The following is a 72089-nucleotide window of genomic DNA, read 5'->3' on the forward strand; positions in this document are numbered from 1 at the left end:
GAGTTCAACCAGCATCTCAAGCTTTTGCATTCACCACCACAGAAACAATGTGGCAGGGGATTGCAGCCTCTTTTCCGAGGGAACTAATTGAAGTATGTTCTGTGTTAGGCTTTACGGACCATCTCATTTTAGCATCTGTGTATTTTCTCTCTTTGAAGGGAAGTTTCCTACATGACAATTTGAAAGCAGGGAAGTGTACTCCTAAGTGAATGCCATGTGGTTATTCCAAATGACTAATCTGTGCCACTGCCTCCATGAAAAACCTATGTAGTTTGCTGATGTAGGTATGAGTGAATCACAGCAGCAAGGAACTTACAGCCTCATTCTATGCATGTTTACTCAGTATCACTGGGTTCAATGGGACTTACCTTCAAGTGAGCATGCATCAGATGAAGTCATATTTAGGCCGCTTTTAAGGGTAGGACCCTCCCAAGGCAGTTTACTCACAAGTAAATCCAGTTTGAAAGTCTATGTGGTGTAGTGGTTAGAGTGTTGAGCTGGGACTTGGGAGACCTGGGATCTAGTCCCCGCTCGTCCAGGAAGCTCACTGAGTGACTTTGGGTCAGTCACTGACTCTCAGCCTAACTTACCTCACAGGGTAGTTTCGAGGATAAAATGTATATTAACTGCCTTGGGTTCCTTGCAAGCAGAAAAGGGTGGAATATAAATGTAATAATAAAAAAAATTCCAACTTATTTCTATGACACTTTCTCCCAAGTAAGTGTGCATAGAACTGCAGCCTTAGGTTGGAATCCTGAATACATTTACCTGAGAGTAAGCCCCATTATGCATAGTGGAACTTACTTCCAAGTGAAAACGCATGGCATTGCGCTGCTAGATTTACTTTCAATTGAGGAAGGGCGTATGCAATGCTGGGCTTTGCATCCAAACAGGAAGGTTGTCTAGTCCACAAATAGTGTAGAAAGTCTAACTGAACACTGAAGCAGGTCTGGGTGGAAAGGAAACATGGATCTGTGGCAGATCAGATGCTGAGCTTTGCTGCTCAGTCAATCCACAGAAAAGTACTGCCATGGGAGAGCTGAACAAGCCTTATACGGCAAGCCCTATATGGCTTCGAGCATTGTTTCTTGTTCACTTGAAATGGAATGATGTGTCATGGAGCAGAATGTCCACACAAGCATAAAACATGAGCAACAACTGACGGCTACATATCCGGTATTTTGTAGAGACAGGTCCAAGTCAAGTAATTTAGCAAATGAATTCGACAATAATCTACCCAGAACTAACATAGAAGGAGCACAACACCAAAGATAAAGGAGGACACAACTGATGAAAGTCAAGCATTTGTTCAAATATGTCCCATTGAAATAGATGGGAGATATTTAAGCATGTTAACGGTGCAATAATATACATATCGACTGAGAAGTAAATCCAGTGGCGTTCAGTGGAGTTTACTTCCATGTATGGAATAAGACTGCCATGTATGGCATAGGACTGCAGCCTCAGTGTTTGATGTGGATGATTTCAAAATTCTTTGCTTTCATCAAGAAAGATCAAAATGTATGTGTAAGAGTTTACGCACAGTGATGCCCCATTGACTGAGTGGTGAACAGTGTCCTAAAAACATTACAAAACATGTTTAAATGATTATCTGCTAGTTTAAAAAGTTGAAAGAAATAGCAAATGGAAGCCAATGCAACATCACTGCAGTCCTACACATGTCTACTGAAATGTAAGTGCCACTGAGTTCGGTGGGGCTTAGTGTCGGGTAAATGGGCATTGGGTAGGGGTGCACAAACCCTTAGCCATTCACAGAGTGGCCTATGGAGCTGTGGGGACCCTGCCCACTTCCTCCACAGCCCAGCTGAGCAGGACTTTGCAGGGGGGAGTTGTTCTGGTGCTGCTATTAGCAATGCCAGGGTACTGATTTCTAGCAGCGGAGCAACAGGGTCTTGTTGGTGATCACTAGGGGAGAGAAGAGGCTAACACTTTTGCCTCACCCAATTCCCAGTAATCCAACCTCCAAGATTGCTATTTTTCCTCTGCTGGTAACAGATAGGGATGTATGAAAGTCACTTACCTTTCCGCGGATTATGTTGATGGTGGGGGGGGAGGCGTTCCATCCCTCCCCCTGGAATCCTCGATGGGGGGGGAGGCGATCCGTTCCTCCCCCCCGGAATCCTCCACAGCCGGCTGTGCTCCGCGGCAGCTCTGTGGAGCAGCCGGCCAGGCCCAGCCAGGCCAGAGCCGTCCGCAGCCGGATTTCCGGCCACGGAGGGCTCTGGGAAAAAAAAAACCAAAAAACCGCGTACGCAAATGGTGGCGGCTACGGCCGCCGCCATTTGCGTTCCTTCTTTTTGGCCGTCTTAATCTACGTAAATGTTTACGTAGACTTTGATGGCGAAAAGGGGAACGCAAATAGCATAGCGGGAGCTATTTGCATTCCTTTTTGATCCACTGTTTTAGCCTACATAAATATTTACCTAGGCTAAAATGGCCAAAAATAAGGAATGCAAATGGCGGTGGCCATAGCCGCCACCATTTGCATACGTGGTTGTTGTTGTTTTTAAACCCAGCCGTGATAGGCTGCATAAATCTTTACGTAGCCTACCACGTCGGTTTTTTTTAAAACCCAGCCATGATAGGCTACGTAAATCTTTACATAGCCTATCACGTCGGGTTTTTTTTTTTTTTTTTTACAAGATTGCAAATGGCAGTGGCGGCAGCTGGCCGGCAGACCAGCCGCCGGAGCCGCCGCCACCACCGCCCGGAAGATCCGCCCCAGGTAAGTCTCGTCCCGGGGGGGATCCGTGGGGGGGCGAGGGGGTGGTAGGCCATTCCGCCACGGAGTTCGGGGGGCTGAATGCACTGGCATTCGGTCTCAACGAGATCCGTGGCGGAATTCTCTGACATCCCTAGTAACAGAAAAAGCTATTCCACTGGAGATCATTGGAGGTTGGGAAAGGCGAAAGCCCCTCTCAACCCCCAGCAATCCCTTGATCTCAGCGGACAGAGGGGAGTTTTATGAGCCTTTCTACACAAGGCATTTATTGTGTGCTTGTGATTCCTCACTTACAGTAGTTTGTGGGTCCTTTACATTACATCATCAGCCTCCAGGGCCTCTCCTGTGCTTTGCAACCATTTTTGTGGGTGTTTCTAACAAGGAAAGTCTGGTAATATTTGCGAATGGTGGGATAAAACCTAGTGTAATTGCACAATTCCACTTTACCACAGTGCCACCTAGTGGGTGTCTATTGGAATATAAGGAAAAGAAGAGAAAGAAAAATATCAGGAAAAAACATGTGTAAATGAACCAATCTTAATCCTGTAAAGAATCCAGAAACAGAAGCCTCAGTAAAGTGACGGGTTAAGTCTGTAGTGCAGATATGCTCTATACCTCCCCAGCCCTGCACAATGAGATGGGGGAGAGGGAGAATGTGTACCTGCATGGGGGGAGAGTACTCGTGTGCACTGTTGGTATGTGCACATATGTGGCCCTTGGGAGCAAAAAGGTTGTGCACCCATCTTTAGGGTATTGTTTCTGGGAAAACACATAAGGGGTTGCACTGCAAAGTGCCTAGATTTAGCTGGACTGACCCTTTAGGTTTTTAAATGAGAATACCAATGATGGGGAGTTTCAATACCAGTGCAGAAAATTAGGGCTGTGCACGGACCCCCCACTTTGCTTCGGATGCCTCTTTGGACCCTCCTAAACAGCCCCATTTTGACTCAGACCGATTCGGACACCCTCCGCCTCGACTTGGTTCCAGATTGGAAGTGAGATTCAGATATATCAACCATTCAGTTTGGGCATCTTCCCATTGATTTGCATGGGAAAACACAAATGGCCATATATTTTTTTTCAGTATTCATGATAAATACATGAAACTTAGGGGCCTCTCTGCTGACATGGATGGGCTGCCAAATTTCAGACAGTTTGGCACAGTACTCTTTGTGCTAGGTACAGCTGAACTTTGAGTTTTTCCACAAAAACTCTCAAAGCAAAAAGCTACACCTCTCAGTGCCACCCTGCCACTGCCCCCTGCCTGCTCCACTGTCTATGGCTATGTTTCCATGACAATGGAAGGAGAAGCTAATGGAGGAGTACTCGATTTTATTTAAAAGGAATCAGCTTTGCTGTGCTTTGGTCCATGCAGGGCTCCATGAACAAGTGCTCCACACCAATAAAAATCACTTCACAGAACATACTTCCTGGTGGGGGTGGAGGTTAGGGTGAATGTCATCTGACTGGCAGGGGCTGCTCAATCAATAAGAGAAGCTTCCTCCCCTATCCCCCCTTTTCTCCTTTCCCCTGAAGCTCCAGATGCACCTGCATTTCAGGATCAAGCCTCATTGAGCACAATGGGAGTTACTTCTGAGTAGACAGACATACGCTTGTTCTGGGAAAGAGTGCAGTAAACACAAAGGGGACTGGGGAAAATGAGGATCCAAAAAATAAAAAAGGGCTCCTCCTGATTTCATATGATTTTTGAAGGGGAGACCCACTAAACCTCCATCCAATCAGAAAGCAAATCTGCCTCCACAGACTGAAGCAAAAAAATAATGGGTCCGCCACTCGTGGGTGCAGCCACAGTGGAAAAAATTGGATTCAAGGCAGGGATTCTTAGGGATCTTCATGATGTTTACAAGAAAGATACCCCCAAACACCATCATATCACGGAGCACATATATGCCCATGGATTGAGTGACAAAAAACATAGATTTGGGGGCTTCATAGCACCATCATGTTATAAAGCCATGGATAAGATGCCCAATTCAATATGGCTTCTCTGAATTTTTACATTGGGTCCCCCCTGCCCATCCCCCCCCATCAAAGCACAGAACTCATCTTTGTCCAAGTATGCACACTAAGAATCCCAGATCTGCTGCTTCCCAGTAGATTGCAGAACTTCTGCTTCACCTCAAATGGTGTGAAAAATCATATGAAATCAAGAGGATCCCTGCCTTGGATCCCTGTTTTTGCTCCATGGCTGTGCCCACATGTGGCTGATCCATGATTTTTCTGCTTCAGTCTGTGGAGGCAGATGTGCTCTGTGATTCAATGATGGTTTGGGGAGTCTCTCCTTTAAAAATCATTTGAAATCATGAAGATCCCTTTTTGATTTCATGGATACTTGTTTTACTTTCTTCCAACACAAAGACAGAAACCAGCCCCCATTTTAACCCTCAGAAACTCTATATCAAAGGGGCACTGTGCCTTGTCAATTGAGGGGGTAAATCGCTGGTGGAAACACCCCCAAGGACTGCTAGCTGCCTCCTGCTCATGAGGAGGAGACAGTTAGCAAGCGGCGGGGACATGCGCCTCACCTCCTCCTCCTGCCTGGGCAATTTACAGTGCTTTTTACATATAAGTCCATGTGCACATAGACTTTTTTGAGAACATGGCAATCGTGGTGGAGGAACCAGCAAGCGGAGCAGGGTTGGCAGGGCGGGCCTTTCTCACTTCTCATATCCCTAAGGAATACCACCAGAATGATCTCTGTCTTTGAAATGCAGCTGTTTTTCTCCAGTTATTCAATCTCCCCACCACCACCACCACTGTCTCTGACTAGAGATTGCTTGGGTACTTTCAGTCCTGATTTGGCAACTAGAGTTTCCATTCACCAAAACTCCCTCCCTCCCTCCTCCTCCTCCTCCACCCTTTGCTGAACTTTCTGAAGTTGATATTTCTGGCACCAGGCTGTCTGGGTTGCTCGGAGCGAATCACCGAGTCAGATGAAGGGCTTCGTATATAAGCCGCTTCGCTCCAGGGTGCTTCGTTGCTATTCTGCTCTGCCTCGTACCACATGGAGGCACCTCCGAAACAGCCCACTTTGACTCGTTATTTGGGCTTTGGACCAAAGTGGTGCACAGCCCTACAGAAAATACAACGTATGACTTTGGGTAGGATCCAAACTTAGACATACTTAGAGTAGTCCCACTGAAATCAATGCTACTTAGCCATGATAAGTGTTGTTTCACAATAATCTGTAGCCTATTTTATAGGAAAAGCTAGAAAATATTGCCATAACTGGACGAATGATTTTACCAGGTTTGAAAATGGTTAAAATCATGGCTGTTACCCACCTTCACTGAATAAAATGAGATAAAGAAATGTGCACCTAGTTTTCACTGAAAAGTTAATGCAGTCCTTGGGCTCAATGAGGCTGTCTACATTGCTGTGTCACCTTTCTTACTGGGTTTCTACTTCAAAAGACATCTAGTGGTCCTAATAGCTGAGCCAGATTATGTCAAGGAAGTCAATAGGTTAAGAAGGTAAGAATGAGGGTAGAAAGAACAGTTAACTAAACAGACCTTTTCCCTGTTTCCCTGTTTCCTTGCTGATTTGTTGTTTTCTTTGTTTTCTTTGCAATTACAAGGGCTTTAACTTGAGGTGTCAAGATGGGACAGTTTGGAGATGATCAACAGTGCAAGAGTTCAAGGACCAAAACGCACAGTTGTCTGACATTTATTAAAGGCCTCTGCACTTTCTTTGGCAATCTCTTGTGCAGCCTTCCTTCACTTTGCAATAGAAACCATGGACCTTGGTTGAGTGGGTGAGATGGGGCCAAGAAATGCACTAAGAAAAGGAAACTGATATGCATGAGGAATCTGTATTGAGCCCTTTGACTATTTTTAGCCTGAAGGCTGGTGTCTTACTGTTGAAAGGCTGAAAAAAGTCCTCTTCCTTTCTTCAGTTGATATTCTGTAAAGAGCCCATGGTTTATTTTCAGTATGGTAATAGATAAACAGAGAATGGTGATAGTCAGCATTCCTGTTTTCACAAAAGACATTAAAACATCTGTAGATCAGCATTCAATAATCATGATTCAGCCAAGGTTAAGCAGTCCCCTCCACAGAATCACTGTAGATCACAATACCAGGTCCAAACTGTAATTTAGTGCAGGGACATGCTGTCATACCCCTGAACAAAATGCTCAGATTGATCTTGAGATGGAGAATGAGGGAAGCAGACAAATGAGGAAGTGTTGTAGTAATGGGTGACTTCAATTACCATCATGTAGAGTGGATACATGTGTGTTCTAGTCACAACAAAGAGGTAAAATTTCTAGATACTCTAAATGACTATGCCCTAGAACAGCTGGTCATAGAACTGACAAGAAGATGGGTGATCCAGTTAGGGATGGAGCAGACATCCAGTTGGGGCTCGAAGCTCAGCAATTTCTCACTGGATCGGCCCCCTGGATGCCAGTCTGTGGATCACCTCACTTGCCTAACTTGGTGTGTGCCAAGCTGGGCAAGTGTGTGGCTGCCCGCTCCCTTGCCGAGCTGCTATTTTACATAAAAATGGCAGCTCAACCTTTTTTGTAAATAACCATTTACGAAAATGGCAGCCATAAAGGGGCCATTTATGCAACATTACAGGTGTAAATGGACCATTTACACATGTAATCTTGTGTAAATGGCCCCTTTACAGCCATCATTTGCATAAATGGTTATTTACGAAAATGGCCAAGCCACCATTATTACACAAAATGGCAGCTTGGAGAGGAAGTGGGCAGCTGTGTGCCTGCAGACCACCCAGTTGCTTGCTGCACAACCTGCGGGGGTCCACCAAGCAGCCTGAGGGGCAAGCTTTGGTGGGTTCACCCAACCCTAGATCCAGTCCTAACTGGTGTCCTTGACCTAATGTGAGATATGAGAGTAGTTGAACAGGTTGGAAACAGTAGCCACACTGCTAGTAAATCTAATTTATAGGTAAGTAGAAAATTGCCAAGGAAATCCAACACAGTCATATTTGACTTCAAAAGAGGAAACTTCTCAAAAATGCGGGGAGCAGTAAAAAGGAAGTTGAAATGGAATGTGAAGAGATCAAATCTCTCCAGAATGCTTGGGGGTTACTCAAAACCACAATAACAGAAGCTGAAGTAGAATGTATACCATAGGTCAGGAAAGGTACCAAAAAGTCCAAGAGGTTATTGGCATGGTTAACAAGAAATATTAAGGAAGCTATTAGAGAGCAGAAAGCTTCCTTCAGAAAATGGAAATTTTGCCCAAACAAGGAGAACAAAAAGGAACACAAACATGCACAAAAGAAATGCAAACAGACAATAAAGGATGCAAAAAAGGATTGCTAATAAGATTATAATATTGCTAATCTTATTAGGAGCATATTGCTAATAAGATTAAGATGATCAGAAGGAAGACACCAGTTATGGAGGCACTTGGATGACAAGGGAGTTAAAGGAGTACTGAAGAAAGATAAAGAGATTGTAGAGAAGCTAAATTAATTCTTTGCATCTGTTTTCACTGCAGAAGACATAGGACAGATACCTATAACTGAACTGATATTTTTAGGAAGGGAGTCTGAGGAACTGAGACAAATAATGGTAGAAGGACATGCAATTCTAGACCTTATTGACAAGTCTAAAAAAACAAAAACAACTCACCAGGTCCAGATGGCATCCACCTGAGAGCAGTTAAGGAATTCAAATGTGAACTTGCTAACTTTTTAGCAAAAAAATTGTAACTTGTCCCTAAGAGCTGTCTCTGTACCAGAGGCCTAGAAAAAGGATCAAGGGAGGATCCATGAAATTACAAGCTGGTTAGCTTAATGTCTGTTCCTTGTTAAATTGGTAGACAGCAATAAAATTTTCAAGCATAGAAAAGGACAAGTCTTGATAAAGAACAATTAAGGATGGATGAATCTGTCAGTTTTGCTTTCTCCCACATTCAAATTATTTACATCTTAAGTTCTTTCCATCCCAAATAAAAGAAATTTGAGAATTTAGTAAATTCTTCTTTAAAAAATGAATGAAATCCTCAACCAGTCCCTAGGAAGGAATCAACATGACTTCCACAAAAGTAGGTCCTGTCTCACTAATCATTTAGCATCCTTTGAACGTGTCAATGAGCATGTGGATAAAAGTGATCCGGTAGACATTGTTTACTTGGACTTCCAAAGGGCTATTGACAAAGTCCCTCACCAAAGACTCCTGAGCAAACCTAGCAGTCATGGGACAAGAGTCATGGGACAAGAGCAGTCATGGGTATATATTATCTGTAGTGCCAGAGGCAATATGTCTGCATACCAATTGCTGGGAAACATGAGTGGAAAGGATGCTATTATAATTACACTCATATCCTGCTTATGGGTTTCCCATAGGCATTTGGTTAGCCACTGTAAGAAGACGATGTTGGGCTAGGTAGGCCTTTGGCCTGGTCTAGTACAGCTCTTTTTATGTCAATATACACTATCATCAACAACTGTAGACTGACTGACAGACTGTGAGGAAATTTGAATATGGACTATACTTAAAGATGGTTGTTATGAAGGAAGAAGGAAGAATTAGCTGTCTTGGTGATTGTCAACGCATGGTTGAAGATGTGATATTGTGTTATGAATAATCCCTTTTGGGGAAACTCAACTGAACCAAAAAGGAAACACTATTATTAACCACTGAACTGGCCTTTTCTGGAATCTATGTGAGAACTTTTTTGGATGGGAAAGATGCAGTAGGAACACTAAATAATAGTTTGTAAAAACCTCTTATTCACCAGTGTTTTCATTGTGGAAACAGATTTTTGTTTCTCCTGAGAGGTATGTGTTTGAAGGGGCTGCTAGAAAAAAATGTATCCAGGCTCCTTATGATATTGACATTTAAACTGTCTGATCATCCTGCCTTGAGACCTTTTGCTAAAGACTAAGCCATGTCTAATCTGAAAAAATAGCCTCCTCAATAGAAGATCCAGAAGTATTTGTCATGGCCGGGAGTACAGGCAAGTGGAATTATTCATAGAAGGGACACTTTTTGATCCTGTCCCTTTTATAGAAGTCAACAGAAATCCAAAAGTTGATTTTTTTTTCTATTGCTTCATCCCCATGCCAAGAGAAGTATATTTGTCTGTCATGGAGTTACTAACAGCGCAAACACTAAAAAGAAAAATGTGGTAAATCCATAGGAAATTGGGTTTGTAAATGAAAGGGCTCCTTTTTTAGGAGATTTTGTGAAACAGGTGGAGACATAACCCTGAATGCTTTTGTGAAAGGCCATCTCCTTTATTCTGCAGTTTAATTATAGCTTAGCTCTGTTCCTGTTCATTATTTTATCAAAAAACTGCCCACTATTTTCATTTATTTTCAGTATTTTTTGAAAACACCTCTTTGTGTTTTGATGCTATTCTTCTCAGCACCATTTTCCTTCTTCTTCTCCTTCTCAGAGTTCAGCCTCATTTTGCCCACAACGTGCACAAAACTACATACAGATTTCTCTGTGTGTGTGTGTGGTGGGGGGATGCTTGCAATCTGGGATGGAAACAAGATAGAAAGAGCCTAACACTGGCAAAATGTGAACCTGAATTGGATTGAACTTGACAAATTTGCCCATTCCCACCTTTCCCTGCCTCCCTAAGGATTCATCTAACTGACCCAGGGAGGAGAATGGAGAGGAGGCAGTGAATCATCTTTTTCTACCAAGGAGTCCCAGTGTCTCCAGGAAGAATATGACACTATTTGCTACTCTTTCTTCCAGGGCAGGTATCAAGGGTAGGCATGGCCAGGCAGCTGCTGAGGGCCCACAGTCCAGCATGGGTCCACTGACAAGAGTCCCCTGGATTGCTCCTCTTCTTCACCATAGCAACCTGCTTTTCATCTACCTCTTGCTCTGGTCCAGACCATGGTGGGGGTAGTGGTGAGGATGCGGAGGAGGAGGAGGAGGAGGAGACACCACTGCCTACTTGCTCACTGGCTCTCTGTCTGTCAAGCAAGCAAGTGGTAGCAATGATGAGAGAGAGGATGAGGAGCAATAGCACCGATGGCAGTGAGAAGGCAGGGTCGAGGGGCCCATTGGGGGTGCCTTGCCTAAGGGCCCTCAAAAACCTGGAGCCAGCACTGGTTCCTCCATTCTGCCAAACACATATTCCTCTTCTGATGATAAATCTCAAGCAATATAACAGAGTACATGGCTGGCACATGGCAATTCTCAGGCTTTGCATAACCAGGTTACTGCTCCTGGGTAGCACTACAAAAAGCTGTAATTTCTTCTGTATAGTTTTCTTCCCTAATCCAAGAAGATTCACAATGCTGCTAAATGTAAACACCATCAAGACATAGCACTAGCAAACAAGCCTGTTGCCAGATGGTGTTCTGAGGAGTTTTAAAGTTAACCATTAACCTTTTTAGTATCAGTCTCGCAAAGTAATATCCTGGCTTTACCCTGATTCACTTTTAGGCTTTGGTTCCCCCCACCCCTTGCTGGCAGAGCTCTTTTGTCTTTAAAAACTCCATCACAGATGGCCTATGAACAGGTGGATTTCTGCCCATTACGTAGCTGATAACATAGGAGGAAAACCTGTTTATTTCTTCTGCTTCTAGTTTTATTATAAAAAAACTAAATGGAGAAATCCCCTTCAAAAGCGAGCTTATGACCAATGACCAACATAACTCAAAGATAACTTGTAAAAACAAAATTGAGTGTCACTGTAACATCACAGTTATTACAGAAAGGCATAAGGTATTTGCTGGTAGTCATACAAACAATTCAAACACAGACACAAACACAAAGCTGGGTTTATAACGGAGCCTTTCTATTATGTACACTGTAACAAACACAGTACATACAATTAATAGATGTTTTAGAACAGCAGATTTAGCATAACCAGCTACTTAGGGAAATATAACTGCTCTTTATTTATTTACTTTTATTATTACATTTATATCCTGCCTTTTTTCCTCTTGCAAGGAACCCAAGGAAGCCTAGATGGTCCTCTTCCTCCTCTCCATTTTATCCTCACTACAACCCTGTGAGGTAGGTTAGGCTGAGAGTCAGTGACTGGCCCAAAGTCACCCAGTGAGCTTCATAACTAGGGATGTCTGTTGCTGGGAAATCCAGTTCTTTTTTGGCTCGACCAAGTTCCACAGCATGTATGACTAGCTTTGCATCTGTGAGCCGAGCTGTGGGCTGTTCCCCAAACTCCTGGAAAAACGCTGCACATTTTTGGGGAAGATACTGCAATTTCTGAAAATTTCTGAGCAATTAGCACAAATTATGGTCACGTTTGCACAGATTATGCAAATTACATCTAAATTTGCATAATTTGCACAAATTACAGATGAATTTGCATAATCTGTACAAATTACAGCCAGATTTGCATAATTTGAGCAAATTCAGCCATAATTTGCACAAATTTTGCAATGATTTACGCAAATTTCTCAGAAATTTCTGCAAATTGCAGAACCTTCCAAAAATGCGAAAAAATTCTTGGAAAATCTATGAACCAGCCTGACTCACGGCAGATTAAGTGGGGCACCACAATGGGAACTGAAACACAGTCCAGTGGGCCAAGGCTATGGAAACTAATCAAAGTCAACCCCACAAACAGATTTCTCCAGCATTCCTATTCATAACCAAGTGGGGACTAGAACCCTGGTCTCCCAAGTCTCAGCCCAACACTCTAACCACTACACCACACTGACTCTCACATTCACTGAGACACATTCAAATATATAACAAGCTTTTCTTTCTTTCTTGAAATCACAGGCAGGAGTGTGTCATACCTATTTAGTTTAACAACGTACCGCTTAAGTATGGAGAATACACATGTTGCTGACTCATATTTCTCCCAGTCCCACCTCAGCTATATTTTCCTCTACGAACCTGGTAAAAGAAATATAGAACATGATGTCAGTCATCTTGCCCCACTCCAATTAATTTGCTGCAGGAAGTAGAGAAATACTGAATGTGTTGATGTGTCACATCACATGTTCTTTTTACCAAATGTTACTGGTGGCCACTTATGCATCACAAAAAAGAGAGGAAGTGCATCAACAACAACAAAAAGGACAAAAGAGGAGACAGATTTACATAAAGTTTGCATATGCCAATTTATATAAAAGGATGCAAAGTTAGAAATAGTATAATTTAAATAGAAATATAGTACATCTCACCATAGTGGTAAAGATGTGGCCAGGTGAGCTGTGTGCCTGCTCAGACCTGATTCACACAACATGACAAACCAGAGTATGGGCTGAGTGTGGGTTGAATGTGGGTTGTTGTTGAACTGTGAGTTATTGCTGAATCGTGGGTTCTTGTGTTGTGTGAACCCGGCTGCACTAACATCCCACAACCCAACAACCAACCATGGGTTCTCTACATGTATTGTTTGTGGTTAACAAATCATGGTTTCTTAGTACAGCTGGGTTCACAGAACCCAACAACCCACAATTCAACAGCAACCCATGGTTCTACAACAATCCACACTGAACCCATACGTAACCCGTACTGTGGCTTGTGAACCCAGCCTCAGTCTGCTTTCCAGGTGCTAATTGTTGACGGGCAACTTCAAGGGCCCTGCTCTTGTCAAGGGCTGCTTGGAGGCCTCTCTCAGTCTAATCCAGTAGCCAAGTCCAGACACAGACAAAGGGATTCTTTTCAAAGCTTTATTCCTCTTTTACAACTTAACAACTCTACTGTTAGCAACTAGATATGAGCAGCAGAGTACCTATGCCCTACGTTGGAACAGTTGGTCCCCGTTTGAAAGGGAATTACTGGCAGACCCCTGAACTTAAGGACTAGGGAGAGTCCCTCCCCTTTTCCCTTGGATCCTCTGGGCACAGCTGTTGTTTGCGTGCCAAACGGGCACTACGCCTCCTTTCTGCGCCCTCCATTTGGCGCCGCTCTCTGCGTCGGTGTCACGCGTCCACCAAATCTGCTCTCCATGCTCTGTCACTCCCAGGACTGCTATCTAAGCTAGGAATGCTGGTGGGAGGAATCTCCGTCAGCTGTTGGCCCTGGGAAAGAGGAGCACGCTCCTCTCACAGGAGCGACTGCTCTTCCTCAGAATCAGAACTACTCTGGGATTCTATGGGCTCAGTGTCCACCCTGACATCATCCCCACTCCCATGAGGCCCCCCCTCATGCTCCTCCCCTGGGGCCCCGGGTTTGTGGGGGTACAGCTGGTGGAAGCGCCTCAGCAGCAATGGAGCATGCACATTTTCCGCGGGTTCCTAGGATCGCTCATCAGGCCCGTACCCCTTCCATTCCACCAGATATTGCAAGTGGCCACGAGAAAGGCGGGAGTCCAGAATCTCCATGACCTCAAACTCCTCCTCCCCCTCCACCAGCACTGGCAGCGGGGGGGAGCCGACTGAGCGATGAGGGTCACCAGAAACCAGGGGGGACAGCAAGGACCGATGAAAAACAGGATGGATCTTCATGGAGGGGGGGAGAGCCAGGAGAAAAGCAACAGGGTTAATCTGGGCCATAATCTGGAAAGGCCCCATGTGGCAAGGCGCAAGCTTCCTTGCGGGCGAGTGAGAGGGGAGGTATTGGGTGGACAACCAAACCCAGTCCCCCGGTTGCAGAGACGGAGCCGGCTGGCGCCGCCGGTCTGCAGAGGCCTTGTAGGCTGTCTTGGCTTGCTTGAGGGAGTCCCATAAGAGGTGGTGTACCGCTCGCAACTCCTCTAAAAAGTCCTGGGCCGCTGGCACCGAAGAGGGAGCTAGGGTGGATGGGAAGGCCTTGGGGTGGTAACCAAAATTGGCAAAAAATGGAGTTTGGCGGGTGGAAGGATGGCAGGCATTGTTATAAGCAAATTCTGTGAGAGGCAGCAAGGAAAACCAGTCATCTTGCTGGTAATTGACATAACAGCACAGATATTGCTCCAGAGTCGCATTGGTGCGCTCGGTCTGACCATCTGTCTGTGGATGGTGGGCGGAGGAAAGACGGAGCGTCACATGGAGCAACGCAAGTAGCTCCCTCCATAAATGGGCAGTAAATTGGGCCCCCCTATCCGAAATGAGACCTTCGGGCCATCCGTGGAGGTGGAAAACATGCGCCATGAACAGCTCTGCCATCTCCCTGGCTGTGGGCAACCCAGAGCAGGGGATGAAATGGGCCATCTTAGAAAACAAATCCACCACCACCAGAATAGTGGTCTTACCGTGTGAGCGAGGCAAGTCAGTGATGAAGTCAAGGGAGAGAAGTTTCCAAGGTCCTGAGGGGGTAGGCAGGGGGTGAAGCAAGCCTGTGGGCTTGCCTGAGGGGGCCTTCGCCCGCTGGCAGGTTGGGCAGGAGGCGACATAGGACTTGACATCCTGACACACACGAGGCCACCAAAAATCCCTCGTCACTCCATGCAGGGTCTTGGCGAGGCCAAAATGCCCAGCTGTGGGAGAGTCGTGGCACTGATGGAGGACCTTCTCACGGAGGGGTCTAGAAGGCACATAGACCCGGCCGGAATGGTAAAGCAGGCCACCTCGCAAAGAGAAGGGGGTAGAGTGGGGGGGCAGAGGCTAGCCCCAATTCCTCCACCTTTGTGCGAACAAAAGCATCCTGAGCCTGTGCAGAGAGAAGGAGCTCCTCCCAAGAATGAGGCACCGCAGCTGCCGCCAGGCCTTGTGGGGGGGAAGAATCAGAGAGGGGGGGGATTTTCCTCACTCCCTGACTGGAGGTCAGGCTTACGAGAAAGAGCATCCGCTTGTAGGTTGTCTGAGGCTTTCACATGGCAAATCTTAAGGTGGAACTGAGAAAAAAAAAGCGACCACCTAATCTGCCACTGGTTTAAGGCACGGGCTGTCTGAAGATGTTCGAGGTTGCGATGGTCGGTTCTAACTTCGACTGGGTGCTGCGCCCCCTCCAGGAGATGATGCCAGGTCTCCAAAGCGGACTTGATGGCCAACAGTTCCTTCTCCCAGATGGTATAATTCCTCTCAGACATGGTCAGTTTCCTGGAGTGGTAGGCGCAGGGTTGCAGCCCACTGCCCTCCCAATCTGGCTGAAAGAGCACCGCCCCCACCGCGAAGTCAGAGGCATCGGTCTGCACTACAAAAGGCTTCCTCAGGTCGGGATGTAACAGGATCGGCTCAGAACTGAAAAGCTTCTTAAGTTCCTCAAAAGCCTGTTGGGCAGATGCCGTCCAATGAAAAGATTTCTTGCCCTTAAGGAGGTCCGTGAGAGAAGTCAGCCAAGCAAAACTGGGCAGGAACTTTCTATAAAAATTGGCAAAACCCAGAAAACGTTGCAAGTCCTTCTTGGTGGATGGAGCCTGCCAGGAGAGGACAGCCTGGGCCTTTGCAGGATCCATCCTGATACCGTCAGGTGAAATAATGTAGCCAAGAAAGTCCAAAGAGGTCAGGTCAAACGCACATTTCTCCAGCTTGGCATAAAGATGGTTCTCACGGAGGTGCTGGAGGATGGTGGAGACATGAAGCTGATGGGCGTGGGTGTCCTCAGAAAATATAAGTAAATCATTGAGATAAACAATGAGGAAAGTGTCCAAATAGTCCCGGAAGATGGCATTCATAAAACGTGAAAAAGTGGGGGGGGGGCGCGCAGGCAAGCCCAAAAGGCATTACTAGGTATTCATACGCTCCGTACCTGGTCCCAAAACTGGTCTTCCACTCATCCCCCTCCCGGATGCGAATGAGATTGTATGCGTTACGCAGGTCCAACTTTGTGAAAATCTTGGCTCGCCCCAGGCGCTCCAGCATCTCAGGTATGAGGGGGAGGGGGTACTTGTCAGGAATGGACACCAAATTTAGATTTCTGAAATCGTGCACCGGGCGGAGCTCTCCAGATTGTTTGGCCACAAAGAAACTAGGAGCGCAGGCAGGGGAGGAAGACGGGCGAATGGAACCGCGTTTGAGATTTTTGTCCAAAAACTCCCACAGAACTCGAAGTTCCGGCTCCGACATGGAATACAGCTGGCTAGCGGGGATGGTCGCCCCCGGAATGAGGTTAATGGCACAGTCAAAAGGGCGGTGGGGGGGAAGCCGGTCAGCCTCCTTCTTGTCAAACACATCCCGAAAAGCTGCATACTTCTCTGGGAGGATGACGGTAGCTGAAGGACTGCCAGAAGCAGACAAGGAGGGGGAGGAAAGGGTAAATGCCTGGGCTGGGACTGGCGCCTCCTCTGGGAGGCAATGCTCCCAGCAGTAGGGAGACGCAAACTCCACTTGCTGAAGCCCCCAAGAAATCTGAGGGTTGTGCTTAGAGAGCCAGGAAACACCCAGCACAACTGGGTATAAGGGAACCTTGGCTAAGTGAAACTGAATCTGCTCAACGTGGGACTGGGTGCGCAGAGTGAGCGGAACTGTAATACGGGTCACCGCGCCCAAAGAGAGAGGATGCCCATCAAGGGTCTCCACTGCCAAGTGGGCAGGAAGGGGCAGGGTAGGAATTTTGTGGAAGAGGTAGGGATGGGGGAGAATTTCTCCCCGAAACTTCGGGGAGCCGAGTGCCAACGCATTCGGTCCTCCGAAGGTTCGGGGAGAAATTCTCCCCCCGCCCCCCCCCCCGGGATGGGACTTACCTTTTATGAATGTTGCTCCCAGCGGCGGGTCCCGGTGGCGGTTCGGCAGGTCTTCGTCAGGGGCGGGGACAGCAGCCAGTCTTTTGACTGGCTGCCGCCGCCGCCATTACAAGAAAAGTTAAAAAAAAAAAAAAGCCCCTGTGATAGGCTACGTGACGAATAACATAGCCTATCACAGCTGACTTTGCAGATCTAGCCGTGATCGGCTACGTAAATCGTTACGTAGCCTATCATGGGGCTTTTTTTTTTTTTTTACTTTTCTTTTGAAGTTCGCGGCCGGGGAGACGGGGCGCTTCTCCCCGGTCTGAATTTCGGCCGGGCGAGGTGGGAAGCCTCCCCCCCGGCCTGAATTTCGACTGGGTGAGGCGGGAAGACACCCCCCCTCGCATGAACTTTGGGGGGAGAAGCGAAGCGCCTCCCCCCCACTGCAAAAAAAGCTGCGGGACAAGGTAAGTCCCTTTCGTACATCCCTAGGAAGAGGGCGAAGGTCTCATCCATGAAACTGGTCATAGCCCCCGAGTCCACTAAAGCTAGGGCCTCCACCCCACCCCACTGAGAGGAGCGGAGGTGAACATGCAACAGCAGATGGGAGGGTGGAGGGGTTGGGGAAGGCACCCACCCGGTGGGGAACTGACCCCCACACTGGAGGCCCCCAACAAGCTTGGGGGGCAGTCTAGTCAGGCCTGGGGACGAGGAGGAGGAGGAGGGGAAGGAGAGGAGGAGGAGGCAGCGGAGCTGTGGATTTAACTCGGCAGGTCTTGGCGAAATGCCCCAGCTTTCCACATCGAAAACATCGGCGCTCCTCTGGTGGCAGTGAGGCTTGGATAGCTCCCAGCTGTATCGGGGTCTCCTCCACCCCCACCGCTGGAGCGGGGGATGGGGGAGGAGGCAGGAAACGTGGGGGAATGGGAGGAGGGAAATCCCGGCCCCCGGTGCCCCGCCGGGTCTGCCGGCGCCCCTCCAGCCGAATATCTATCTGAAGGCAGGTCTGGATGAGGTCCTCCAAAGTAGGCGGGCTGGGCGTGCACGCCAACTCATCTAAGATCTCGTCGTTCAAACCATCCAAAAACTGAGCCACTAGTGCGGCATCATTCCACTGTAAATCCCGCATCAGCAAGCAAAAGGTTGTCACGTAGCTGGAAACTGAGTCCTTGCCCTGCTGGAGGCGGAGAATCTCCCGAGAAGCCATCTGTGTGTGCAGGGGGTCACCGAAAAAACGTGCCATGGCTGTCATGAAACCTTGATAGTCCCCGAGCAGGGGGTCATTAGCGAGCAGGAGCCCCGAAGCCCATTTATCTGCCATGCCTGACAGTAGGCTAATGATGAAACCCACACAAACCTGTTCCGTCTGGAAATCCTCAGGCCTAAGATGCATGTACAGCTCTGATTGGGCCCTGAAAATCTGAAAAAGTTCTTTCTCACCAGAAAACCTCTCTGGCAAAGCTACCGGGCACTTGCGGCGGGAGGGAATTGGAGGTGGAGGGGGTTGAAACACAGCCTGTAGATTCTGCATGGCAGCCGTCAGTTGAGCCATCTGATCACGGAGCATCTGGTTCTCTTGCGCTAGAGCTTGCACCGCTGGGTCCCCGGCACCCTTCATAAGGCAATAGGAGAAGAGAGAGGGAGAGAGAGAGGGAAAAAAAAGAGGAATGGGACCAAGCTGTCAAGGGCTCCTTGGAGGCCTCTTTCAGTCTAATCCAGTAGCCAAGTCCAGACACAGACAAAGGGATTATTTTCAAAGCTTTATTCCTCTTTTACAACTTAACAACTCTACTGTTAGCAACTAGATATGAGCAGCAGAGTACCTATGCCCTACGTTGGAAGAGTTGGTCCCTGTTTGAAAAGGAATTACTGGCAGACCCCTGAACTTAAGGACTAGGGAGAGTCCCTCCCCTTTTCCCTTGGATCCTCTGGGCGCAGCCATTGTTTGCGCGCCAACCGGGCACTATGCCTCCTTTCTGCGCCCTTCATTTGGCGCCGCTCTCTGCGTCAGCGTCGCGCATCCATCAAGTCTGCTTCCCGCGCTCTGTCAGTCCCAGGACTGCGATCTAAGCTAGGAATGCTGGTGGGAGGAATCTCTGTCAGCTGTTGGCCCTGGGAAAGAGGAGTGCGCTCCTCTCACAGGAGTGACTGCTCTTCCTCAAAATCAGAACTACTCTGGGATTCTATGGGCTCAGTGTCCACCCTGACATCTCTCCCTTCTTAAAAGTCTTTAAAACAGACATTGACTAGGCTTTCAAACAGAGGACCCTTCTCTGTAAAGTAGACCACTTGGCACCACGCTACAGACAGGGAGGAGGCCGTGGCACCCACACATTCCCTGTACTTTGTACTTAGGCCCCTGTTTTCCAAAATGCTTGCTGTGCTTCAGAGAAAAATGTAAATAATAGAAGGGTTAGGCACATAAAAGACGACGAATAGTACTGGAGCTTTGAGGCCCTAAATTCAATGCAAAACAAACAATAGTTTGTTTGCACATCTAGTTTGTGGTTAGACAAGTGGTTGAGCATTTGTGTGCCCTAAAGAGTAAATTAAGACCAGAATTAGACTGTTCAGAGGAATCTGAGCAAGACAGGCTGAATGCTCCTTCTCAGGGATCAGGAGGGCACAACTTGTGACACACTAAGCCAGGGAGGAGCAACTTGTAGTCCAAAACAACTGGAGGGCCACATCTCCTGGGATCCCTCACCATTGGCTGTGTTGGCTAGGGCTGAGGGAAACTGCAGGCCAAAACAACTTGTTAGCATGTTGTTTGCAGGGATGGACAGACTTAGCTTGCACCCAGCTGGTGCAGGCGCTTGCCGAGGCAGAGGTGCACTGCTGCCCGCCCACACTAGCTGGGCTGCACGAGCCCTGGGGGGCTCAGCAAGCAGTCCAGGAGCACCCTGCAGCTCCTAGCCTCCTACTCCTTGATGCGAGCAGCCATTTTCATGCAGGAGGGCGGCTCGCATCAAGGAGCAGGCAGCTGTGGGGGTGTCCCCACCCCCGCCACTGTAGCGGGGGGGGAGGAGAAGAGAGGAGATCCCTTCTTCTCCTCTCGTCCCTGCTACAGTGGCAGCAGCAGCAGGGGCAGGCTGGTCATTTTATGTAAGTCTCTTACACTTATGTAGAACAACCAGCCTGTCCCCGCTGCCATCGCTGTAGCAGAGGTGGGAGGAGGAGAGGAGCTCCATCCCCCCCCTCACGTCCCCGCTATCCCAGCAGCAGTGGCGACAGGGCGCTCGCTGAGGGAGCAGACGCCCACATGCTTGGACAACTCAGCACGTGCCGAGTCGGGCATGCGCTGAGGTCTGCAGACTAGCATCCAGGGGGCCAGGCCAAGGATTTCTCGCTAAGCTTCAAGCCTCAGCCAGATGCCCACATCATCTCTAGTTGCTTGTGACAGTGATTCTTTTGTTTAAACTGTATGAAAACTGGGGTTTTAAGTAGTCGGTGTGCTTTGCCTCCCGGAGGCCAGGTTCCATGCTGATGCTGAAATCGCTCAAAGCTTAGCCTCCTTAGGCAAGCTTCCTTCCTGCTGAAATCACTGGGCTCCTTGCAGTGGAGACTGGTGGTGGCTCCGATTTTGGTGGGGATGTGCGTCCATTCTGGGTTCCAACAGAACCAGTCAGAACTCTAAAGAAGCTAAGCAAGGTGCTGAACCCTATCCCCAAAATAGGCTCAGCACCTTGAACAGGTCCTTTAGAGTTCTGGCTGGTTCTTCTGACTGAAATACAGAATGAATCCACAGACCCACTGAAATCGGAGCCACCAGCCTCCACTGGCTCCTTGATCCCCAGAGCGAGATGCCATCACTTGGTTCTCTGGCTACAAGAGCATGGTTCCCTGCTGAAATCACTAGCGCTCCACCTCCTAGTGGCAAGTCTCCACACTGACATCAGTGTGCCATTTGCTTTGGGAACTGGTGCCAGGCGCAACTGATGGAATCCCCTTTACCACCTGGGCATTATCTCCACGGCAGTCCCCTGGAATCTTGGCTTTTCCCTGGGCTTCATTCAGGCAAGATTTATCAGGCTGATCTCCTGAGGAGAAAGGCAAACCGAGCATCCATTTACCCACGACAAACACAGACAGAGAGCCCCAGCAAGGGTACTGGATATTCTGGTTCTGCCCATCTCTCCCTCACAGCTTTTATCCACCAGGCAGACAGCAGCTTGGCTGGCTAGGTCTGTGTCTCTCGCAAAAGGACACATGCCCCATTTTTTAAAAGGGACTAGAGATGGCCAAACTCACCCACCGTTGCCCCATGTGCTGCTCACTGGACCCTGCCGGCCACCCAACCCTGGTCGCCGCACAGCGTGAGCCGCCAGATGGTCCACAGGCACCCGGCAAGCAGCGTCACACTTGCCCACAAGCCACCATTTTGTGGAAAACCTCAGGTAAGCTTTTTATGTAAATGGCCATTTTGTGCAAAATGGCGGCCGTAAATAGCACCATTTATACAAAACTGTAGGCGTAAATGGTCGAATTAGCGAACAAGAGTCCACCAGTCATGCATTATGGCCTGGCAATTCCTTGACAATTGCAGTCCCAGGCAGGCAGCAATACCACGTGGATTATCAAGTCCCTGATACATGCCTCGGGGTCTGCTTTCAACTGGCTGGGCCACAAATTAGACAGGCCTATTGTAGTAGACACTTCCCTTACTTAAAAGCAATATATTCATGAAATATTGTATGTGGTGCAGAAAACAGCAGTAATTAAAATTCTATATGAAGTTTTGAATGTATGTCACTGCCTGAGGCTTCTACGCCACTTAAACAAAGATACAGTCTTAATTATTTACTGTGGAGTAGCAATACGCATCCTTCATTTGCATATTATGCATCAGTGGACAACATGACCTGGTTCACATGTAACGACAAGCCTCCATGGGTTAATTCCCCCTCAGAGCTTGTCGTTGCATGCCAGCTGACTTTTTTAAAATGCAAGCTGCTGAGGCTTGTTGTTAAATGCGAACCTAGCCAGGGTGGGTTGTTGGGGCTGTTAACCACCCCAACAACCCACCCTGGCCAGGTTCACACATAATAACAAGCTGCAAGACTCCCCCCACCGTGGCTTGCATTTTCAAAATGTTGGCTGGTGTGCAGCAAAAGCCCTACAGGCAAATTAACTCACGGGGGCTTGTCGTAACTTGCGAACCACACGCCTCATCTTTGATTATAATTTTTTACCTAGTATGTAGGCTGTAGGAGAGTAACAAGAAGACTCCTTTGTCATACCCTTTATCAGAGTTCTGTTTGGATTAATTTTTATTTTATTTACTTGTGATATTTATAGCCCACTTTTTCTTCCAAGGAGCCCAAGACGGTATACGTGATCCTCCTCTTCTCCATTTTATCCTCACAACAACCCTGTGAGGTAGGTTAGGCTGAGAGTCAGTGACTGGCCAAAATTAACTCAGTGAGCTTCACAGCTGAGTGGGGACTAGAACCCGGATCTCCTGAGTCCCAGCCCAAAACTCTAACCACTACACTACACTGCCTTAGTAGTACAAATCAAATTCACTACTACTAGCAACAAATGTAATTGCTGGTTGACTGGAGTGAGGAGGCAACAGTCCAGAACAGCTTTTTAAAATGAAAAGCAATCAGGCTTGAGAACCTGACAGACTGGTAGTTCTTGGTTTCCAAGTATCCTTTTATATCCCAAGACTGGCTCTATCATTATGGGTATAATGCATGTTAAGTACTAAGCACTCCAGCACAGTAAGGTGTTATTTTTTACCTGTAGTGTATTGCCCCCCCTGGATTGCCAAATCACAAAGCGCCAGATTTCAGCTCCTAGGTGCTGGTCTTTCAGTTTCCAGTTATTGAAATGTTACAAGCAGCCAATTAGCTGCAGGGGTTTCTCCATAAGCCTCTTGTTAAATGAAGCTGCCAGTTGGCCTCCTCTTTGTGATATATAATACTACCATTCTATGACCATGCAGAACAATCGTAGAGTCCAATTGGCCCAAAAGGCCATCGAGTCTAACTGCCACAAGCCAGAAACATTTATCTACCAGCCCTATATACCAGCCAGACCACAAAATAGCACTAGAAGAGAGCACAGGTGTGCAGCAGAAGCTGCTTAAGGAATATATATTTCCAGATGGCTCAGGATGTAAGCCAAGTTACATGCTCTGGACAACATCCACCAAATTCCTACCCAATCTGACCAGGCAATGAACCTTTTCCTTGCCTCCAATTTTGGTGATCATTCAGACCATAATTGTGAGCCAAGGTGATCCACTGAGCTATCTCAGATGAACATTTATTGGGTGAAACGCCATGCCACACAGCATCTTGGCTCTTGTTCTGGTCTTCCCTAGGGATGGATGAATCCCTTACCTGACTCCATTCTGGGGCATCTACAGTGGGGGAAGGTGATCTGTCCCTCCCCCCAGAATCCTCCCCAGCTGGCTCCACTCCGCGGCGAGTCCACGGAGCCACCGGCCGGGGCTGCCCGCAGCCAGACCTCCATCTGCTGCCGGGCTGTCGCCGCAAATGGCGGCTGACGTAGCCAGCCGCCATTTGCATCCCTGCATTGCCATGATAGGTTACGTGTATATTTACGTAGCCTATCACGGCAAAGAGCAGAGATGCAAATGGCGGCCGCTATGCCATTTGCGTCCCTGCTCTTTTTGTGACTACGTAAATATTTACATAGCCTTTCACGGCTAAAGTAGCTAGAGAAATGGCAGCCGCAGACCAGGGCAGCCATTCGCAACCACAGACGAGGGCAGCTGATGGCCAACAAAAGGTAGGGTCTGTCCTGGGGTGGTTTCGCAGGGTGGCAGGGGGGGGATTGCTCCGTTCTGCCACGGACTCCAGGGGGCTGGATTCTAAAGAATCCAGCCTCACTGGAGTTCATGGCAGAATTCTCTAACATCCCTAGTCTTCCCTAGTGCTCCAGAGGAAGAGTGCAAGGAGCTCCCAAGGCCAAAGGCAAATGGCACCATGGCACTAGTGCAAGGGTAGACAACCTGGTGCCCTCCATATGTTTTTGACTCCAAGTCCTATTAGCTTTGGCCAGCATGACCAATGGCTGGGGAGTATGGAAATTGTAGTCCAAAACATATGGAGAGCACCAGTTTGCCTACCCCTGCACTGCGAGTCAGAACTGAGGAAGCAGGATAGAAACCACATGATATATTTTATAAATGTATCCGGCATAGTTCTTGAACCTTATGAGTCTTCTGGAACAGACCAGGCTACTCCGGCACTTTTAACAGTTAAAACCTTCTCCTAATTTCCCAATCGAACTTGTTAATCTTCAATTTGAATAGCCAACCATTTGAAGCACATGATTGGTGTAAATATATAATCTCATGTCATGCTTTTTGGATGACTTGGAGAAAAATAATTGTCTCTCTCACTGGATGAAAGATTCTGTTATGCCATTTTTTCTCTTTTGAAATATAAATCTAAAGCAAAAACATTAGGACAGCAGATTCCTCTCAGCAAAGAGATTTATAAGCAAGGAGTGCCTATGGGCACATCACGTCTTGGAAATAAACATTTATTTATTATTACAGAACCTCTTACAATATGAGATCATCTTGTAAGTCTTTGTGGCTGTGTCAGAAGTACTCGGCTTCATCTTGGCTCTGCAGAATTGGCACTACATAAAAGTAGAGATAGATGAATAGCTAGCTTCACTTCAGGCTTTTCTCATCCACTCACAAGAGAGAGAATATATCTTCTTATTAAAAGATAAAGCTGCACTGAAGCCAAGAGGAATTAAAATATTGGGCCACAGATCAGGAAAAACAAATATATATTAGATGGGTGATAAGAGCTGAATTAAGGTATTCTTTGTATAAGGTATTGTGACCGTGTTGGCACAGGTTCAAGTGGATTGTCAGAATTGCTTCGCAGGTTGGAAAGAAAAGGCAAAACAGAAGGTGTGTATTAGTCATGATTCCATTTTTCTTGCTTCTGCTGTAACAAAGTACACAGGATCCACAGGTCTCATCCATGGCAAGATCACTGAAATGAACATGTCACCTGGGTCTTACAGATCTCAGCATTAAGGATACTCCGATCCCATTTTGAAGCAAGAGGGCAAAAAAGCAAATTCATTCATGCCTTTTAGCTCTAGGCTTGTCATTACTACTCTTCCAGGATCTTCCTGTCCATCTTCTGGCTCTGGCTTTCAAATGTGAACCAGCTGTTCTTCTTTGACACTTATATTTTGTAAAAACAACAAAGAGTCCTGTGACCCCTTAAAGACTAACAGATTTATTCTGACATAAACTTTGACGGATTATAGTTCACTTCATCAGCTGCATGTAGTCTTAAGGAGAGTTTCAGGTTTTTTATACAGTATATATGGTGCAGGGGTGGAAGAACTGTAGGGGTTTTATACAGTACATATGGTGGTACATATGTATATATACATACATAGATTCTCCACTTAGATTCTGTTCCATTCCTTATTCTGCTTCATAGAATTACAGCTCTCTCTCTCTCTCTCTCTCTCTCTCTCTCTCTGGGGACTAAGATCATTCAGTTGTGCAACAAGAACACTTTTTCCCCACGGAGATCCACCAGGATCAAGAGTGCAACTGCAGAAGACCTCAACTGCAAATGTCCTCATTTGTCACACATTAGTGAAAGCCTCTGCTATCCTCACTGATGCATGCTAGGGAAGAGGATCAAGGTTTCACACATGTACACTGTGTACAGAGCACCAACTGAAAAATCAATGTCAGAAAGCCAGGTCAAGATTCCAGAAGGTTGTCCCTCTGGGTGTTTCTTTGCTTAACTGGGACAGCCACCAACATTCAGCCAAAACCAATATTTTGGAGGCCAGTTAAACAATACAGACGTTTCATTTTGCTCTGCCCTTGTTTGCTGCCAGTTTCATGCCTCTTGGGTCTAACGTTTCTCAACAGGCTGTTTCACTAGGACGTTTCTTCCCCCCCCCCCTTCTAATAATGAAAGGACTGGAGAAGCTATGAGGAACTGCAATCTTGGAACAACAAGGAAGAAAGGACCGTGTACTAGCATAGAGGGAAAGGTAAGACAGTAATACCTCTGCCATCTCCTTGGCTGGGACCAACACCCCCTTTCCTCCCAGAAGATTTCCACCTGATCAGATAACTATGCAGTATTATGTAAGAACCGGTACCTGATTTTGCTTATTTTCCTCTTCCCTTCCCTCTCCCTTATTCCTTTTGTATTCTGTTTATCAGACAGCATGCCATTATTTTAAATGATAAACTACCTTGATTGCTTTGACAATAAGTTGGTATATAAATGTGGTAAATAAATTGAAAAATGCCAGTGGAATGAGCTCATCTACTGTCTCTTAATGGTTTCTTTGCCAATGGTACTGGCCTCTTTAAAAGGCAAGGGCATTGAAGGTATATGGAGATGTTATCTCATTACCCCAGCTGAAAGCTTAGAGCAGGGCTGGGGAACATGAGGCCCTCTAGATGCTGCTGGACTACAACATCTTTGATTATTGGCTATGCTGGATGGGGCTTATGGGTGATGGAGTCCAACAACAGGCAGAGGGCCACAGGTTCCCCACCCCTGGTCTAGAGACTCATGCATTTCTCTGCCTTGGACACAGGATGGTTGTAGCAGCTACATACTATACTAAGCTTTTCTACACGAGGCATGGATTGTGCACTCGTGATTCCTTACTCACGATTGCTTATGGGCTCATTAGATGATGACGTGATCCTCCAGTTTCACTTCTATTTTTTAAGAGCGCTTTCCCATTATTTTTAGAGCTGGGAAAATGGGGTATTATTTCTGAAAGTGAAAGAAAATGTAGTTTCCTACTTGTGTATTTGTGCTATTCTGCTATAGCACAGTGCCACCCTGAGGTTATGTAGTGGAAAAGCAGGAAAGGGAAAGCTCTTTGTGTAGAAGTCGGATCTCAAGTCTGCAACAAAACCAAAAGTAGATGCAACAATTAACAGCCTTGTGTAGAAATGCTCACTGCCTCTTGAATAACACCTGCCTGTTTGGTACCTATTCCTCCAGAGACTCAGGACTTTTCCAGATAATCCCTTTTTATTGCAAGAATATGCACTGGGTGGGGGAAGGCTAACAGAGATCCATTGTAGGGGATACAGACATGTCTCTTCTGGAGACCTTTCTCTGTATCCAGCCAACCTCTGACATGTGTATGTGTTCAGTGAGAAATTCAGAAAGGGCCTTCTCAATGGTTGCACCCAGACTTTGGAGCTCCCTACCAAGGGAGGCTCATGTAGTCCCCTGACTTGATGGCCCTCCATGGCAGACAAAAACTTTGCTTTTTTAAACAGGTGTTTGGCTTATTGGGCTGATTTGTCCCCCCCCCCACTGCTCTGTGTTTTAATCTTTATTTTTAACCCAATTATGTGTTTAACTAGCTGCCATTTTTATCTGCTCTTACTGTGATGGTTTTTTACTTGTTATGTGGATTGTTTTTTACAGTGAGCTTTATTTTTGTTAGTCACCTTGGACATTTTTTTATGAAAAGTCAGGGTATAAATGTATCAAACAAACAAATATTAAGGTACTCCGTCTATGGCAGGGAAATCACATTTCCCCCAGCACTCCAATAGCAATGTTTTGCTGCTACAAAATTGCAATTATCCTCCATCTACCAGTTATTTATTTATTTGATTTGTACCCTGCGGCTTTCAGATAGAGTGTAAAGTTTACAGTGTAAATGTAAAGTGTGGTGGGAAGCTTTGTGACCATAACACCCCTGGTGACTGGCAGTGTTGGACCTTCTATGAGATAGATCAGGGGTGGGTAACCTCAGCCCTGCGGGCCAAATCCAGCCCTCTTCGGGTCCCAATCTGGCTCTCCGTGATCCCCCAGAAGGCCACACCCCTTCTCTGCCCCACCCTCTTTCCCCCAAAGGTGCTTAGTGGTCTCCTGGCTTTGGGTGCAGTATTTTCCCCATTCTAGAAAGTTCAGATGCCACTCCTAAGTCTTTCTTATTGGCAGAAAGAGCATGAGGACGCAGTGCTAAGGGGAGTAGGGATGTACGAAAGGCACTTACCTTTTCGAAGGGTGACATCCGCGGTGGGGGGAGGCGCTCTGTCCCTCCCCCCGAAATTCTCTCCGGCTGGCTCCACTCCGCGGAGATTCTGAGGAGCCGCCGGACGGGCCGCCCGCAGCCGGATATCCAGCTGCTGGGCAGCCTGCAGGGACGCAAATGGCGGCTGCCGTAGCTGCCACCATTTGCGTCCCTGTATTTTGCCATGATAGGCTATGTAAATATTTACGTAGCCTATCACGGCAAAAAAAGAGAAAAAAACAGTGGACGCAAATGGCGGCGGCTACGGCAGCCACCATTCGCGTTCCCTTTTTTTTGCTGTTTTAGCCTACATAAATATTTACGTAGGCTAAAAAGGCAAAAAAAGAAAAAAAAGAAAAAAAAAGGAATACAAATGGCGGCTGTCATAGCCGCCACCATTTGCATCTGCTGTTTTTTTCTCTTTTTTTGCCATGATAGGCTACATAAATACTTACGTAGCCTGTCACAGCCTCCGAAGGGACGCAAATGGCGTCCCTGCATTAGCCGTAATAGGCTACTTAATTATTTACGTAGCCTATCATGGCTATAATGAGGAAGTGAATGGCAGCAGGTAAGTGCTCCATTTCGCGCGCCTTTCGTGGGGTGCGGGGGTGGGGGGCTTCGTTCCACCACGGATTTCGGGGATATCCGAAGATCCATGGCGGAATTCTCTGACATCCCTAATGAGGATAGTTGGCTGCCTCCGAACTCACGGGTGACCGACTATCCAGTGTACGGTGGGTGGATCACGGAAGGGATCCCTTCTCCTCCTCGCTTCAGCCACTCTGCAGTTGCAGCTAGATGGCCGATTTCAGCTGCCTAGCCAGAGTGGTTCAGAGCAAGGGGGGAGACTGGACTGCACAAAGGAAATGTTGTACCAGTGCTTCTGCCATCCCCTCCCCTCCCCGCCCCCAGGAACGCCCCCTTTCCCCCCACTTTGTGCCCCTCTTACGAGCGCAGAGCCAGGGACAAACTGCGCTGCCTACAAGGTGGTGGGGGATGGGGTGGGGAGACGGTTTCCTGGCAACTGTCCTCGGAGCACTGGGTCTGAGGTCGGTTCCCAGGAAATGAAAAATCTTATGGCTGTCTAGCAGCCACAGGATTCCACCCTTAAGTTACAATATGCTGGTATTTTTGGACCCATCCCTTTTGCCTTTGGAACCACCCCCTTTGCCTTCAGCCTGCCCACTACTAGAATGGGCCAGAGAACCTCTCTGACATTGGATTCGGCCCCCAAGGTGAAAGAGGTTCGCCACCACTGAGACAGATAGTTTAGATCAAGATCTTTAGAGGCAGAGGGCTCTCCTGCTGTACCAGTCACCAATCCACTGTGTGAGTATTCATTTATTTTTTTTTTTAAAAAAATAGTGAATATAAGCCAATGTACCTCACCTACATCAGCAATACTCCTGCAATGTCATGGACTGCCCCTCCTCCTTTTTCATTTTTAGTTTTTCATTAAAAAAAAAAAAATTAGGCTGAGAAGGCCGTGCAGTTTCTATAGCCCTGTATATGCGGTATTCACATGTAGGGCAATCATGTGCAGCCAGAGGAAAAGGGGCACCCTGCTGACCCCACCCCCAACATCTCCTAGACTAGCACTCCCCCCAACCTCTTGTTTTGACTGCAGGGGGCTGGACTGTGAGCTCCACTCCTCCAGCTATACATGAGTGCCCCACATGTGAATAACATGTTCTTAGGGCTAAAGACTCCTTCACTTGCTTGCTTGCAAGTGAGGTTGACAAAATTCTGCAAGGAACAGTTCACACCCCCACCCCCTGAATCTATATTCTATCATGCGTAGGTTGGATATGGTGCAATGAGGACTTGGAGCTTTTCTACATGAGGCTGTTAATGGGCAGTTAATCCACTGTATCTGCTTTTGGTTTTGTCACAGAATTGAGATCCAAGCACTACATGAGGAGCATTTCCTTTCCTGCTTTTCTGCTCTATAACCTCTAGGTGGCACTGTGGTATAGCAGAATAGTGCAAATACACAAGAGGAAATTGTGCTTTCTTTCACCTTCACAATTAAATGCCACATTTTCCTTGCTCTAGAAATACATGCCAAAAGTGCTAGTTAGACACAGAAGCGTAACTGGAGGGTCACAAAGCCCTAAAGAACCCATAAACAACTGTGAGTAGGGAATGACGAGCACACGATAAATGCCTTATGTAGAAAAGCCCTTGGGGAGTGGGAGGAGGGCTGTGGAAAGCAGGAAAGAATGCAGTTGAGGACTTGAGGCGCATTTTGCAAGATCATATGGATAAGTCCTTATTTACTCATCCACTGAGCATTGTGGATTTCTATTTCTACTTTGGTTTCTCTGTTAACATGGTTCAAAGATGGAAGCCACATCAGGTTCTTATTCCCCACATTTGGTTCCTCCCAGAATAGAATATTTTCTCTTAAGAACCATCAGCAAGAATCCCGCCCCACACATCCAAATGTTATATAATGCAAGGCTTCCAGTTTATTTCCGTAAGTTCAGCTATGGCCCCTGAACTCAGTGACTTCAAGTCTAACGCATAGAACATATATTGTGGAAGAAGGTGGCATCTGTATAAAAGTTTGATAGTTCAAAAATGCCAAGGCTCTGCATGATGCATTGGGGCTGCTATGAAATAGTTTAAACAATTTAATATACTTTGGGCCCTGGTTTCCTCCAAGGGGTGGGGCTTGGAGGCTCCACATACTTGATTTAATACATGCGTCTCACCATAGGTTAGCATTATTTAACCAGAGAAGAGGTGTTTTTTCTACACAGTGACTACATAAAGTCCACCTTTATGTTCCCCTCTCCTCCACCACCAAAAAACATTATCTAACGCCCTCTGCAAACCAAAGAAAAGCCAATGTGTCCCTCTCCCAAGCAACCGCCCTTCTTATGTCCTCAAGCACCAGTTCCTACTTGGAGCCCTCCTTACCTGGGAGTAAACACCACTGGAGTGGATGTGACTTACTTCTGAGTAGGTTAGGGGAGGCTGGGCTATACCATATCATACATCTCCATGGCCGTGCAGCTGTGTGTCAAATAAGGAACTGGGAACCACCTGCAGCCTCGTTATGTGCCCTAATATCATGACCACTGGCATTAGAGACCACAAAGTTTCCAAATCCAAACTTTCAATTTTGGGGTTAATTTTTAACCACCATTCAAGATCTCCCAACTTTCAGTATTGCTCTTCCCTGAATGCTTCATACTTACTCCTAACAAATACCATACAAGGTGTTATTTCCTTCAGTCTCAACATGTTAAGATAACAACATCTTTGGCAAGACATGAAGTTTGCCTTCCACTGTTTCCCGCTCCCCATCGTTGTCACTGTGTGTCGTGCCTCAGCAGAACTCATCAAAATGACAGTACGTGAATGTGGCTTCTTAATGTATTTTTTTTGCCCACGCATACATGAATGGATTTTCCTTTATGACTGAAACAATAATTGATTTGAAGAAAAAATGCCTCATAATTCTGATCAACGTTGTCCTTCAACAGCATTTCTTGCGACCTTTAATATTCTGCTCAGTGATGGGAAGGTCAGAAACAGACATTCTGTAAAATTTACTAAAGTCAGTGAGTTTGATATGATAATGATAGCCTCTTAAATGAAAGCAACACAACAGCAGCAGAAGTGGCAGGATAAAAGTATGTTCTTTCAGGCAACGTGCCACATTATCCTACGCAAATCTACTCAGAAGTTAGTCCTAGTGAGTTCAATGGGACCTACTCATAGATAAGTGCGCAAAGAATTGCAGCCACAGTGAAGTTATCTCCTCTTGTACTACCTGCTGTAGTAGAACTCTGCCTGAGCTTGAGTGCAAACATTACATGGAATTCTGTTCTTCTTTCCTCTGTGTTTTGGCTGTTGCTGTTTTTAATCCAAAGTAGTGTGCAAATCTGAGTGGAGGAACAGCATGTGAGACAGGCTCCACTTAACTATTTCCCCACCAGTCCCATTTCAGATTACAATCACACTCCCCAGGCTGTTCTTTTCACTCATGAGGTAGGTGGAGACAGAGATTCCTGACAGCTTCCTTGTATCTTCCTCCCATGGGTAAAATCATAACATGGGGAGGGTGATTTTCAGGGCCAGCTCTAGGTTTGTGGGGGCCATTAGCAAAGAGCCCTCTCATGGCCCCCCTCTGCCATGACCTCCAGCCTTTGGACTTTCCAGTGAGCAGCAGAAGATTCCGATGCGGACAAGGCACAGCCTGCTTCCTCAGCAGTGTGTCAGTCAGTGCCTTCTTCAGGGCCCTCCCAGTCAGAGGATACAGTCCTGCCATCACCTTCTGGCTCAGAGGATGAGTCCCAGCAGAAATTCCACCTCCTCCGTTTCACGGAAAATCTCAGGTTACAAAATCAGGCAAAGGCCCTTTAACAGTCCAGTCAGCTCCTTCTGGAAGGGTGGAGCTGACCACACTGCAGGCCTTGTCAACCTACATCAGGCTTCCATTGGCTCAGGAGGATGTTAGCTCCCTGCTTAGCTAACATCCTCCTATTGCTCTAATAGGAGAGAGTTCTAACCAGCAGGACTCACTATCCAAGGTCCTTTTTTCTTCATGCCTTGAAGCTTCCCCTGTGAGCCTCCGCGGCCCTCTTCCTATGTGGGTGAGCCCTCGGGCTCACCTGGCAGCAGCAGTGTTCTGAAGCATGCTGGGTCTGAGAGCTGCCATTTTAGTTTTCCACAATGCACCTCACTCCAGATCGGAGTGCTGGATTTTATATTATTTCTTGAAAAGGGGTTTGCAGGGCCATCATCAGTGGAGGGCCCCCGCTGAGGCACTTGACTGCTGGCAGCTGCCTGAGAGTACCGTGTGCTGATGCCAGGCTTCATGATTTTGAGCTGAAAACAGACTAGGAAATAATTAAGCAGCCTCTCTTCTCTCTTCCCCTCCTCCGCCCCACCCTGCCCCACCATCCATGCAGCTTGCCCAGGCCACTGTGGATTTTTTTAAAAAACGCAGAGGAAAGAATCATGGAAGTCTGCTTAACATGTATGTTGTACAAAGGTGTCCCTAGAACCCCCAAATTAGATGCGAGAGTTCTGTGATTGGATCTGCTTACTTCTGATTTATTTATTTATTTATTTATTTATTATATTTCTATACTGTCCAATAGCTGAAGCTCACTGGGCAGTTCACAACAGTTAAAATCGTTAAATACAGCACAACAAAACATTCTATGAGGGAGCAATTCTACGGCCACTAGACACTGTCTAGAGGACCATAGGATATGCTCTATTCTGGGAACCGATCCCAGAGCCCACACTCCAAGGTCGGTTCCCAGAAATCCGATTTCCCCCCTTGTCCGCGCTGCCTTGGAGGCAGCGTGGAGAAGCCCCATCCTCCACTCTCGGAAGATGAGTGCGGAGCAACTGAAAAAGGGCAGGGCTGGGGGGTGTTCCGGGGCAGGGAGAGCGGAGCTGTGCGTCCAACACATCCTATGTGTCGTACAGCAGCTTCCTCTCCCAGCTGGCCCCTCGCTACTAGATAGCCGAAAACATCCGTCTAGCAAAAAAGAGCAAGGCAGGAGAGGCATGGAGGGAACAATCCCCCCCGTGCCTCTCCTGCCTTGCTTTGGATAGGCGGTCGCCTCTGAAGTCGGAGGCGGATGCCTATCTACTTAGGATTGCGCCCTAAGACTTTAAAATTTTAAAACTACAGTTTAAATACCAGCAGCAGTGTAACAATTAAATATACAGTAACAGATCCAAAAACAATAGAGACACTGAAATACTAAAATGCCTGGGAAAAGAAGATAGTCTTCACTTGGCACTGAAAGGACCACAATGTAGGCACCAAGGGAGGCGCTCTGGGGAGCTCATTCAATGACCAGGTTGCCACAGCAGAAAAGGCCCTCTCCTTAGTAGCCACCCATATCACTTCATGTGGCGGGAGCACCTGGAGAAGGTTTAAAGAAGGGTTTATTTGGTTAAAAGTAGTTGAGCATGGCTGATTTGGATTGTGGCCATAATACTGAGCAGGACTTTTAAGAACCCTTTCCCCCATACTATTTCCCTGGCTTAAATTGCTCTCCCCTCCCTACATCCAGAAGTTGCTAATATGGCTTCCCCCAGGAGATCCAGTCATGGTTAATTCACATCACATCTAGTTTGTTTAAAGCAGATAGAAAAGTCAGATGGGATTCAAAGAAATAGTTTAGGCTCATGCAAGGCACGTGCTATCCCAGTGGAACTTTTGACTGCTTATGAATTTGAATTGCTGATCCCGCCCTCGCCATGCTTTTTGGAACTCACCTCAGTTTCAAAAATTGTTTGCCATGTAGCATGGAAGATGGGGTTGGGTGCTACTGCTCAAGAAAACAAGTCTAAAATTCCCGTAGGCCACGTCTAAAATATATGAGAGGTGGTACCAGTTGGGCCCAGGGGAAGAGGCAAGCATATAGTCAGTGGCAACTGCAGCAAGGAGGAGCAGGCGGAGGTGGATCTATGGGGGGGGGGGGCGCTGAAAGCATCCTGACCATAAGCCCTCCAAAATCTGACACTGGCACTGTATGGAATGCTTCACCTCACTCTGAAGGAACAAGTGCACCTTTCTGCTCTCTTATTCTGAGATTCTTGTGACCTGACCTGAGCGGAAGAAATACCACTGGAAAATTCAATGTGAGGGGATAGCTTTGGAATGGGTTTGGTGATCTGCCATCTCAGAAAAAAGAAACCCCAAGCCCCATGCCCCTTAGGAGCTATGGGGAACAGATACACGAGAAGACCGGTTTGCGTATTCAACCTTCAGTGTCTTTGAGGCAACTCATACCAATTAGCATGATGCCATCTCCCATCACTAGCTGATAAGCCAGCTGAATCCCCAGGCTGCCAAGCAACCAAATGGTCTGGACCATCTCTGATCTGCTGGGGTGTATGGCCAGTTCTGCAACAGCAAGCAAACTGTGTGACAAACAGCATTGACATTTGGAAGGGTTTTTTTAACAAAACATCTTGGAATGGAAGCCTATAAATGGTCAAGCAAGCAGGTCTCCAGCCACAGGGAGTCAGTTTTAAGTAGCTGGTCAGATCAGAATCAGTTGCCAGAGGACCTATGAGAGCTCTCCTGGAAAAATTCCAAAGCTCAGTGGAGTCCTTAAGCTGCACCTGATTGCCAGACTCCTCTACCTCAAGTGAAGTTGAATGCCATGTAAAAGACCACCACTCTGGCTAGCAGCCAGGATCTGTGCACTGGTGCCAGTCAATGGCCTCAGATTATGTTCGCTAGTGCCTTCAACCCAGAAGCGTACAACCCTGGATGGTGGTTTGGCCAATTTAGACTCTTCAGGCCTAACAGGCCTGAGAGCAGCCAGTCTCAAGTTCAGTCAAAGGAACTTAGGAAGCTGCCTTATATCAAGTCAGACCATTGGTCCAAGTAGCGCAGCACCGTCTACACTACACTACTCTGTACGACACTGTTCTGCACAAGGTTAGTCTTGAGAAACCACCATGGGTTGAAAGTGAAAAAAGAATGGAGTTATGTGGGACTGTTAACAGTGCAGTTTCCAATAATGTGTACTCTGTAAAAGTATTGTTGAAACTGGGATCTCCACAAAAGAGGGAGATTTAACAGCAGAATTTAATGTTACTAAAATCCCAGTACAAGTTCTTGTTTTTCTATTTCAATTAGTATTACTACTGTTTGGACCTGATATTAGTACTCTTAGAAGTATCTTGTGAGTATTTCTGTGCAACAATTACTACTTCTCTTCCATTCCAACTCATTCATATTATTCTGTTCACCTTCTCCAATGTACTATCTTATGAATTTTACAACACTTGAATATGTGTAGTTGAGGAGGTATTAAAGAAATATGTTACTCACCAACCAACTGCTGCTGACCATACCTTCTGCTAATTAATTAATTTTGGAGATAACTGAAATGGGCAAATTGACTGATCTTGTATGTAGAAGAAATAGACATATTCCATTAGTGTCTTTGCTATATAATGTCACTCAATGGAATTTAAAAATCCTAAATATTGCTGTATGATCCCAGAGGAATCAGGATTCACTGCTAGTTGTGGTAATGTAAGATGACACGAAAGTGTCTTGAAGAGGAGCTGGGGTTAACACTATGGCAGACAAGCATATATGGGACTCATTCACTCTGCTTTGGGGTAGGAGTAGGGATGTGTGGCACTGGGAATCTGTTCTGTTTAAGCCCAATGGGATTCCACAGTGTTTACATTGCAGTAAGCAGCAGAAGACTTTAGCAGATTCCCCCCCCCCAATTTCAGAAATGTTTGCGCATTTTTTCCAGCTCCTGCCATTTGCTTAAATGGTACTTTGTGCAAATTGGATTTGGGGGTGGGGGTCGGGGATCTTTAAATTTGTGCAAATAGGATTGTAATTTTTAAAATATTTTTTAAATTGGCAGTCTTGCACAAATGCACATGATCGCAAGTCCGCCTGTCCATTATGTAGCCCTGCAGTAAATATTCTTGTCAATTTCATCCTCTCCACACACTACTTAGTTTAGCCCAGCAGACTGAGCAGAGCCATATTCCCTACTTCTCAAATTACTTGTCAATTTCACCCTCCACTTGCAAGCAAAAGGGGTGAGAAATTGACACGTTATGACTCTGCGAAGTAGTGTGTGGTGAGGATAAAACTGACAAAGATATTTACAAGAGGGGAATTTGCCTCTGCAGGGCTACATAGTGGACAGGTGGATTTGCGATGGTGCATACTTCTGCAAGTTCACCAATAAAAAATATATATATATTTAAAAATTACAACCCAATTTGTGCAAATTTAAAGATTAAAAAAATCAATTTTGTACAAATTGCCACCATTTAAAAAACAAACAGAATCCACGTTTTGGCTCAAATCGCTACAGATCAAGTCAACACCAGTGGGGGAGAATGGAACAAAAACTGCTAGGGCTGAACCAGAAAATCCATCAAGTTCTTACACACACACACACCTCAAACAGAATTTTCATACATTCTTGGGTAGGAGAGGTAGTGCTTGGGATCCTTGGGGTAGCGGGGCCATCACAGAACTTACTGCCATTCTGTGAGGACTCGAAATACTTTTCGCCACAGATCCTTATTTCCATGCAGAGTAGCTATACTTGATCTGGAGAGGTTAGACTTAAGGGAGAATGCTTGATTTGAACCTGAGATCCTGACTCCTTGCCTCACAGGTTATATGGTTGTGTGCCTGTTATTTTCTGTCATTGTTCTGCATATGACCCAGGTGATTTAAGAAGCAATTCTTCCTTGATGGTGTTTCTTCATATTCCCATGAAACCGATGTGATACTACCTGACCATGGTTTTGAGAGTTGTGCCATACACTCTTATGACATGCTGCCTATTCTTCAAAGGTCCCAATGGCCTGCTGCTTGTCTTTTATAAAACTCTTGCTTTCTATTCTTTCTGGACATGACCTATAAATAGCCTGGAATGGCTGGCTGCTGCTATGACATTTGTCTATCTGGGAAGGTGTATACAGTTTCTGTGCTGGACTTGGATTCTGAAATTAACCCAGCCAAGAAAAAAGTGCAAGGTTATATAAGCAAAGAGAGGCAGTAAGTTTACTTTTGGGAAGTCAAAGAGGGGTGTTGTGTAAGATAAGGGGCATTGACCTAAGTCACATAGCTGCCTTCAGATCACCAAAATGGTGTCCCACACAGTTTTTTGTCTTTTTGCAGTTCAACTCCTCCAGAGAGGCTAGTTGGTATATCTCACACATTGTTCACACAGACAACAGACATTGGATACAGGATCGAATATTACCATCTTTTGATTCAACCTGCTAGTCATTCCCAAGAAAACAATGCCCAAGGGTTGTCTTGAATGGAGGTGGTATAATTGGTACACCAGAAATGAGGCAAGGTAGACATGAAGATTGGCCTTGTCTGTTCACCATGTAGCCTCTGGCATGCAGGTGTTGTGGATCACTTTATGGTAGGCCTGGATCTTATGCCTGCCAAAGACTGTATCCACATCCTGTTTGGTTGTTGTTGCTGTTGTTGCTGTGTTAAGACAGTCTGAGGACCAGACGTCTTCAAAAGGAGAGTGTGGTATGATTGCAGTTTGGACAGGAGGGGGTTATTGGAACCAGAATTGGTTTCACTGCCAGAATGGCCCTGGCAAAGGTTGCAAGTAACTCCTTTATTAAGGAAATTGCATGTAAATTGCCCAGAATGATGAGGAAATAGCTGGAGACACCTCTGGAAGGTGAGAGCCATGGTTACTCTGGCTGTTTACCCATTTCTTCACTTTGACATTCTGTTTCTGGACTGTACAACTCCAACTACAGGTGGAGGAATTAAGTGGTTGAATCCAACAAAACAGTAATTGTCTGAATCCAAAAAAGTAGTAATTATCTGAATCTGTCCTCTTGCAAAGACAATGTGGTGTCATTCTCATTGCTTTATCAACAGAGGGGTGTGTGAAGTGGTATCTGCCCGTTTAAATAGCATGGTTGTATTATAGCCCCCCACAACCTCGCTTTTTCCACAGCTCTATTAGTATTCAGCTGAAGCTCAATTAAAACCAGTGAGTTTCTGCCAGTCTTACACACTGGCACAAATTTCTGTTAGTTTCTCAGACAACATTATAGTCAGACCAGCAAGGGATGGGGGGAGGAACAGAGAAGAAACAGGAGGTTCTCAGAACATGGCATGTGCTTCCAGATGAGGTTTTCATCATGTAACCACCCTGCCTTATTCACAGAATTTTATGGAGGGTTCAGACTATGTTATCTTCTACTTGTAACCCTCCCATGTTTTCCCACTGCTGCTTCTGTCTTTTTTCTTTCCACAAAAAAATCTGGGAAGAAGGAAAAGACAGAGTAGCTGCACAGTGTATTTTGATTAGGGGTGGTAGGAGCCTTCAGTCTGGAAGCACTCAGAGCCTCTTGCACCATCTCCAAATGAGCAGATAGGGAGTCTAATATAGTTATTCAAGCCAGTAGGAATGTTGGGACAGATCATGGGTGGACAGGCCATTAACTGGACCCAGGAGGGAGAATGGCCCAGAGCCTGATGGGTCACTCCCTGTAGTGCCACCATTAGCTGGAAAGTTGATTCTCTTCTCCTTCCTTTAATGCATATTAAACTGCCTGTAGTAACTTTTCCCTCCATCTGCCAAAGCTCTGAAACAACAGACTTCAGGCTTGCTGGATTTACTTTGCTGTTTGCTAGAACCCAGAGATTCACCAAGTGGAACCTAGTGCAAAAAGACATACACTTAGAATTAAAGAATTCCGAGCCCATGAATTTCTGGGCTTAGAATTCCTTACCAAATTCAGTACCAAAACTGAGTGGGCCTCACAGTCCTTCCACACAAACGTTCAGTCTTGTTTACCCCAAGCTTTCTTCATTTCAGCAGTATAATTCAGGGTGTGGGATCATTTTGTCACTGCTATTATTAAACACTCAGGAGTCAGACTGGGCCAATGTGAAGGGCCACATACCCTGGCCTATACATCTTCTACAGACCGGAAACCAGGGCTGTCATCCAGGTTACGCATGGTCATGCACCTGCTGAGGGCCCACGCCCCAGCAGGGCCCACTGCGCAAGCCCCCTGGCGTTGTTCTTCCTCCTTATCATTGCAACCTGCTTGTTTCCCTGTCTCTCACTCTGGTCCAGACAATGGTGGTGGTGAGAAAGAGGAGCAGCAGGTGCCATGGCCTCCTTGCTCACTGGCTCTTTGCCTGTCAAGCAAGCAAGTGGTGGCAATGATGAGAGAGAGGATGAGGAGCGATAGCGGCTGGTGGTGATAAAGGCAGCAAGAAGGTAGACTCACTGAGGAAGAGGGCCCATTGATGGTGTCTTGCCCAAGGGCCCTCAAACACCAGGACCTGGCTTGGAGTCAGAAATCCTTGCTGTAGTACTGCAAATCACTCAGATATACCACCACTAGATCCAAATCTACCTTTTGCCCACCTCTTTTTTAAGACACCCATTACATTCTAGGTTTCTATTTTATAACTACGTTAGGTAATATGTTGATTCTGGCAGGGAAGAGATGCACTGTATATTCAGTTAGTTGATTTAAATATCTTGCCTCTAAAGTGGCATCACTCCCAGGAAAGCCACATTGCAAAGTTTCTTTCCTGCCCAGGAAGCATGAACAACTTCCATTCAGACAGTTTACTGGGTGATGCCAGTGCTTTTGTCCTGCTCCTGGCTGGCAGTTGGCTCTTATGCCAGTTCTTGATAGAAGGTGTGGATGGGGAAAGCCAGAGAGAAAAGACCAGCAGCTATTTCATTGGGGACAGAAACCTAAATGGAAGCTTAATTAAAAGAAACATTTGTGCTTGGCTCTGTACCAGCCTTATGATGGCATATATAATCCAGACAGGACAAGCAGCTTCAAGCTTGGCAACCACCATTTATAAACAGAAAGTGTTTAAACAAACAATATGCCTTAAACATTGCCCATTAATGCCCACAAGCCAGCAGAATAATAAAAGAAGGAAGCCAGAGAATAAGACCCAACTCTGTCTGTCCTAGTCCCTCTCATCACTACAGCACTGTACATCTCCTCTGGTTTTCATCCCACATCAACAAAATGATGAAACAAAACACATGCACAAAATAGCGGCATGAGAGAGGCTCCAAGGTACTTTTAGCATCATGTGTGGAAGTGGCTTGAGCTTCTTAGCCCCCTCCTTTAAATGCTGCTACAATATGGTGGGAAGAAATAAGACAAACATGTATGGAAGTATTGCTCCTACATTGTGCAAAGGAACAGCAAAGTCTGTTTCTAACTGGAAGTGTAAATCAGGGACAATTCCTGGGAACTGAGCTGAATTCACAAGAAAAGGACAGGAAGACCTGGGGTGTTTCCATGCTATTGCCTTCACTTTGTTTGCAACTTTGTTGCAATGTTGTTTCTCCAATTGCAGCTTCTTCTTTTCCAGTTTCCACTTAAAGTCCCGGCTTTTCATCGCTGTAGCCTGGGGCTCTGTGTGGTTTCCACTGAGCTCTAATCAAATTATTTTCTTGATGGCTCTGGGTGGAGTCTGAGTGGAGTCTGGGTTGGGTCTGATTACCTCATCAGCGTTCCCGCCTCCTCAGCCACGTTTCCAGGACAACGGAAGGAGAAGCTAATGGAGGAGTATGGGATTTTTAGAAAGGAATCAGCTTTGCTGTGAAGAGAGGCTTTCCCCCTCTCCCTCCACCTTCCCTTTTCCCCTGAAAGTCCAGATGCACCCGCATTTCAGGAAAAAGCCTCATTGAGCACAATGGGAGTTACTTCCAAGTAGACACGCATATGCTTGTGCTGGGAAAGAGGGCGGGGGGGAGAACACAAAGAGGGAAACTAGCCCCCATTTTAACCCAGTGGACCTCATTGACCACAATGGGAGTTACTTCTGACAAGACAGTAATGGGTTTGTTGTGGGAAAGAGAGTGAAACCAGCCCACATTTTAATGCACAGGATCTCTATACGGAAGCTTGTGGGTTCCCAGTCAACAGCTGGTTGGCCACTGTGTGAACAGAATGCTGGACTAGATGGACCCTGGGTCCGATCCAGCAGGGTTCTTCTTATGTTCTTGGGTATGCTTGCATTTTTGTGACTAAAAATGAAGTTTTCGTACAGCCCTATTGATCAGGCATTCCAAATGTTTTCAGAGGAAAAATTAGGCAAAATGTAAACATCCTTACTTTGTATAACTGAATATATAACATTGCTTGGGACTTAAGTGCCTCACCAACTCACTGACTTATATTTAAATTGTAAGGCATTTTGCCACCAGCTAAAACCCTCAGGTTTTTGTAGACACATAGTTGAAGACACTCTTCCTAGAAAATTTCAAAAGCAGGACACATGTTTCTCCTTCTAAACAAGAGACATGATATACCCCAAACAGATTCTGGTATCTCCATAATAGCTTGACAGTTCATAATAGTTTACCTCATAATACTAGATGAATTAGTACCTCATAATAGTAATTGGGATTGACTGACTTACCCAGACAGTAGCCTCAGATAGAGAAGCAGGATTTGCAGTGGGGCAGCCAAGAAAGTTACTCCTTAAAACACTTCAAGGAACTTGGAGGTTAGTGGATGGACGATGATCTCATAACAGACCAGCACTACTGCACAGAGCATGCCAAGTCATAAATGGGACAGAATGTTGTGCTGAAAGAATTCCATCCATATTGTTACACCTAAATCAGCCTTGGGAAATTTCCAGAAGCAGTCAGGAACGCATTACATATTTGCAGAATGCAAGCTGAATTTAATGAGATACTCTAAATACAAGCCTGAGTCACTGGTTTTAAGCATAAATGTCTGCCATTTAAGACATGATTTTGAGATGCAGAAGAATCAGGCTGAGTGGCAAACTTCCATCACAGTGCACATTAAAATGGCAAAAAGAATTCATAGAACATTATCTATTGAGAAAACTGTATTTAATTACTATTTTGTGGGAAAACATGAGAAAGGACAAACACATACCTTTACTAAACTAAGGATGCTATGAAATGGTTTTTATAAAAGCTAAATCTATTATATACATAGGTTCTAAAGTGTCAAAGTTTTGTAGTGGATTCAAGTTCTGGAATAGACCTGTCTAGGTGATGCAGCCCACACATTTTTTGGAGCAAAACTAACGTCACATCTTTGCTCATGGAAATCCTGCCTGTAATAAATAATTATACTGCAAGAATAACACCAAAGAATTTATGCTAGAGTCCTGGCCCCCAGCTCCTGATTCTCCTGAAGCTTTAAAACCCACAAACAAGCATGAACCCATCTACCTTTCTGAAGCCACTCTCTCCCCTCTTCCTTTCTTGGTATAATTGGAACAAGGTCTTTCAGAACTGTTTAACAACCTGTGTTATGTCTCTGACATCTTTTTATGCCAGGCCTTCCATCAATATGTTGCTGTGGAATTGTATTTGACACAAGGCTCTAATAAGAACTTGAGCACTGTGCGTATGTGATCTCTGTGATTTACAAATTGAATGGGGAGTTGAATATTTATGCACCTCCAAGCATAGGCCATTAGGTTACAAAGAGTTCAAGAAAAATTCCAAAATGCTGAATGAAACGACTGCAGCCTCACATGACCTTGCAGTCTTCTAGGAATAAGATACTGACAGACCAATCCTATACATGTCTGCTCAGAAATAAGTCCCACTGAATTCAATGGGTCTTACTCCTGGACAAGTTGCAGCCTGATTGACCTACGATTATGAGTCAGTGGGTTCTCATTTACTTCCTTCTTGCTTGTAAAGTGCCGTTTTGCCACTGGGCTCCTATTTTTGAAGAACTAGAATTCCACATGGTGCCTCAATCCCAAAATCATGGAGAATGGCGGGAAAGGTCGAGTCTTCCTGTTTATGAACAAAGAAAAGGGCTTCTCTTCCAACTTTTGCCCCACCTTCCCATTTAGTACAATTAATGGCCCTAATTGTTTTTCCAGGCAGCAATGTGAAGAAAGCATTTTCCCCTCTTGCCGACAGTATGAAACAAGGAAGCTATTGGCGAGGATGCAGCAAATGAGGAAATACTTGGACTGGATCCACAGGTTTTGACACGAATTCTCTTTCTCTCTCTGTCTCACCCTCTATGGAGAGATCCATTTTTGGTGTGAGTCGCAATACAGATCTGTTTATGACCTTTGCTCTGAGTTTCCTGCTCAGAAAACAATCATCTACTTGAAACCCTTGGAAGCCGCCCGCTGTAGGTGTGCTGGTGCAATTTGGAGCAGGGAAATGAAAAAGGATAAGCGCCTGTCCACCCTTACCACTTCTCCGCTCCTGTTCACCCCCTCTGGAAGCAGCTTTTGTCTGTTTTCTTTAAGAAGGGCTGTCAAGCGCCATCTACATACATTTGCATGCTCTTTGGGCAGAGTTATTTAAAAAGATGATATAACTTCAAAGACCAGTTCCTGTATTGGCTATTAGTAATTAATATCTATATTTCTAACATAACACTTCAATTCAGCAAAGTACCTTAGACACTTCATTCCTACAACACATATGGCGTAATCTCAGTGGTCAGTTTCCAAAGTCATGACCATCAGTCCCCGTCATGCATTCAAATGGAAGCCAGAAATTCCCATGACAAAACGGGATTCCCACCACCATTTCATTTTATTTATTTCAGGGATGCATATCCCATATGTTGCATATGCCTCAAAGCAGTTACCAAAAATGATTAACAGTTACACCTTAAAAAAACTAAAACAGACCCAGCAAGAGAAGCAAATAACAACAAGCTGGTGAGTAAACATAAAAAAAAAAAAATCACATACTTAAAAGGGAGGGAGGACCAGATATCATAAAAGGCCATCAAATGCCATTAAAAAACCATTTTCTAACAAACACTTGTGAGAGTACTTTACATTGTATGTAAGCTCAAAAATGTATATGTAATGAACTGAATATGATCCCATGTTATTCTGTATTGCTGCATTTTGCGGGTGGGGGAATATATATATATATATATAGAGAGAGAGAGAGAGAGAACAGGATGGGCCCTTGTGTGGCACCTAAACTATTGACACCCAAACAATAGGACCAGGTGGACATGCTTACTAGGGAGGGAGTTCCATAACTTGGGCACCACCACAGAGGAGGCCCTCTCTCTGGTAGCTGCCTACCTTCAGAAAGTACCTGGCCAAGAGCCTCCAGGAAAGTTATGAACTGAGGGGCAGATTTGTCTGCGATACCCCTTCTTATGATTTTATAAATATTTGAATATTTTTATTCAATGATCAATAAATCTGCCAGTTTAAGACCAGAGTTAAGGTGATATCATGTTGGCTCAAGCTCCACCAAGCCAGGAAATTGAAAGCTTAGGCTGATGCCTTCATTGACATGTCACGTGATCAGTGATGCTGTTGTGCAATGTCACAAATCATGCTTGCTTACAACTTGCCCTCCATGCACCAGTTAAAGCTGGGGGTGGGCAGGGCAGGCATCAGTTCAGTGTTGGGCCCTGTTGGGGCAGTAAGACTTTAGCAGCTGGCTAAGCATGCTGTATGCTAACCCCAGGCCAACCATGATGGTCAGATCTTGTATCTGAAGCAAGATCCATCCAAAGAGGTATAGGTCTGTGTAGTCACAGCATGCTGGCTCTAGTTGTTACGGGCCATGGTGCCCTAAACAGCAGGAGAGAGTGGAGATAAGGGAAGGGCCTCTCTTGTTAGTGTTAGTGCTGGCAAGGGAACTCCTAGACTTTCCCTAGCTAGCACTAGCGCTACTGAGGAAAACAGTCCCCTTATCTCTCATCTCTCAGGAGAGATCAGAAATGAAGGATTTCCCTTGCTAGCCCTAACACTAGTGCTGGCAAGGGAAATCCCAGGGTTTCCCTTGCTAGTGCTAACCAGGGAAATGCTGGGCAGGATCCCATGGCTCTGTGGGCCACACTGGACATGGCTTGGGGCCACATGTGGCCCATGGGCCACAGGTTGTACATCGCTGCCCTAAAGAAAAGGAGACATTCCAAGACAGTGGTGGGAGGAATCCAGATAATTGTTAACATTGGATGATTAGGAGTGCTCCAGCCAGAGGGCTTTTAGTGCTATCTGTCAGAAGGCTTTGCGCAGTTATTCCATCTTCTAACAGAATCTTTTTGTTAAGAAAAAGATGGAAGATGAGTGAGAAAACATGGCAGGCTACAAACTGAAGATGACAACGTATACCCACTCACCCACCTCCCAATAAAATTATCTGAATACAGCAGTGCAGTCGCACAACAAAAGTCTCATCTGGAAGCATCTTTTGTTAATGGGGTCTATCACAGAAGGCTGTTTATTTCGCAATTTACTGTGGCTTCTGTTTCCACATTCTAAGCAAAATAAAGTTCAGCTCTTCCACAGAGAAGTTCTCTGCAGCCTTGGGGCACAGAGCAAGTGGCAAATCAGTGGGTCTCTGGAGGGATTCAAGTGTGTGTGTGTGTGTGTGCGTGCGCACACACGCATGTGCGTGCGCAAGCGCGGAAAGCAGCACACGGGGGGAGGGGCTTCGTTGCTGTCAGCCATTTACATGGGAAATCACCAACTTCTTCTTCCTCCCCCGGCCAGCTCTGCGCTTGCTTTGAGCTTCTCTTAGCCCAACCAAGAAGAAAACTCTCCTCCCAGCCCAGGTCAACAGGCAGACACGCTGGAGGAGGCGAGGGGGGAGGGCAATTGTGATTTTCCTGCTCTTCTCAATAACTTCTTCTTCCCAGGCTATATAGTGGAATCACACATTTACACATAGCAATTAAAGTGGATTTACATTTAAACAGTGGATTATCCCAGGCTTGTTTTTGTTTTTAGTGGGATAAAGATCAAATACAGTTGGATGTGCCCTGGAGGTTGACGGTGTCATGTAAATGACCAGCAAACTTCGGTGAGTGACCAATCATGAGTGAACTATAAATGCCTCATGTAAAGACAGCCAATAACTTCATAACTGCTGGCACAACATTTCCATGTAGGACAAAGCATAAACTGCATGTGTCTGTTTCTCTTTGTGTACTTGTGCTGGGAGGCTGCATCCAACCACAGTTCCCCTGTGAATGTATACAAATGAAATACACACCTGTCTGTGTGTGTATGTGTGATTGCTGTTGTCATGCATGACAATCTGACCAACTTTTCTTAAACAGAAATGATTTCATGCAGGAAATATGTAATATCTGAAGTGCCCCTCATTTATATGTTTTTTGTTAGGGTGGGGACAAAACTCTCTTTGGCGAGATTATCTCAAGTGGTGCTTGAACATTCAAAATGCTTCCAAATGCCTTCAAACTCTCAGGGTGAAAGATAGCTTAATACAATTGTGTATAGTTCCACTCCAGCTATTCTTAGAAAATGCCAATCCAGTTACACATCTAATTTATTCAGTAAGACCTGATATGAATCGCAATCAGTTATGTCCCCAGGTTACATTTCACCCTAGGGTATACTTTGTTTTCAACACAGCCACTGAAAAGATTGTTTGCATTTTCTCTAACACCCCCCCCCCCAAATCGTAATGGCATTTGACTTCAAGGCATTTGCTAATAAGTAGCATTCTTATTGCAAAGCCTGGCAACAGACAAATCTTTCTCATTATTAAATTGATTTTCTGCTAAGGCTTAATGAATTACACAAAGTTCCTATATAAGCTGTACCTAAAGGAATAGTAAGGTAAGAAAAGTGTCCACCAAACAAACATGGAAACTGAGAAGTATAAAGGTCATGTATAAGGACTTATCTTGCTCTGCTGGTGCCATAGAATGACAAACATAACACCAGTGGAATATCCTTTATACTGGACTAGTCCAGTATAAAGACTTGTTGTTCAGTCGTTCAGTCGTGTCCGACTCTTCGTGACCCCATGGACCATAGCACGCCAGGCCTTCCTGTCCTGTGCTCTCTCCCGGCATGTGCTCAAGTCCATATTCATTGCGTCGGTGATGCTATCTAGCCATCTCATCCTCTGCCGTCCCCTTCTCCTTTTGCCTTCAGTCTTTCCCAGCATCAGGGTCTTTTCCAGGGAGTTTTTATACAGCACATTCTTCAAATCTCATATCTATTCAAAGTAAACTTAAAATAGATCTGGGCCATGAAACACAGTGACCTCAGAAGAGGCAACCAAGAAACTGGCCTGTTGAACTCTGGGTTTATATAAAACCCAAAAGGGTCAGAGGACCATTAGAGGCTGGGAGGTGAAAGCTCAGAACCAAGTCAGCAGAGACCAGTTACGAAGGGCTGGATGCTGCGCAGTGGAGCTACAGACAAGGTCAGGATTAAGCAAGGACTGAGGTGCTACTAGAGCAGCAGACCAGGAGATGGGATAAGAGTGATATTGCAGGAGTGCAGCTCCTTTCCGAGCTCTTAAATAGCTGGCTTCCTAGTTCTCAACTGAGTCCTCTTAAAGGTGTAATATACACAAAGCACAACATCCTCCTTATCTCTGTAAAACTTATTGTCCTGTATCTGAAGCGATCAGCACCTCTCTGTCAAGATCATTGAGCTTTGCAGCCATGTCAGATTCTGACACTTCTGGTGGTATGCATTCTCTGCTTCTTCCTTGAGATCTGCAGAATTGGTCATGATGATTGGTCATGCAGACATATACATTAGCTAGCCTCAAAGCCAGTACTTTTTCTCTCAGAACACAGTATTGCAATGCTTGCTAGATACTTAGAGTTATTTGATATGGTGGCTGTGCTCAGACGTAACACTAAACCATAATTCAGTGCTACGTGAACAAGCCTCAGCCTTTTGTTCTCCCCTCTGCTTCTCCAGCATGGCCACAAGGAGATCAGAAGCATCCGCTTCGGTTTTCAATAAATCTGTGGACAAACTGTGGTTAGTTTAAACTATGGTTTGTCCAGACAAGCCAAGATCAAACTATGGTTTTTTTATCATAGCTTGTTTGGACAAACCATAAACTAACCGTAATTCTTGGTTCAGACAAAATGGCAATGCTGCTGATCTCCTCATGACCATACTGGAGGAGGAAATGGGAGGGGGAACTACATGAGTCTGAGGCTCATTCAGGTAGCACTGAACTGTGGCCCAGATGTGACCAGTATATATAGCAAGAAATCTGGATTTGCCACTGAACGCACACTCAAAAAGGAGCTGCTTCAAATACCAGTCCTGGATTACTGCATCTGCATGGAAAATGTCAAGTCTAGGTCCCTGCTCATCTGGGACCCCCATTTGCGCCATCATGCAGGTGGAGGGGGAAGAGAATGGACCAGGTATTCCTCCAGCTGCACAGCTGACTGGCCCTAGAGGCTGTGCAGCTGCACAGCATGCTAGGAGCTCCCCTGGGTACCAATCAGCAGTGTTGGTTGGTTCCTGGGGATGGGGCCCTGGGGAGCAGGCCTGGGAGAGGAAGTTTCCTCTATGGTCTGCCTCCAGGGCATATAAGAAGAGCTTCCATGTGGCTCCACCCAGTGCCTGTCTGATTTGGAGATGGACAGGTATGCAATCTCTTAACAGCGTTCTGCATACACTTCAAGCTCAACACATCCTTTCTCTTTTTCTTGTTTCATAGATCTGATACTAAAGACTAAACTGCATTAACTATATAACTTCTGCTACCTCAGTGCAGTACAAAATGAATGCAGCCTTTTAAGTCCATCCCTGAGCGGACATCTCATTCCAAAGAAAATCAAAGCCTTGCAAGTTGTTCGGCTGCTAAAGAAGCTCCATGTATATCCACGCACTGGTAGTCTGCAAATCCCTAGACTTTTGAAACTGCCATAAATCGGGGGGAAATGTATTTGTAGGCAGCTTATCATGGACATGAGGTAAGGGTGCTAATTTAGTTTAATTAATACCCAATTAATATTTAATTAATACCCAAGACTTTTTCCACTTGATGAGCCACTAATAATTAATAGCCCAGCCTGACTTCTTGTAGGTCTACTATTGAGCTACTCCATCAACACATTTCCTACTAAATCCACTGGGATCATGTTTTGGAAAGGAGACCTGGCAGGATATATGTATTATACGCATCTGCTAAAAGTTGATAAATGACTGTTTCAGAGTATAAATTTACACCAATGAAAACCAGTTGTCATTAACAATAGAAGCTTACACATACAAGCTACAGCAATTAATACTGTAAAAATGTGCTGCTACAAACTTTGCTAAACCTGAACGAATAATGAAAACAAGGGTGTTAATTAAACTATATTCTCCTTTGGATGTATTATTATTTTGCTACCACAGTGTTGACTTCATTAAACAATGACTGCCTGATTCCCGAAGGCTACCGACCTTTGCAGACTTGCTTGGCAGCAAGCCCTACACTTACTTCTGAGTAAGCCTGCATAGGATGGGGCTGCACATCTTCTACAACTGTTAAGGTTTACAGTGCAATACTATATGTGTCTACTCAGAAGTAAATCCATTTGGGATCAAAGTGAGTATAGGATAAGTCCCAGGTAGGATTGCTGTCTTAAACTGATCTTGTTTTTTCAAATAAAGGTTCATTGAAATTCATTGCTCATCAGAGACATAAAATTCTGCCATGCCTGATTAAAGCCATGCTTCCTTGAAGACTGCTTTGATAAGAAAAACTCAATTAGATTTAAAATCAAGTTTCTGGCTTCCCATAACAACATTCAATATAAAACATTTCACATGTGTATGATACATATAAGGGGTTCGTATCATGGCTTCCAGTTATTTCTGGAGTAATTCCATAGGTATAATTAAAGTGAAAGGAACAGGAAGATGTGTGGGACTTCCTAGACCAAAAACATCAAGGAGAAAGTTTCTACCCTAGCTTTCTCCATGATGTGCTGGCTTTCTACATGCTGTGAGTTTTTGATGTGGAAATATTAAACATACGGTCCCCCACTTTCATTCTGCCATGGTACATTTCCAGAAAGAATGTGCCATGTGATTTTTCTGAGTATTGGAATTGGCTCTCAGTTTATGGCAGTGTTGGAGATAGAATCGAAGCTCAAATCAGAAATGACTGATCACTGAAGGCTTTGTGCCCTGGAGGGATAAATGGTACCGATTCAACTCTTCTTCCACTTATTAATCGGATCTCAAGTCCTGGGTTGCTCCTATGTGTATCAGTGCACCTAGAATGTCATGCTGAGGAATGCTTTGGATTGGCTACACCCCTTGATTTTCACATATAAAATAAAGAGTTATAGCAGCTTTCAGTAATAACTTGTAGGGCAGTGGCATTTCTTATCTGGAATTTCCCTTAGACTTCCACACCTGGGTGTATTTAGGTCTCATTGTTTGGTTATACTACTTTTTAAAGTGAGATTATTGATCTTCTCCTAACAAAACATTGATTAAGTTGGATTTAGGACCAGGACAGGCAAGGCTTCTATATCCTCTCTTCCCCATCAGCACTTCTCTTACTTCTTGGCCTACATCTCTGGGTCTTATTGTGAAATTATTATAATGGAAAAATGCTAGTGCCTCTGCATGTGTGTATATTCTCCATGGGACTGTCATGACTCCTGCTTCACGAGAACCACCTAAATAAATACATGGTTACATGTGTGTACCCCAGTTATGAGCAGTGAGAAGTTTCAAGGGTTCCAGCACTTACTCAGGTTTCTGTGATATAAGTTTCATTTACATGTATATACAGGTTAAGCCTAAGATGAGGGTCCACAGCATTAACACTTCCACAGATTCCTGCATGAGATGCCTAGGTTAGAGATGTATGGATTTTGTAAAATCCATTCCATCTGCATTTCATGGATTGTCAGGTGCCTTTCATTCTGTTATCCATATTCTATTTTTTCCAATTTGTGCAAATTCTCATATGCGCAAATTCACACTTGTGAAAATGTGCAAATCCCCCCCAAATGTGCATTTTCATGGTTAAGCCTATGGGGGAAATGTGCATTTTGAGCCAGTTTTTTAAAAAAAATTATGTATTTTTCTATGACTAAATTTGCATAAAATTCAGGAAAGTTTTTTTTAAAAAAAACAGTCCACAAGTCCAGGGAATCCATGTGACTCATGAAGAGCTAGTACACTGTGGAATCCACAGGTTGAATTCACAGAAATCCGAACTCATTTGATTCCATTGCATATTCATCTGACATCCCTAGTCTAGGGGAATGCACACTACCATAGGATTTCCAGCAGAGTGTAAGTCAGCTTTCTGCCTCTTTTCCATTTCCATTCCCAGCAGGGACTGGTACACAACAAACTTTGCTTGCATCTATTGTTCTCACCCCAGGCTCAATTTGCACATACTTTAGAAAGTGGGGAAGTGAAAGGTAAGCCCTCTTCCAGAAGAGTCTACTTATGGCTCCCTTGGAAGACAGCCACCACTCAGCTAATCTCCATAATGGTGGGGAATCTGCCAGGCTAAAGTTCCCAGCTGGGTGACTCATTATAATGGCCCACTTTCACAACACCGGGTTTGGGGGCAGCGGGAGATCTTTCAGACTAACCACCACCACCCAAATCTCATTACAGTATTTAAAATGGTGGCTCCTCAGTTCATTGTTCAGTGCCATATTGCTTTGAAGAATTTCAGAGCATTTCGAGGAACTGCCAATGTGAAAAGGGCCATTTGTTTTTTTCTTTTTGTGACTGATAACATAATGACTTTCTGCTTATCACTATGATTCACTGGCCAGTACATCCTGCTCTCAAAATTATTGGTAAATCAGGCAGGCCAGTCCTTGTTCTATCCCATAAATGTGGATGTTTAAGGTTTTCAGAGAAGCCATTTCAATAAAACTCTGGAAGTAATAAAATGTGCATTAGACAAGGAGTTTTGGACCTAGCACAAGACCTGATGCAAGCAATGGGAATAGTGGCATAGGCTGCTAGCGGTGACAAGAGTGCTAACAAGAGTGGAGTGGCTAAGAAAGCAATCCCATGGCCCCTAGACAGCAATTGGGGGGGCCATAGGATAGTTCAGATTCCTGGATCCGAGGTCAGAGGCGGCGTTCCAATGTCAGACACAGGAGTCTGAGCTCCCCTCCCCCTTGCAGCCGGTGTGGAGAGAACCGCACCAGCTGCTCGCAAAAACAACCTCAGAGAGGAGGGAAAGGGGGCAGTTCTGTGGGCAGGGAAGGGAGGGGACTGGGGAGGCCAGCTTATGAAGGATCCTCTGGCCTCTTTCCCTCCTGCTCCACATTGCCCCAACTAGACAGGCAAAAAAGCCCATCTAGCGAAAATGCAGAGCAGGAGGAGTGCGGAGGCAAAGATCACCTCTGTGCTCCTCCAACTCTGCACAGGATGCCTGTCACCTCCGAGTTCAGAGGCTGACAGGCATCCCAACAGACTGAGCTACAAACAAAGGCGCTTGTGCTTTCAATCTTGCCTTTGCCATGGCTGCGGGTTTGAGGGGACCTCCAGCAAAGTACCTGCTGATGGCTCCCCCTCCTACATCAATAGCCCAACAGGGCAGCAGCACTATGATCTGTAGCAAGTAGCTATTAGCCAACCACTCTTCAATTACCTACGATGACCCCAGCGTAGCTTTGCTCGGAGGCATTGTGGTTAATCAAAATGATGAGTGGCTCAAAAACCCAGCCTCTCGACATGGGGGAGTGAGAGCAGGCAGGACCAGCGTTAGCATGTGATGACGATGAAATTTCATTTTGAAAATGATTTCTTCTTTGGATCTGGGAATGTCTTCTACACAGTCCTCTTGGGTGTCCTTTCATATGTGCCGGGCCCCTAATGTGGTGGTGCCCGAAGGACACCCGCAACCTACTGGGATGTGGTGACATCCAGGCAATATGGTGACAGTGTTCACATGGCATTTTCCATACCACACAGTTCTGACCGTCCAGTTGACACTGGTGGTAATTACAAACGGGAATCTGGAGAAAGATCAAGTGGTCTGAAACCACTAATGCATTATTCGGTGCATTTCTGTTTCAACTCCAAAGAACAGCCTACCACATCCTAGGCACTCAGAGGAGCTACCGATATGTGTGCGTCATAAAATCCTAATCACAATGTTTTGAACCCTTACTTTGCCCCTTCCCTTCCTTTCCCTGGCAATCCAAACCCAGTCTGAATAGATGACCAGAAGATGCTGAGATTCTAGCTTTGTGGAGTTTTCAGGAGAGGGGAATTCCATGTCTGAGGAGCCGCCTCTCTCCGTGCTTTTGTGGTCCTGACTTGTGCGGGGATGGTGAACTTTCGTACAGATCATAATGGTACAGAGAAGTGGAGGCAGTTTCTTCTCAGGGTAGCCATGTGTCCTCTTTTACCGAAGACAGTCCAAAGGGCTGTCCTGTCCAAATCCAGTTTAAAGATAATGAACCATAAGATCTGCAACCCATCAACAGTTCAGACCTGGATAGCTGATGGAACAAGCAGGCGCACAGGTCACCTGGTCAAAGTCTTCCACAGTATGGTGAGATGTTCTGTATTTCTATTTAAATTCTAATACTTATTCATACATTTGCATCCATACATCTACATTAGAAAATGCAAATGCTATGCAAATCATTGCCCTAGTTTGTCCTCTTTTTTTGGCAATGCATTTCCCCTTTTTTGTCTGTTCTTAAGTGGCCACCCTTATGCTGGGCCCAAGCATCTAGGGCTTCTAGGTCATCACTAACACGGTGAGCCTGGTAGGCAATAGGAAGCCAGTGAAGACAGTGGAGCATTGGTCTCATGTCAGGAGATGGGCTGCTGTGATTTCCACCTGCTGAACCTACCTTACCATTCTCTTCAGGACCCTCCACCTTCGAAGATGAGATGGGTGGGAACCCGAGAGAGGGCCTTCTTGGTGTTGTCTCCCTTTGGCTTTGGAATACCTTCCCTAGGGAAGCTCTCCGAGAACTGACCATGATATCTTTTCAGTGCCAGCTTTTCATTTGATCAGATTTTTAACAGCTTCTGTTTTATTCTTGTATTGTGACACTGGTTCTGTTTTAAATGTGATGTTATGCTTCCATAATATGTTCCATGCATTCTTGTTATTTTTACATGTTTGTGAGCTGCTTTGAGCCTTTGGGGGCTGAAGAGTGGGATATAAATTCTACAAATGAATGAATGAGGGCAGTGCCACATAAAGTACATCACAAATGTCCAAAGGTATGAGGCTATCATAATAAATACAAATTTAATTAGACCAGAACTCTATTATTTTTGCCATATATGAGGTTAAATGAATGAGAGCTATGTCTTTATTAGCTCTGTAAATGCATGTAAGACTCCAGCATATGAAAATCCAAAGTTGGATTCCAGTACCTGAAGCTCTTCCAAAACAAGTTCAGGAATCTGGATCTCCCCTAGCTATTGCCAGATGCTCTTCTCTGCTGCCCACCTCTCTGCTGCCCACCTCTGCTGCCCACCCCTTCCTCACTGCCTTCTTGTCCTTCACTGTCATTTTTGGACTTCAGTTGGTAGTTTAATGTACTGTGCATACATGAGAAACACTTCCACAGAATCAGCACACTGCCCTGGCCTTCTGGGAAGCATTTTGTTTTCTCTGTGTGACAAACATTAATTACATGATGAGAAAATGCCGTTCCTCTTAAACAGAACTGCTTCATTCCAGGAAGATGGATAGCCCAGTGATCTTCAAAACCATTCTCTCTCAATGAAAAGTGTAATCCAATGCAAAAACAGGTAAGACTGCCATCTGTCTAATTCCAGCCACTTCCTATAATCTGTACTTCCTTGAGAACAAAAATCAATATTTGAAATGGTCTGAACAACAGCAACAAATGTGGACAGGCAAAGCTTTTACAAGTTGCTGTCAATCCTCTGGCTGTCATAGAGAGATAGGTATTCTTAGTGTGATGATGTTCAGGGGGAAAGTTATTTTTAGGTCACTTTGGAACAGGTGATTGGAAGCACTTTCAAATGTACAAACTGATTTTGGATGCAATACCATTCCCAGGTTCTGTTGAGCTGTGTTGACATTAACGGCACCTGGGGGGGTCCTCTTGATTCTCATTTCCGTGTCGCCAGTCAAGAAGAATGCCATATGTGGTTACATGTTTGGAAATGGAACATGGGCCTGTGTAGCCAATTATGAATCACAGGTTGTTATTTGAGGGCCAAGGGCCAATCACAGATGCCAGGAGCACAAGGGCTCCAAGAAGAGCCCTAGCTGGGTGCAAGAGCGTATCTTTTAGATGCTGGAGGTCCCTGGTTTGAGTCCAGGGTATAACCCCACATAAGAAAGGGGGAGAGCTGCCCCCCTCCCAGCATACCTGAGCCAATCAAGTGGAGCACGGCATGGACCAACAGCTTGGTTCCTGCATGGGCCAATCAGCCTTTTTGGCCCACCCGTCCTCCTGACAACCCATGTGACCACGCTCTAGGCCATCCCTGCCAGGTAGTATCCCAGCAGGACTCATTGCCCATCCCCCACATTACTCCTCCCTCCTCATTCCTCCACCCCCAACTGACTGCCTTAGACACCCTGGTGGCAGCACCCACCCCCATCATGCAGCCCAAGAGGCCTGCCCCTCACAGGGCAAGGTGCCTGCGTGTGCTGTGACTGCAGGCTGAGTTACACCCTATCCCTGGAGTCCCCAAGGTGATGCCCTCCGGTGCCATGGTGCCCCTGGGTACCTCCTTTTGTGCCTGCAGAGGTCCCTGGACTCTCCTGAGGTTTGGATTTTTAAAAATAATCTATTCTTAAAAGAAAAATTAAAAAACCAGGAGGCCAGGCATGCTGCAAATTGAAATGCCAGTCCTGTTTGTATGTAAAAAAAAAAAAAAAACACCAATGGGCACATGAGCGGGAGAGCTTTCACCCCACAACCCACGATCAGCTCCTTCATAGGTTGTGGAGCATGACGTGCAAACCCGACTGCTGGGTTGTTTAGGGGCTAAACAACCCAGAGGTTAACCCAACAACCAACCATGGGTTGTAAGACTTTCTTCTGTCTAAACATGCATAGGATTGTGCCCTTTACCAATTAGTTAATCACTGAAAACAGCATAGACTTGTATAAGAGACAAAAAATAGCTCTAAAGGGGGAAAAGCATTCTTTTCTAAGATGGTGCTTGCCAACCACAATTTGTATAACTTGTATTCAAAATGAGTTTTTTAAATGGTTGTTTTAAAATGCGCCCAATTAATCAGGGAAATGTTCTGGTCAATCACAGGGGTTTTCAATGATGGCTCTAACCAGTTAATCAATGAAGGCTGCAATCCTGTGGTCTGTGCAAGGGTATCCCAAGGACCATAGGATTTTTCTGGTCTCCCCTCTGATGATGGAGAGAGAGATCCAACCTTGGATGCCCCCTCTCAGCCTCTGCGGAAACCGCCACAGTCTTTACTTCTCGGACATTAGAGACAGGGAAAAGGAGGTAGCCCGGGGCGGGGGGGGGGCAGTGAATGTGTGGGGGAGGCTGTGAGTCCACAGCTCTCCTGGCCACCAGACATGCTCCCAGATTGGCTTCTGATCTACACCAGCCCTAGAGCTGGCACAGATCAATTCCCTCCCATTGATTTCAATGGGAGGAAGTTTGCCTTTAAAAAAAGTCCAGCAGCAGGGTCAGGGGAAGTGGAAATGTTGCCCCCTCCCTCTCTCCTGCGGCTGGGCTTATGCTAATAGGGTTTCCGATTCCTCAGAGGCTCCAGCCTCAAGCTCTCCACAGTACAAGGTAGGATCACTCTGACACAGTACAAGCCTAGACATATCTACTCAGAAATAAGCCCCATTGACTGCAGTGGGGCTTACTCCTGGCTAAGTCAGTGTAGGATTGCAACCAAAATATCGCAGCCCTTGTGATTTGCAGGGGAGATGCTGGGCAGTGTGCTGTCCAAGAACACAAAAGGGCACTGCTAATGTTCAGTACAAGGAGTCAAAGACACTTTGCCTCCTGCTGTCGCTTAAAGAAGTGACTGTGTGGTCTTCTGTATACCTTTTCAGCCTTTTCTCCAAGGCAGCCTGTAATGCAAAAAGTGGCCCACGGAGATGAATTTTCTTATCATCCAACTTAATATGCATTACAGGCTTCCTCGTTTTAATCCAATGTATTTTACTAGAAGAAAGCAATGTTTTATTAGCCTGTTAAAGATTCTCTAGCTGGCAAAGAAGTGCTGGCTGTTTTCACCCTTTCAATGGCAAGGGACTCTTGGCCTTGTGCCTACCAATACGCTAGGTGTGAATTAATTAAGGGATAATCTTTATTGGTCCGCAGTATTTGAAACAATAAATCTCCACGGTGAGCTGATTAACAACCGGAGGAGAGCCAAAGCATTAAATCAATTTCCAAAGCCATTTGTATGTACATACAAGACTGCAGAGCAAAGACTAATTACAGTATAGTACAACCCATTTATCCTCAAAAGCCCACGACGTGGATGTGCTGCTGCACCTTTGTATCTCAAGGGCCTGGGAAAGGTGCCAAATGATATTTACCAAGACACTGATCTGCAAAGACTTACACAGCTGCTTAATTCTACTGGAAGAAAATAGCCCCGCTTGTTATCTGTGGGACTTCCTATCTACCTATCTCTTTGGCCAGATAGGAGCATTTCTACACAAGGCTTTTATCCCACACCTTTACAGAGGCATCTGCTTCCAGATTCTTTGCAGGATTAAGATCAGCTTCTCGACACATGCTTTTTTGAGTGGGGGTCTTTCTCAGCCTTTCTATATCTGTCGTTATACAACCATTAGATGGTGCCGTGGTATAGCGGAATCACAAAATTACACAAGTCTCTTCTTCCACCATTTCTAAATAATACCAGACTTCCCTCGTAAGGAAAAAAAAATAGTGATAAAGGTTGCAAAGCATGGGAGAGGCCCTGGAGGAGGATGACATCATGGAAAGACCCTGTAAACTACCGTGAGTGAGCAATCACAAGTGCACAATAAAAGCCTCATGTAGAAAGGCTCAAAATCTCAGATGTTAGCACTAAGGATCCAATTGGAAGCACACGTCTGACATAACTTTCCTTCCAAATGGCTGTGGTGATGTTTTTCTGCTGCTGTGATTCCCCTGATTCTTATCTCTCAGGCAGTGTTGAGAGGTGGGAGCAGCACCTAAACCCAGCCTTTGTATCATGACTTATTGGTTGGTTTATTTAAAAACACAAATCAAATTTAAAACGCACAAATTTAAAATACGCAAAAATACACTACAAGCAGTGACATTGCTGGGAGCAGCATAAAAACAACAATCCCAGCCAAGATCAAATGGATCAAATTGAATGCTGTGGCCTGAGAACCTAAAGAGGTCTTTGCCTGGCACTGAAATAACCATCAGCTAGCGCCAGGCAAGCAGAGCACTGTCAGGGTGCCGCCAACTCCTTGACCAAGCATAAGATTCCTCTTCTGCAGACCGCTAGTGCTATGAGCACAGGGATCCGTGCCTTATTTTGTTTGCATTGAAATCGCCCAGAGAGAACATTCCTCTTTTCTACCATCAGCCAAGATTGGGGATGCTTTTGCCTAAGCAATGTCACCTTGCCTTTCTTACATGGTTGCTGCCATTACTGTAGAGGCAGAACAGCCACGTCACAAGCCACGAAGGGAAGGATCCTGCTAATGCTGACACAGCCTATGGCCGCTGTACTCACAGGATCCGGCTACCAGATGCTCAGAAGCGGAATGCAGCTTTGGCGAGGCATTCTGGAAATGTGTTCTTCCCTGGCCTGCATGATAGGCAGGCAGGGCCCTGCTGGATCAGACCAGGGCTCTGTTTGTTCCAACATCTGATTTCTGACAGCGGCCAGCCAAAAGCTTCTGAGGAAGTGGACAAGCTGAGCCTGAAGGCAACGGCCCTCCGGGGCTGCTTATCTCCAGCAACTGGTATTCATCATCATTGTCTACAGCAGCCTTCCCCAACCAACTGCACTCCAGGGCCCAGTCGCCATGGCCGATTTAGCATGGAGCAAGAGCACATCAGGGTCATTCATGACAGATGACGCTGTTGCCAATCCACAACAACCCCACAGCTTCCCTCTGCAAAAGGCACATTTTCGGAAAGTCCTTTTAGTGTGTCTTTTTTTCCTTAAATGTGGCTCCTGCACGGTTTTACTGTAGTGTGCCCCGTCCCCCCGCATTAAATCCTAGGCATGCCTATTTCTGTGACCTGGTCAAGGGATGGGCCACCCCTCCCCCCTTCTCTCTTTTCCCTCATTCACAGTAGGGCTGCTTTCCCATTCACAATATCTAGCCTCTTTTTGCCATTCACAGTATCCAAGTATTGAAACAGTATCATTTCAAGCATTCTCGATAGCATAGTAGGTGGTTTACCCATTCTCAGTTTGTGCAGCCTGTTTTTCCCATTCAGAAAAACGCAGTAGCGCTGTTTCAGGCATTCAGAATAGCACAGTAGCTGTTGTCCCCATTCACAGTATGTAGCCTGTATTTCCCATTCAGAAGAGTGCAGTGGTGTGGTGATTCCATTATGGGTTTTAGTTAGAACCAGCCAGAACTCTAAAGGTGCTATCCAAGGTACTGCACCCTATCCCCAAAATGGCTTCAGCAACTTGGATAGCACATTTAGAGCTCTGGCTGGTTCTAACTAAAACCCAGAAAGGAATCACCGCACTTTTGAAACTGGAGCCACCAGCCTCCACTGGAGTACTCAGGATTGCCATCTTAAATAGATGATCCACCATTGTGAATAAGAAAATTGTGTTAATTGACAGTTAACTATACACTGGTTTGATTTTATTTTGAGTTATTATCGATGGGTTCAATCCAAATTTAGGCATATGCAGCTGGGCTGGCTGAAGCAGACTTCCCCGCCCCCTCCTCCCCATGACAGCCCCTCCAGCCCCTAAATGGTATACAGAGGGCCAGGGGGACCCTGCTGAATAGGGTGAACTGTGGTGCAGGGATGGGGGATCCCCTCAAATTGAGCAGAGGCACCTTCCATAAATAGAGACCTTCCCTGCCCAGAAGATCCTTGATGCAACCCAATGTCTAAACCTTATTTCAATATTTTAATATCTGAAATACAGAAAAAATAGTATTTCCACCAGTGCTCAAGTATTTTCTTGTTCTGTGAATCTTGGTAGCATATAGTAGCAGCAATGATGCATCTTCTTTTGATCTTCTTCTTAAGGTGCCATCTGCTATCGTAGGTTAGCTATCATTACAGCTATTTTTGTTTTTGTGCTGCTGCTCTGAATAGTTGTACAGAAGTACAGCTGAACCATTCCCTCAGATTCTTTAACCATGATGTTCGTCTTCTTCCTATTGATCTTTTTCCTTCCATTTCCCTTGTATAATGAGTTGGGGTATGGTGTACTTTTCACCTTGGATAATATGACCAAGGTATTGTAACTTTCTTCTTTTTATGGTCTTTATCAATTCTGTTTGTTTGCTTACTCTTTATAGTACGTTCTCATGTGTTACTCAATCATTTCATGGTATTTGCAGCATGCGTCGGTATATCCACATTTCAAATGATTCAGTTTTCCTCAGATTGTTCTTTTTAAGTGTCCAAACCTCCACTCTGTAAAATAATATTGAGAACACGTAGCATCTTACCATCCAAATCCTTACTACAAGATTTAGGTCCGAATTACATAATAATTTTTTTCATTTTAACAAGCACTGTTCTTGCCATCTCCACTCTTGTGTTTATCTCTTGTGTTTGTTCATTTCTTTCATTGAGCCAAGTTCTTAAGTATTTGTATTTTGTGACTCACTCAACTGGCATATTATTTATCGTAATATTAAATGCAGTAAAAGGTTTTTTACTTATCACCATATATTTTGTTTTCTTAATATTTATTTTAAGGCTATACTCATTACTGACCTTATTAATCCGATCTAGTAATTTTTGTAAGTTGGATATATTATCTGTCATTACTACAGTGTCATCAGCGTATCGAACTGTGTTATTTTTCCATTGATGTTTATGCCAGCCATTTGTTCAGCAAATGCTTCATTAAATATAGCTTCAGAATATAAATTGAACTGCATAGGTGATAGGACACAGCCCTGTCTTACTCCTCTTTGAATTTGAATTTCTTCAGATAATTCTCTATCTATGCGAACTGAGACTGTTTTGATTCCAATACAACTCCGAATTTCTTGACTATCAATATCAGTTTTTCTCAGTATGTCAATCAATCGCTCATTACTAACTTTATCAAATGCCTTCTCATAATCAATAAATCCCATGTAGATGTCTTCATTCATATCAAGATATCTTTGAATTAAGATGTTAACTCCAAATAATGCTTCTCTTGTTCCCATCCTGCTTCTAAATCCAAAATGCAATTCACTTATATACAATTCCAATTTATTATACATTCAATTGTGAATAATTTAAAGAAATATTTTTAATGCATGGCACATAAGGCTGATTGTTCTATATTCGGAGCATTCTTTAGTGTTGTCTTTTGGGGGCAATACTACAAATGTTGATTTAAGCCATTCTCTTGGTATGATACCAGTTTTATAGATGGTATTATATAAATGTACCAAGAGTTGTATTTCATCCCCTTCAATTAACTTGAATAGTTCAATTGGTATCCCATCAGGGCCAACAGCCTTTTTTCCCTTTTATATTCCTTATAGCATATTCTTCCTCCTCACACATAATATCAGATCTATGTTGAACTCCATTCTCTTTATTCAACTCTGGTCTCATATCATCAAATAATTCCTTAATGTATTCTTCCCATCTCTTAAGTTTTTGTGATAATTCTACTATAATTGTTCCATGTTTGTTGTTGTTCAGTCGTTAAGTTGTGTCCGACTCTTCGTGACCCATTGGACCATAGCACGCCAGGCCTTCCTGTCCTGTGCTCTCTCCTGGAGTGTGCTCAAGTTCATATTCATTGCATCGGTGATGCTATCTAGCCATCTCATCCTCTGCCATCCCCTTCTCCTTTTGCCTTCAATCTTTCCTAGCATCAGTGACTTTTCCAGTGACTTTTCTCTTCGCATTTGGTGGCCAAAATATTTGAGCTTCAGCTTCAGTATCTGTCCTTCCAATGAGCACTCAGGGTTGATTTCCTTTAGGATGGACTGATTTGACCTCCTTGCAGTCCAGGGGACTCGTAAGAGTCTTCTCCAGCACCACAGTTCGAAAGCATCAATTCTTCGGCGCTCAGCCTTCCTTATAGTCCAGCTCTCACAGCCATATGTTACTACTGGGAAAACCATAGCTTTGATTATGCGGACCTTTGTTGGCAAGGTGATGTCTCTGCTTCTTACTATGCTGTCTAGGTTGGCCATAGCTTTCCTCCCAAGGAGCAAGCGTCTTTTAATTTCATGGCTACAGTCATCGTCTGCGGTGATCTTGGAGCCCAAGAAAATAAAATCTGTTACTGCTTCCATTTCTTCCCCTTCCATATGCCAGGAAGTGATGAGGCCAGATGCCATGATCTTCGTTTTTTTAATGTTGAGTTTCAGACCAGCTTTTGCACTCTCCTCTTTCACCCTCAACAAGAGGCTCTTTAGATCCTCTTCACTTTCTGCCACTAGGGTGGTATCATCTGCATATCGGAGGTTGTTGATAATTCTCCCAGCAATCTTAATTCCGACCTGTGATTCATCCAACCCGGCGTTTCTCATGATGTACTCTCCATATAAGTCAAATAAGCAGGGCGACAATATGCAGCCTTGTCATACTCCTTTCCCAATTTTGAACCAATTGGTTGTTCCATGTCCGGTTCTTACTGTTGCTTCTTGACCCTCATACAGGTTTCTCAGGAGGCAGGTAAGATGGTCTGGTACTCCCATCTCTTTCAGAATTTGCCACAGTTTGTTGTGATCCACACAAGCAAAGGCTTTAGCATAGTCAATGAAGCAGAAATAGATGTTTTTCTGGAATTCTCTAGGGGTGGACGAAAGTCCCTTACCTGTCGTCGAAGGACGTTTGCAGTGGGGGAGAGGCGCTTTGCTGCTCCCCCTGCGAAGTTCAGGCTGGGGGGGGGAGGCTTCCCGCCTCGCCCCGGCCGAAATTCAGGCCGGGGGGGAGGCTTCCCACCTCGCCCTGGCCGAAATTCAGGCCGGGGAGGAGGCTTCCCGCCTCGCCCGGCCGCGAACGCAAAATTTTTTTTTAAAAAAAAAACACGCCCCCTGATAGGCTACGTGACGATTCACATAGCCTATCACAGCTAGATCTGCAAAGTCAGCCATGATAGGCTACGTCAATCGTCACGTAGCCTATCACGGTTGAAAAAAAAAAGCGCGTACGCTAATGGCGGCCCCCATAGGGAGCCGCCATTCGCGTTCCTTATTTAGTCGCTGTAGTCTACGTAAATGTTTACGTAGACTACGGCGAAAATAAGGGCAACGCAAATAGCATTGCCCTTATTTTCGCCGTAGTCTACGTAAATCTTTACGTAGACTACAGCGACTAAATAAGGAACGTGAATGGCGGCTCCCTATGGGGGCCGCCATTAGCGTACGCGCTTTTTTTTTTTTTAAAGTCACCCGTGATAGGCTACGTGACGATTGACGTAGCCTATCACAGCTGACTTTGCAAATCTAGCCGTGATAGGCTACGTTAATCATCACGTAGCCTATCAGGGGGCGTTTTTTTTTTCTTTGATTGCAATGGCGGCGGCGGCAGCCGGTCGAAAGACTGGCTGCCGCTCCCGCCCCGCTCGAACACCCGCCGAACCGCCGGCCGGACCCACCACCGGGAGGGACATTCGGTGAAGGTAAGTCCCGTCCCGGGGGGGCGCGGGGGGTGGGGGGGTTCAGAGGATTTCTCCCCGAAACTTGTTCGGGGGCCGAACACATTGGTGCTCGGCCCCCCGAAGTTTCGGGGAGAAATTCTCCGCCATCCCTAGAATTCTCTTGCTTTCTCCATGATCCAGTGAATGTTGGCGATTTGATCTCTAGTTCCTCTGCCTCTTCGAAACCCCACTTGTACTTCCGGTAGTTCTCGGTTCACATACTGCTGAAGCCTAGCTTGTAGGATTTTGAGCATCACCTTGCTGGCATGTGAAATGAGCGCAGTTGTACGGTAGTTTGAGCACTCTTTGGCATTGCCCTTCTTTGGAACTGGAATGTAAACTGACCTTTTCCAGTCTTGTGGCCATTGTTGAGTGTTCCAAATTTGTTGCCATATTGAATGCAGCACTTCAATAGCATCATCTTTTAGGATTTTAAATAGCTCAGCTGGAATACTGTCATCTCCGCTAGCTTTGTTGTTAGTAATGCTTCCTAAGGCCCACTTGACTTCACTCTCTAGGATGTCCAGCTCAAGTTCAGTGACCACTCTATCATAGCTATCAGGGACATTCAGATCTTTCCTGTATAGTTCTTCTGTGTAGTCTTTCCACCTCTTCTTAATCTCATCTGCTTCTGTTAGGTCCCTGCCTTCTTTGTCCTTTATCATGCCCGTCTTTGCACAAAACGTTCCCTTGAGATCTCCGATTTTCTTGAAGAGATCTCTAGTCTTTCCCATTCTGTTGTTTTCCTCGATTTCTTTGCATTGTTCATTTAAGAAGGCCTTCTTGTCTCTCCTTGCTATTCTCTGGAACACTGCATTCATTTGGATATATCTTCCCCTTTCTCCCTTGCTTTTCACTTCCCTTCCTTCCTCAGCTACTTGTAAAGCTTCATCAGACAGCCACTTTGCTTTCTTGCATTTCTTTTTCTTTGGGATGGATTGAGTTGCTGCCCCCTGAACAATGTTACAGACCTCTGTCCATAGTTCCTCAGGCACTCTGTCTATCAGGTCTAATCCCTGAAATCTATTCCTCACCTCCACTGTATATTCATCAGGGATATGATTTAGGTCATACCTGAATGGTTTAGTGGTTTTCCCTATGTTCTTCAATTTAAGCCGAAATTTTGCAACAAGAAGCTCATGATCTGACCCACAGTCAGCTCCAGGTCTTGTTTTTACTGACTGTATAGAGCTTCTCCAACTTTGGCTGCAAAGGACATAATCAATCTGATTTCGATTGACCATCTGGTGATGTCCATGTGTAGAGTCGCCTCTTGTGCTGTTGGAAAAGAGTGTTTGCTATGATCAGCGTGTTCTCTTGGCAAAACTCTATGAGCCTTTGTCCTGCTTCATTTTGTACACCAAGGCCATGCTTGCCTGTTATCCCGGTGATTTCTTGACTTCCTACTTTAGCATTCCAATCCCCTATGATGAAGAGAACATCTTTTTTTGGTGTTAGTTCTAGAAGGAGTTGTAGGTCTTCATAGAACCGATCAACCTCAGCTTCTTCGGCCTCAGTGGTTGGGGCATAGACTTGAATTACTGTGATGTTGAATGGTTTGCCTTGGATTTGTACTGAGATCATTCTGTTGTTTTTGAGATTGTACCCCAGTACTGCTTTTCCCACCCTTTTATTGACTACGAGTGCTACTCCGTTTCTTCTAAGGGATTCTTGCCCACAGTAGTAGATATAATGGTCACCTGAATTAAATTCACCCATGCCTGTCCATTTTAGTTCGCTGATTCCCAAGATGTCGATGTTCAGTCTTGCCATCTCATGTTTGACCACCTCCAGCTTACCTTGATTCATTGATCTGACATTCCAGGTTCCTCAACAATATTGTTCTTTACAGCATCGGACTTTCTTTTCACCACCAGACACATCCACAGCTGTGTGTCCTTTTGGCTTTGGCCCAGCCACTTCACTCCTTCTGGCGCTACTTGGAAATACACTCTGCTCTTCCCCAGTAGTATATTGGACACCTTCCGACCTGAGGGGCTCATCTTACGGCATCATCTCTTTTAGCCTTGTGATACATTCCATGGGGTTTTCTTGGCAAGAATACTGGAGTGGGTTGCCATTTCCTTCTCCAGTGGACCACATTTTGTCAGAACTTTCCGCCATGACCTGTCCATCTTGGGTGGCCCTGCACAGCATAGCTTATGGCTTCACTGAGTTACGCAAGCCCCTTCACCACTATTATTATTATTATTATTATTATTATTATTATTAAATTTATTAATCGCCCATCTGGCTGGTCACCCAGCCACTCTGGGCGATGTACAGCACACAATAAAACAGTTTAAAACAATAAAATTCTACAGTAAAAACATTTTCTAAAATACCCTAACCCACCCCAAATGCCTGCCTGAACAACCACGTTTTTAATGCATGAAGGAAGCTCATTAAAGAGGGGGATGACGGAGTTCCCTAGGGAGGGAGTTCCACAGAGTGGGGGCCACCACAGAAAAGGCCCTCTCCCTCGTCCCCACCAGTCTAGCTGTCCTGGCTGATGGGACAGAGAGAAGGCCATCCGAGGCTGATCTTGTTAAGCAGCCTATCTGGTGCTGCTGGAGGCGCTCCTTAAGATAGGCCTGGCCGGAACCATATAGGGTTTTAAAGGTCAAAACCAACACCTTCAATTTGGCCTGGAAAACAACTGGTAACCAGTGCAACAAGGCAGTGATCCATGAAGGGGTGTTCCATTATCTTTTAGTAAATCAGACTGTTTCTTTTTCCCTACAGCAGTCACTTCCTTCACATTTTTATGTAAACAAAATGTGTCATGCTTGCTTTCTAGTTCTTCAATTTCTTTACATCTGTCTACCATACATTTATCTTTCACTTCTATGATCTTATACGTTATTATTTTATGTACAGGGTATTTTAAAAAGATGGACCCAATTCGAAATCGCTATATCTCTGCAACCACGAACCGCCCATGAATGAAACTCTTACCACTTGAAAGGGTGGGGCATAGAGTTTCAAAACAGCCCCTAGCCTCAGTCATTCGCAAGATGGTGACCCCGCAACACAAGGCATTTTGTGTTCTGCAGTTCAGCAAGACTGAATCCGCAATTGCAGTGCAGCGTGTGTTTCAACGGCGTTTTGGCATTGACCCGCCAATGCCAAAGAGCATTCGTCATAAGAACCGGTATGGCCTCATGATTAAACATCACCTTAACACACGCCAGACAGTTGTATGAGAGATCACAAGTTCTCGGCTGGCACAACAAGAGGACTTGCGCGGACTATACTGAAAACTCTCTTGAATTCTTCGCACGTTTTTCTCTGAAGTAAATGATTGTCCTGTGCTCTTCCCCTTACATAAACAGCCTGTTTCCTCAAATTGTTGGTACCAACGACGAATGCTCTTTGGCATTGGCAGATCAATGCCAAAACGCCGTTGAAACGCATGCTGCACTGCAATTGCGGATTCAGTCTTGCTGAACTGCAGAACGCAAAACGCCTTGTGTTGCGGGGTCACCATCTTGCAAATGACTGAGGCTAGGGGCTGTTTGTGCACTGAGAGAGGCACCTAGTGGTAATCATTTGAAACTCTATGCCCCACCCTTTCAAGTGGTAAGAGTTTCATTCATGGGCGGTTCGTGGTTGCAGAGATATAGCGATTTCAAATCGGATCCATCTTTTTGAAACACCCTGTATATCATTATATTTCATCATATCACATCCCTTATATGTTCTTCTTTCATCCATCTAGAGATGTCAGAGAATTCTGCCACACATTCCAGTGAGGCCAGATTCATTAGAATCCAGCCCCCTGGAATCCGTGGCGGAACAGCCTCCTGCCCCCCGCCACCCCACGAAATCCCCCAGTGATGGAACTTACCTGGGGTGGATGCAGCGGCGGCTCCGGCAGCAGCGGCTGGTCTCCTGGCCAGCCGCAACTGGGCTGCTGCAGCCGCCATTTACGTCCTTGCAGCCGTGATAGGCTACGTAAGTATTTACATAGCCTATCACAGCAAAGAGCAGGGGTGCAAATGGCGTAGGGGGCTCCATTTGCGTCCCTGCTCTTTGCCGTGATAGGCTACGTAAATACTTACATAGCCTATCACGGCTGCTTGCAAGGATGCAAATGGTGGCCGCTACGATGGCCGCCATTTGCGGCCGCAGCAGCCCAGCTGCGGCCGGAACTCCGGCTGCAGATGGCCCTGGTTGGCAGCTCCACAGAGCAGAGCCGGCCAGGGAGGATTCCAGGGGGAGGAATGGAGCAGATTCGAGGGGGAAGGACGGAGGATTCCAGGGGGAGGGAGGGATTCCCCTGCCCGGAGCCAGGTAAGGGATTCGTGTATCCCTACTTCCATCAAAGCCAGAATCTCAGAGGTAATCCATTTTTGCTTTCCTTTAGATCTGTTCTTTTTTGAATTGGTCAGTCAGTCTTACTTGCTTTCAGTATAGCTTTTTTTATTTCATTCCACCTTTCATTGACATTTAAGTGGGTTTCATTGTCGCTCTTAATATTTTGTAAATTCTCCTTTATTTTTCTCTTCATCTCTTCTTTTATTTCAGTATTTAAGTTTTGTGTTGTTATTTTCTTTCTTAATTTCTTTAATCTTATATTAAAAACGGCAACAAGTGGGTTGTGATCCAATTTCACATCAGCGCCTGGATATGTTTTTACCGACTTGATGGCATTTCTATAACTTTTATTAATGATGATAAAATCAGTTTGATTTCTGATTATATTCTCTTTTGTATGTCTAGGTGATGTCCATGTATAGTCTTCTTTTCGGAATTTTAAACCATGTATTTATTATAACCAGATCCTTCATTTGACAAAACTCTATCAGCTTTTCCCGTCTATCATTTCTATTATCTAACCTGTACGCTCCAACATACTTGCCGACTTTTCCTTCCCCTACTTTTGCATTAAAATCTCCTAAAATTATATTGATGTCATGTTTCTTATTTTAAGAACCTCATTTAAAATTTGATCATAAAAGTCATCAATTTCATCATCACTTTTATCTGCTGTAGGGACATATATTTGAATTATATTAATTTTACCGACTTGGGACTTCAGCTGTATCATTATTAATCTCTCAGAGTATCTCACAACATTCAAAATCGATCTTTTAATTTCATCACCTACCAGTACTGCTACTCCATATCTATGATTCTTGTCATTTCTTCCTGCATAATACATTAACCCTTTATCAAAGGGGCATTCTCCATTTCCTAGCTGTTGAATATCGCTGACTCCTAAGATGTCTATATGTAATCTTTGCATTTCGGCGACAACATTATCTAGTTTTCCAGCCTGGAACATGCTTTGCACATTCCATGTGGCCATTTTGAGTGTACACCGGGGATTCTTAACACACTCTGATCATTTAAGGTGTGCTGGGGACTGAGGGCTGATTCATTACACATTGTAGCCATAATGATTGTACAAGGGATATTTAATGAGGTGGTTTCTCGGTGCCTTCCTCACCACAGTATCATGACCACTATAGCCACTACCTGGCTAATGCCCATGATTTCTTCAGCTGAGCCATTCTGGATCCATTTCTCCACCTTATATCTGTACTGACCCAGCTGCTGCCCTGCACCAAGGGTATGGTTATTTAATGGCAGCTTAACTCGCCATGTCACAACAATGTCTTTAGACTTGTGGCATTTCCTGAGGTAGCCTTTCCCAAGGGCTACCCACTATGCCCTGTTATTGTTGTCATTGAATTGTCCTTGACTGCTTATTTGTCCTTGACTGCTTATTTGTCAGAAATATCTGCTTATATTGCAGCTAGCCATCATATCTGATTCCACTATCCGCAACCTGTGGACATGGTGGTCACTTACAACCCGGCCCCTTCTTTTGATAATAAATTACAATCCATTACTCGGGAATTTGGTTCCAGTGTTGCTCTTAAACAACATGTACAATGTGGCCTGTCTCTACAAATGTTCTTTTCCCACACTTTCTGTTCCTGAAAGCATGAAGCCACCTTTTAGTTACTGACAAAATAGCGAGTATAATTGAGACACAGTTCCTTTAGTGTTCATTATCAGGGAAACTGAAGCAATGTTCCCCCCGCAGCTCCCCATTTATAATCAAATCGGAATAGAAGCATTCATTCCTCACCGGCAGGATGCTTAGTGCTGTGAGTAAATTAGACGTAGCTGCTGCTGCGAAAAGCAATTAAACATCCGGCTACTTTAATGCTTGCTTTCTCCCACCCCCACTCCATTAGAACACGAGGAACTTGAACAGAAATAATCATGCATGGGACACAGGATTGTAATTTTTTCCTTCTAAAAAATTACAGTGAGCTGGCTTAATTGCATCATGATTAGTTGAATGAAATTCCATTATATGGGAGAGGGTTAAATGGTAAGCATGGTTAGACGAAGCTGCTTGGTAGAGCAAAGCTATCAAGAAATGAAGATCTGCTCTTCTCTAGGACCAGTGCAGTACCAACTGTTTATACTTTTTAAATATATGATGTAGGCTATACTAAAAAGAGGGTGGAGAGGGTCACCTAGAATTATGCACTATTCTTCACCCCTTTTTGTCCTCTTCCTTCTACCAGTTCTTTGTTATATACATCACTGGTCTACATGGCCAAGTAAGGCTGAACCTACACATAGCAGTTATACCGTTATCATGCCATTATCATAACTATTGGTGCCCATTGGCGTTATGATAACAGCATGATAATGGTATAACTGCTATGTGTAGATTCAGCCTTGGAAAGGTACCAGAGGTAACTCTTGGTGACTGCTTAGCATCATTGCTCTGGGGTGACTTTTTAGACTTAAAGCAGTGGACTCATGCAATACAAAATAAGCTATAAAGAAATATACATATATTGAATATTATGTCTTAAATCAAGTGTGGGCAACTTCAGGAGGTCAGGGGGCAATTTTTGCCCCTCCCCAAACTCTCCTTCAGGCTGCACTGCTGCTGGTGTTGCTCTTGCCCCATGGAATACCACAGGGCTCCACGATTTTAAAAAAATGCCTATTTGCTGACATTTCTGGTGGAAGACCACTACAGAATACTACAGCTGCCATATTTAGCTTGAAAAAAGGCAGAATTTGGCAATTGTAGCATTCTGTAGCAATTTGCTGCTAGGTTTGGGGGGCAAATTGGGGGGGGTTGGTGCCATGAATCTCAATGGCACAGTAGTGCCACAGTAGTGGCAGGGGGCTGTGGGGCCACATTGGGGGCAGTGGGCCACAAGCAGCCAATGCATCATGTGTTGCCCACCCCTGTCTTAAATGATAGGGGCATTGGGAAAGCTGAATATGCCTACAGTGCACTAGCCACTTTAATGCACTAGTCAGAGGAAATGTATTTTGGGAAGCACATAGATCCTTGAGATCTTGTATAACAAGGAGTTTGGGGTGGAAAGTAATAAATGCTCTATTGTTCTGATATGCGGTAATGTCAACCCTTGCTCTGGTAGAATGCTGTTGAAGGAATTTGCTTTCACTGTTAGGACTGTATCTACATGCAAGGATATCCAAGTTATATTTTGTGGTGGCCCCCACTCTGTGGAACTCCCTCCCTAGGGAACTCCACCATGCTCCCTCTTTAATGAGCTTCCACCATGCATTGAAAACTCTGTTGTTCAGGCAGGCATTTGGGGTGGGTTAGGGTATTTTTAGAGTATGCTGTTTTAATGTTTAATTTTACTGTTTTAGATTGTTTATACTGCTGTACATCACCCAGAGTGGCCGGGTGACCAGTCAGATGGGCGATTAAGAAATTCAATAAATAAATAAATAAATAAATATTTTGTGTTATTTTGATTCACATTTTCTTGTGGGTTTGTTTATTATTTGATGCCTTTCTCCCCTAAATGGTGTCTAAAAACC

The 72089-nt window shown here is 45.3% G+C and overlaps 1 long non-coding RNA gene across 1 annotated transcript; it reads left to right on the forward strand.

Annotated features, from left to right (window-relative positions):
• Window positions 1-26146: 26146 nt before the first annotated feature.
• Window positions 26147-50843, forward strand: LOC146354352 (uncharacterized). Its single transcript, XR_014787422.1, has 4 exons — window positions 26147-26238; window positions 43646-43750; window positions 46490-46562; window positions 49209-50843. It is a non-coding gene; the product is annotated as an uncharacterized LOC146354352 (long non-coding RNA).
• The last annotated feature ends 21246 nt before the right edge of the window (window positions 50844-72089 follow it).

The sequence above is a fragment of the Heloderma suspectum genome, chromosome 2 (genome assembly GCF_057233095.1).
Source record: "Heloderma suspectum isolate Gila_16-S chromosome 2, 16-S_ref, whole genome shotgun sequence".
NCBI classification, from domain to species: Eukaryota; Metazoa; Chordata; class Lepidosauria; order Squamata; family Helodermatidae; genus Heloderma; species Heloderma suspectum.